Raw genomic sequence first — 72089 nt, 5'->3', positions numbered from 1 at the left:
TGTGTGTGTGTGTGTGTGTGTGTGTGTGTGTGTGTGTGTGTGTGTGTGTGTGTGTGTGTGTGTGTGTGTGTGTGTGTGTGTGTGTGTGTGTGTGTGTGTGTGTGTGTGTTGAGTGGTCCTGTTGGTGATAAAAGTCATATAAGAAAGCGAGGAAAGTCAGTAGTAATGTACGTAGAGGGACGTGACCTATCATTAAATCATCGTTGAGGTCAAATGTAATATTGAACCAAGGAAATTGTATTAAAAAAACAACAACAACAACAATTAACTCCGTATGAACCAAGTTAGAAAACAGACATTCCTGTCTTAATTTGTCAGGTAGTGTTGGGGGATGTCGACCAAACGATGTTCACATATTACATATACTATATTAATAGTGTCAGCCGAAGGCAGTACAATAATTGATTCGACATCTGCTAACTTGAAGCTCATGTTTGAAGATTAAGTCCTCATAGATTTAATAATCCTGCTTTCCCGTGACAGCAAAGAGCAATATGCTACTTGGAGTTCATGTTTAGTCTGTAGGTTTGGGATATTTGCATTTTATAATTATTCTAATTCACTTTTTTGTGACTCATGTCACATTCGGTTGTACATCACTGTTTTCTAGCAGCGGGGAAGTTTTGATTTATAGTTCTTTTAAACGTTAATGCTTGATTTTCACATTGGAATCTCGCAATAATGCATCTCCTGGTATAGGACCCACGCATTTAAGATGCAAATGCTTATATTTAAACCAGAGAGGAACGTTTTAATCGAGATCTTCAGGTATTTAGTTCCAGTTGTAAGCAGAAACTAATTGAAACACATGCTCTATTTTTATTTGTATTTTTCAATTTCATAGGATAAGAGATGCTTTTCAGTTTTATAGCCTATTGTGGCCTTTAGTCTTTTTTTTTTAGAAAGTCTTTGTTCAGTGTGTGTGTGTGTGTACGGTGTAATAAACCAGTGTTGAAAATAGTTCACACACGTTTTTTTGTTCAGTAAAACAAAAAGCATGCGTGGTTTGAAACGGGAAATAAACAGCAGTTAAAGTTTGATGTTTTTGTTGACGGACGGTTCATCATGACCTCCATCATGACCTCCACCATGACCTCCATCACGACCTCCACCACGACCTCCACCACGACCTCCACCACGACCTCCACCACGACCTCCACCACGACCTCCACCATGACCTCCACCATGACCTCCATCACGACCTCCACCACGACCTCCACCACGACCTCCATCACGACCTCCACCACGACCTCCACCACGACCTCCACCATGACCTCCACCACGACCTCCACCACGACCTCCACCACGACCTCCAACACGACCTCCACCATGACCTCCAACACGACCTCCACCATGACCTCCACCACGACCTCCACCACGACCTTTAACACGACCTCCACCACGACCTCCACCACGACCTCCACCACGACCTCCACCATGACCTCCACCACGACCTCCACCACGACCTCCAACACGACCTCCAACACGACCTCCACCACGACCTCCACCACGACCTCCACCACGACCTCCACCACGACCTCCAACATGACCTCCACCATGACCTCCACCATGACCTCCATCACGACCTCCACCACGACCTCCACCACGACCTCCACCACGACCTCCACCATGACCTCCATCACGACCTCCACCACGACCTCCACCACGACCTCCACCACGACCTCCAACACGACCTCCACCACGACCTCCACCACGACCTCCACCATGACCTCCACCATGACCTCCACCACGACCTCCAACACGACCTCCACCACGACCTCCACCACGACCTCCACCATGACCTCCATCATGACCTCCACCATGACCTCCATCACGACCTCCACCACGACCTCCACCACGACCTCCAACACGACCTCCACCACGACCTCCACCACGACCTCCACCATGACCTCCACCATGACCTCCACCCAACGGGGTCTTTGTTGCTCTATGACAACATCACCTGACTTCCTCCTATGCCACTAGCCTCAGCCACTAGCCGACTGAAATGTTTAAGAAACAGAGTGTCCTCAACACATACTGTATGTCATATCCATATATTATAATCTGCTGTTTGAGGTGAAACCTGATGCGATGGAAACTCTCCATCGATGGCTCTGACCGTCACATTGTGCTCTGGCCTCTGGTGCCACTTAGTTTAATCACGGTGCCCGTCTGCGCTGCTTAATTACCAGGACCAGCGTGGCGTCCACGAGGTGCCCGAGGTGAAACCGGCATGGGGCAGCGGTCGAGTGCCAGGCGAAAGAGATTTGGCCGCGACGCTTTCTCCCGTTTCATTCCAAAGTCTTTTGTTTATGTAAAAACAGTAGTGAGCCCTCTACCCCGAGATAACTCCCTACCGGGGGGGGGGATAAAGATACGCACACACAGCCTGGGAACGGGCTCTGGGCCAGGGCCAGCTCAGTCCAGGGATAAAGAGATTGAGGCACAGAGACAAGAGGCTTGACTACAAACCGGCTAACCTTTGCCAGAAGGTCTGCACTTGTTTGCTCTCAATAATTTGAATACCGGGGAATAAAAGTGTGTGTGTGTGTGTGTGTGTGTGTGTGTGTGTGTGTGTGTGTGTGTGTGTGTGTGTGTGTGTGTGTGTGTGTGTGTGTGTGTGTGTGTGTGTGTGTGTGTGTGTGTGTGTGTGTGTGTGTGTGTGTGTGTGTGTGTGTGTGTGTGTGTGTGTGTGCCTCAAATCACACGATATGATTCAGAATGGAAGAAGAGAGAGCTGCAAAAATGAAACTATTCAAAGTTATTAAAAGAGATGAAATGAGAATTGCTAGAACGCTGCTGCACCCCATTGAAGAAGAAGAAAGTAGTAAAATTGAGTCGTGTTTTTCCTCTCAAATGTTTAAATTATAACCGCTCTCTTTTTCTTTAACCCTCGCTTTAATGAAACTATGTGTGTTCAGTTGTGGTGTGAAGGGCAGCTCAGTGTGTGTGTGTGGTGTGGTGTGTATATATACTATATATATATATATATATACATCTATCAGACATACACATTGAAAGCCGTTACTGCTGAAGCAGAGAGGACGCATTCAGCACCTTGGACAGAGCCACAGTGCAGACAGGGTGCACTAGTTACTCGTGGCCCACTTCATCCGAAGAACACATTTAAAACTGAAAGGTAGAAAAATAATTGTTTGACTGATTTCTATACTTGTTGTGCGTGATGCAGGTCGGAATAGTTGGTGTGGAAGCAGGCGTTGCTGCTTACGGCAAGTCTTAAGGGAATTGTGCAATTAGATGGATTATGCATTTTTTTTATTAGCATGAGAATTAAAAAAAATGTCAATAACTTCCTGCCTGGTAAAGTGTCAATACCAGACAAGTGACAAGTTATTACCTTAATGCCACCAAACAACGTGATAGTAGCTGTCGGAGCCATGTGTTTCTGGTGGTGATAGATGGCCATTTCCACTTATCTATTAAAAGTGTATTTTCTAAAACAGTCATATCTGTGTTAGACGCGTCACGGCCCAATAAAACCAATTAAGTTAAATTGTTGTACACTTGGTTTATATATGCAGCAGGTTTTTAAATGAGTCTGTAAAAGCCACATTGAGGTCAGACACTTAACAAAAGTGAGTCTCTGCTCACCAACATCACAGTTTGAACAATGAGTGACGTGACTGCAATGAACCGAACTGATAATTGATTGTGCTGGAAAGAAAATATGCCGAGAGACAAATCATCTTTTTTTTTTAGAAAAGCTGCCCGTGCATTATTTAGTTCTAGGCAGCTTTTAACATCGTGGATCCTGACTTGTACCGATACGTCAACACCAGCCGCCCTTTAGTGAGAGATGCATCTCTTTAACATGCAGCCATGCTTTGGAATTATTCACACTTTCCACAGGCGGTAATAATTCATACGTGTGTGAATGATGATGAGAGACATCCACAGTGAGTGTTCTGCTTACTGGTGTTTTTTTTTTTTGTGGCAGTTGTGAAGGGAAACAAATGATCCGCATTAGCATCTTTAGAGGATGTAACTAATTGATAAACACAACCGAAGCCTTCAGTGTCCAATAAAGAACAACGTACTCCATCTGAATTCTGCTGAGCGTTGACATCGAAGCATACATATATCATTAAAAAAAAAAAAAAAAGAGTGGGAGTCAGCGGAGGGGTGTAATGGAAGCCGTGGCTGTGCCGTAGGACTGCTGCCGTCACCACTAATATATAAAGAGTAGAGACTACTGCATATCAGGAGTCAGCAAATACACATCTGTGTTGATTAATGCATATAATGCTTGTTCTTCTCACCTGTTCCCAGTATATATTTGCACCAGAGTTGTTGTAGTTGGTGTAAGTCATATTTTACATTTACATATATTTGGATCATCTAGGGAGTTATTTGTATAAGAAGAACCTTTTTTTTTTGGCGTGCGCACTTAACTTTAGTTGATCATTTCCCCCCCAAAAGATATTTTCCCTGACGCCATTCGTTGCATTCACATGTGTTGGTAGTTTTGAGTTCCAGGCAAGTTGTATTAAGAGTTTTCCTGTCAAGATAAATAGAGTTCGGGGCCCCCCCTTTTTTTGCAAAAACCCTTGTAACTTAAATGTCTTAATGGGACTTTTGCTTTATTTACCCAGCAGTTTGTTAAAATTATATCAATACAAATAAGAAATGAGGCCAAAAGGGCAAAATATATCAGCTGTGTTTTGGTGTTTTGGGGGCCAGAACCACATGTTCAAACACCTGTTAGGTACATTAGTGAAGTAAATCCACTACTTATAGTACACAGTATGTACTCTGTGTACTATAAGTAGTTGGAAGATCAATATAGTACATTAGGTCATAATATTTATGACCTATGGGTCTTCAAAAACTGTCTTGAGCTTAATTGCAGATATATCGGCATCTCCGTATGATAATAAATAAGAATAATAAACGTAAACAGTGCTTTACATGATCATTATGACATGATTGTTGCAGGTGGTCCAGCTCCTCCACATATTTATTACCAACGTGCTGTGTTACTTCACGCCATCTTTTCTATAGCTCACTTCTATCTGGTTTGGAGCTTCTGGTTAAAAAAGGAGAACACGGGGCTCTCTTTCTCCGCCTCCTCGCCTCCCACCACGTTACGCTACACCCAGCCAATCTGGAGCCGACGCGTCGGCCTCGTTTGATACCTGAGGGACACGCAGCACAACTCGACCTCCCCTTAATTCTCAGACATGACAAAGCTAGTCCATGTGGCCTCCCAGTCTACCCCCCTAATCTACCGATATAATTACAAATACCTCCCCTCCCAGACGCCTAAGCAGTCTTCCAGCATGAGGCTGGAGGTGGTTGGTGGCAGAAACCAGATCGGGAGACCTTTCAGCTCCATCGAGTGTTTCCTTATCGGAGACTGAAGACACTTGAACGGTGCCGGGTCACACATACGTACGCCAAAGTACATTCTTTCTCCCGGATAGATTTAAAATAGACAAACGCAATCCTGACGACCGAAAACAAAAAGGACGAAGAAGAAGAAATAGTTCAAATAAATGAATAACTCTATTCACAACCGACACTTTTGATGATGATTGTCAGCGGTGCTGATTGACCGATAAATTCATGCAAATCAAAACCTTTTTCTGACTGCCATTTAAATTGCTGTTTATCTCTCCCACTGGGATGGAGGGATGGTAGGAGGGTTCCCAATCACCCACCCATCCATGCTTGAAGCCTCTGGAGGGAAGAGAAAAAAAGAGGGGGAGGCTTAAGTAAACAGAAGAGAACAAATGAGCTCTGTGACGGCTCAGCAAGCACTGCCTCCCTCCTTGCCTGTCTGAATGCCCGTCCTTTGTTGATGGCTGAATAGGGGGCTAAATATCCCTTGAAATCAGAGCCAGAGCCTCCTCTCTGGATGCTATATTCTGAGGCTAAAGCCTTTCATATGCAAATAGTAACTGGGTTAGGATTGGTTCTACCCCAATGGTTGGTGTGCTATAATGGACGTCACATTCGGGGTCAGAGGATCAGTAATGGGGGCAATATTTGGGCTTCTCATCTGGCGTTTGGAGTCTTTGGGTTTTTTCAGCGTTGTGTGCTTATTCACGCTGCTTGGACAAAATCTCTCTCTTCTTCTTTTTTTTTTTGAAGCGAGGACACCAGATGGTGTTCCATGAACTGGTGTTTAGCGTGGCACAAAGAAGGGTTTGGGGTGAGAGCAATGTTTAGTTACAATTCATTGAAGGATTAGTGTGTGTGTGTGTGTGTGTGTGTGTGTGTGTGTGTGTGTGTGTGTGTGTGTAGCTGTGGCTTGGCAACCCATTCATTAGGGCCTAAATCACCAACTAATACCCTCTGAATTCCCTAAATGGGTTGGGTCCTCGCAGCACAAGCGCCCGATCTGTGGTGACTTTGGTCTTGACGTTGAAAGCCAGCGGTCCTTTACACTGAACACACACACACGCTTAAATACACACACCCTCTCAATAGCTGGAGTTACACCTACTGTAGCCCCTTCTTTCTGAGGCCAGCATCGTCAGGTTGTTTTCATAAAGCCTTTTGGCTTTGGGGGGGTTGGCGATCAACTAAATCTTCGGTCATTGCTCGTAAATGCCACTTGTTAAACCCGGGTAAACATTCATTTGTGTGTCAATCAATCAATCACTTTGTTTTTATTTGTTTGAAGTCGTCTGGCAACATTGACACGGCTCACAAAATGAGCCTTTAAATCAACATGTCAGAACGTTTGTTTAGTCACATTTCTGCTGCACAAACCAACTGTATCTGTTATAACCTGCATCATCATTTTAGTGAAATATATTCCACACTGCAACCCCAACCAACACTGGCGTTGTACGATTCCTCAGCTCTGGAGAAAATTTCAAGAAAAGCACTATTTTATTTTTTTTAAACAAATAAATAGAAGAGAGCATGTGCTAACCTTCTCAAAGTCTTTAAAAAGTATAGAAAGTAGCAAACGATACCAAACATCCAACCCCTACAGCCACTGATCTACTTAATCGACTTCATCCATCCATTCATGTCTCGCTTTAGTTCGTGGAATACGTTCTGGAAAGATAATTCTCTCCCCAAGCGAAAAGTAATTATCATGCAATAAAAAGTGTCAGCCGTGTGAACGAACATCTCTTGAGCCGCAAGTTGCAAAAGCAACTCATCCGTCACACAAGGAAGAATGAATAAAAGCGAAAGAAATGGAAGAAGAATTATGTCCAACATCCAGCCAACAATCCTCAGAAAGAAGAGAATTAAAATTGCAGCAATCTGTCAAGGCAAGGTTTTTTTTTGTTAATAGGGAGACGTGTAATATCCTCAGATTGATAGTAGTCACGGGGAAAAGAAGACCCCTTAAAATATTCCGCAGCCTTGAAGAATCCTTGACTGACACTCGGCAGTTTGCTTACGAGCAGCCAGAGAACATTATCTTTTGTCTGTGGCAGAAATGAGGGCAATTACTTCGTGCCTCTCATGATGCTCCACCGCCTTCTGTGATCTCGCTGTGGAGGAGCTGAAAGGAAAATATATATAAGGGGGTCACTTGAGGTACATCTGCACTCCGTCGAGATATGAAGCCGAGTTCTTTTTGTTTGGTCCCGGGAGAATAATAGGGGTCAGCCGAGGTCAAGGTGTTCCTCACCTGAGGAGCGTAGACGCTCATCTCTCTGTGATGTACTCTTTCCGAGGCTCTGTATGAAAGCTTTTCCTAACGGCCCGGCCTCGTCTGTAACGGAAAAAGCATGTATTGAAACTGCAACTCGTTTCTCTGCGCGCGTAGAATATCTGTATCCAAACGGTCATTTGAATGAACCCTGCTATTAGTTTAATGTGCACTCGAAGGTGTGCCGTCATATGGTTGTCATGGTGTTAAGAGTGATGTCATGTGGCGTGAAAGAGATTTGAGTGGTCGGGGAGGCTAGAAAAAGTACATTTACCATGTTGATGTATTGGCGAGTGATATTAATGTTCCTGCTCGCTCGGCTGTGGAGGATTTTTTTTTAAAGGGAGCAACCTCAATAGTTTTTAGGAAGTTGTACAACGTTGGTCAGAAGCACAACTCGTGAAGTTAGTTTTTATAATTTGATATTAATCAGGTAGCTAATGTCTAAATATGCATCAATGACTGTAACAACCAAAGAGTTATTTATGATATTGGGCCACAGACTCGTTTCTCATTAATCTGAATATGTAGAATAATTCTCTTAACAGTTGTAATTATTATTATTGTAATACCAGACGCACGTAACATTCATATATAAAACATCTCACGTTGTTGCTGTTTCCGATACTTCTTCTCAATTAGAGCTGAGTGGCAGATTTTAATTTATTTGCATTTTGAGTGGAGGAAAAGAGATAAATACGTGTCGACATGAGACGAAGAGCACAAGCAAACCATCGATGAACCGCTGGTTTACGTTCAGTTATGTTTACTGTGACATCAGTGCATGAAATGTCAATACATTAAAGACCTTACATGTATCCACTATGGTTCATTAGTAGAACTTTTCTTTTCTCTCTGATCCCAGATCAGCAGTCGTCTCTCGTCGTCCTTGCTTACCTCCATGTTATCTATTTTGTTGGTTAGTTTTCTTTGTTTGTGCCCCAGATGAGCGCACAATGCACGCAGTGAGCTGCTCTTCTGCTGTAATGAATCAGCATCTCTCAATGTGTATAGAAGACTTATCAAGTCATTTCTATGAATCCATTTTTATCTGGCACACTGCATGCAGAAAGAGGCCCTTCAGGTCTAATGAAAGAAATATTAATGCTACAGCTTAAAATGTATATTTTAGACAGTCGTGTACTTTCAACTTTAAGGCAACAGTTCACAACTCTACGTTCACATTAACCAGGTTCATTAAGAAACGTCTGCGGTAAATATCGGGAACGCGAGGTCCACTTACTCATGTGACGAATGCGTGGTTTTTTTTGGGCCGCGTAGTGACGCGTGAATTATTATCGTCACGGCTGGACTGGGAAGGGTCCCGATGACAGAAATGTGTCTTATTGTCTCATTAGAAAGACAATTATTTGATTCACGGTTGTGGAATTCATGGAGAAAGGTTGAGAGGTTTGACAAGTGATTTACGTGTGTGTGTGTGTGTGTGTGTGTGTGTTGAGCATTTGAACCCAAACACACACACACGCGATAGATGTCCTTTGACACACACACACAACCTCTTTTTCCCTCTTCCCGAGGACAAAAGCGGTGCAGTGAGGTGAGACTGCGAGAGCAAAAGCATTTATCCTGGCGGAGTAGTGCTGATGACCCTCCCTGCTGGCTCTCCTTCTCCCTCCGGGGTAACGCAGGAAGCTTCTGTGTCAGCTGGACGGACTCGAGGGGCGGACGAGGGGTTTGCCGGGTTAGCGGCGGGCGGACCGCTGTCACACCGCACACAGCTTTTTCAGGACACGGGCTGTACTTTTGACATGTGTCTACTGACATTACCCATGATGCCGCACCGCCTCCCCCTCCCCCCTCCCCCCACGGCTAGGGTTGTCTCCTCGCCTCACAGGGGTAATGGTGTGTGAGACAGGTCGAGAGAGGGAGAGGGAATATGCTGTGCGTGTGAGACAGAGAGAGGAACTCAGGACTGAGAAAAAGGGTAGATAGAGAGAGAGAGAAAGAGAGAAGAAGAAGAAGAGCGTTCTGTCCTGTTATGTTTCTGTTTTTAATAATTACAAAAAGAACTGCGAGAAGAGTGACATCTGTTTTTGTGTGAATCTTTTCAGGCTCACTTCCCCTCACGTCTCTTTGATTTCTTACGATAATTAAAGTGAAATAATGGTCACCGCTAGTCGCATTATCGGACCACTCAAGGCGTCGCTCTTTATTGTGGCGTGGACGTCGTGAGGGGGTTAAACATACTGGCTGAAGACACATCAATATATTTTGCAGACACTTCCATAATACTCCATAAAACAACAGAGCATGTCGGGATTACAACTCTGAAACTGGTAATTGCCGTAACTTTTAATAGGACGTGAAGGCAGCGCGACTCGAGCTCCTCTGCGTGTCACTGACTCTGATGATCACGGGCAGTAACACGAGGCGGCGGCGACTGTAGCGTCCAGTTCGTGTTCAGGGTTTGCTTCGCTTCCTTTTTTTTGACAGCGTATCCGCCGGCCCATCGGTGCTTTTTGGTACTTTACAGCAAATTGGACGGAGGTCAGAAACCCCCAAGGCCCAGAGTTTGTCCTCCTCTTTGTGTCAGAAGCATCCAGCTGTGATCAGGACGTCTCTCGACGGTCTCCCCCGGGGAAGCATTCGGGGCACGTGCAACATGTCTGTGTCTGGGCTTACACGTGTAACACACACACACACACACACACACACACACACACACACACACACACACACACACACACAAGCTCAAGCGGTTTGCTTTTTATCGAAGAATCTCTCCAAGTCGTATCTCCGTGTTCTTTACAGCATTCTGTGTGTCTGAAGATATTCGTATTGACGCGCAACCATCGCGCAGTTGTGGATCGACGTTATCATTACTACGATGACTAATTGAAAAAGATGGCACTCCGTCCAGACTTTTACAAAACATACCAGTATTAATCACCTGATTATTGGTGATTACTACACACAGCGTTCCATCCAGAAGCTTTAAAACTGGCTGGAGTCTCCCTCCTCCACTGAATGGCCAGTTTCCCCTCTCGCTTTGCATAAAGCCCCTAGAAACACCAGGAACAGGCTCACTCTCATTTGCCTGTCACATTAACTTGGCACCTTACTTTCCCCTGGCTCTGTTAACCACCGTGACCCGCTCACACAAGTGACCCGTTCACACAGCACAAAGCCCTGTCAGGCTTCCGGCTTCATTTCACCTCTCCCTCTCCTCGGTGGCCTCTTCTAACCTCCTCCCCCTTCTTCTCTCTCCGTTGTTTTCTTTTTAGAAGTGACTTTACTTCAGCACAACAACTTAAAAATAACATTTGTGTGTTGTCAGTATTGATGAAAAAAGGAACTTGGTACGGTACCGTTGGCAAACACTGAGAAATAAATAAGTCTCACACTTGGCTACAAATGATCCGTGCAATAAATGTTGAGATTGACGACAGCGGTGAGTCTCAAGAATACAGTCGGAGTAGCTGGAAAACTAACTAATCATATTATGTACATCGCATAACGTTCGCGGTACACAGAGTAAATGCAATTAGTGTTAAAACAAAACATATTCTGTCATTGAACTCAGTTGAATGGGGGAAGATGTGGAAACCATCACGTGAAATCGACAGTATTTTTAACTCTTTGCTTCTCTTCTGAACATCTGAGTTTCTCCTTAAGTGGCACTTTTGATCCGCGATCCTAATTATCTCTGAGGACCTCCTCGTTACAGCTGGAGGAAGGGAGTTTATAATTATGTTCAATTAGTGCTCCTTCACATTTTATCCAAGCCTTTTTCCTACTGCGCTAATGACTTATTTGTACCAATTATTTGCTTTGCTGAGCTTGTTAACCCCGTGATCACCTTGGCAGTTAAAGCGATCGCAGTGAGCAGCGTTTCACTGCTTTCCCTTTTTACTGCTCCCATGAAATCAAAGTCTTGTTGTTGTTGTTGTTGTTGTTGTTGTTGATACTTTGAGCCACGTATCTGCTGTCTTGTGCATCACAGATGCATTTTAAACTAGTCCAGCCCTCATTGCTCAGCATCAAGTCTGTTGAGACTCCAGCTGGAGCTCAGATTTGGCCGCTGCAGGTTAATATTCCCAAATCTTCCTAATAACGCATCATGTTTATTTTTCAACGCAAACACAAAAAGAGAGAATAAACCAAGTTCCTCTTTTATGGTTATTCCTCTTTTAAGAGCAACAGAGGAGTCGATTGGTCCCCTGGTCCAAAGTCTGGGTTTGTTTTTGACTTGTTCAACATTTGTGAAAAAGAGACATGTTCAGATTAAACCCCCCAAAAAAGCTTTAAGAGGTGCTTGTTGTTTCCGCCCGTTTCCAGTCTTCAAGCAAAGCTCAGCTAACTGGCTCATTCTATTTAGCTCACAGACATGAGCGCGATATCCATCTTAAAAAACTATAAAGAAAATAGAATCCCACAGTAGATAATGCTCCCATCAACATATGTTTACAGACTCGTTCAGGTTCTTGTATCCATCTAAGCAAATAAGTGTATTTCCCCAAATTCTTGAATTATTCTTTCTGGACTCACGTCAAAGTGCGAACAAAACGTCAATGTGAAAGCAATTAGTTGGACTGGTTCTGTCTTAGAAAGGGGCATAGAAAGGACATTAGGAACAAGGGAAGTTCTGAGGCTGATTCTGCCCAAAGGCTTCATGTTCTATAATTCATCGAGGGACAACCGTCACGGTCCTTCACAGACCTCATGCACTTCAGAGAATATATATGTGAAATGTTACCCGTGTTGTTCATTGTCAGTAAATCAAATGCACATGTAGTGGCCACAATAGCATTAAATGTATTTAAATGCTGCTTTTGTGGAGCTTTGACAATAATGTCATGTCCTCATATATATATATATATATATATATATATATATATATATATATATATATATATATATATATATATATATATACACAAAGTCTATTTATTTTTTTACCTGAATCCTTTCAAATCCCCCTCCAGTCCCTCCAAATAATTTAGAGTTTAGGCATTGTTCTCACCCGTCTGTGTGATCAAAGAACAAGAGGGAGGCTTTTATACCTGTAAAAGCATTGAATTATACATAACTATGAAAACTCAACACACACTCACACACACTCACACACAAAGCCCTTCTCTAATTCGAGTCCCTGATTCTGAGTGGGCTCTCGTGTCCGGCAGAGACTGATGAAAGCGTCTCATCTTAAGGGCAGGTCAGAAGATGGAGTGAGGCCCGAACGCCATCAAAGGGACCGCAATGACCTCTGGGAGCTGAAGCACCGCCGCTCGCTGCCTCCCTTTAATCTCGCGCTGCTCTCCGCGAGCACTTGGTTATCCAAGTGAGTGAGAGAGAAAGGAAAAAGAGCTTCTCATTTTTTATTATTTTTTTTTATCTCTTTAAAAAGAAAGAATATTGCACCCTCGCGCACGGCTCTCCGTTTTTCTTCCGGCTGATGGAGGAGAGGAGTCGGTGGAAGATGGAAACATAAAAGTTCCGTCTGGATGAAAAAAAGGAAAGAGAGAGAGAGAGAGAAGGATCATCATTCTTCCTTCCTTCCTTCCTTTTTCTTCTCGCGGTGCTATGAAAAGAGAGATGAAATCAGACGGCTGTCGGGTGAGAGGAGAGTAAAACATTTGGCTCCCTGCCCGAAAAGGAGAGGAGGAAAGGCGGAGCGCCGCCTCGCATCGCTTCTCCTTCACGGCAAAAGCTCTCGACTGTCAAAAAGAACAAAAAAAAAAAACATTTTGCGTCAGGATTCCTACGGGCCGAGCCGGCGGCTGGAAGCTTTTTTTCTGGCTTTTAGCAGATAAGAGGAGCACTTTTTTTTTTTTTTTTTATGAATTGGGTGTAATGGCTCTTTGATTCACAATGAAACATGTCGCATTTATATATATATATTTTTTTGTAATATCTCAAATGTACTTTTTTCACATCCAGGTTTGAAGTGTTGAAGTGTGTCCTAACATGCCCATATATGTACGCTGGAACTTCCTGTTACACACACACACACACACACATTGCGCTTTGAAACATGTAACCGAAAGTAATTTGAGGCTTCGGCATTTCTAATTACTCTTATTAAGTGAAGACATTGTCTGTGGAAATGACCAAATCCATGTCAGGGGTTTGAGGCATGACCTTTCAATGGTATTAATATGCCATAAATGTCAGTGTAGTATTCCATAAAACAAATGTATAATCATAAATGTCATTATATAGTATGCTATGAAAAAAGCTTGCCATAAAAAAAGTCAACGGCAACATGAGACGAGACTCACTATTTCGAAATATTTAAGCTCAGCGTCCCCGTTTGTTTCCTAAATTGAACCCCATGTGATCCATCGAACATGCGGATTGATTTACCTTGTTTTGACACAGTGAGGGGAAATGCATGGCAAAGAAATCGCCCCACATTGCATCCCTAACTCCACCGTCTCTCTCTCTCTCTTTCCCCACCTCTCTCTCTCTCTCTCTCTCCACAGTCAGACATCACAGCCTGACAGCCAGCACCCCCACACAAGTGAAAGTGAAAGCACTGGCCACCTGTGGTGGGAGCCGAGTGGGAGAGGAAGACGCAGAAGACATGGCGGCCGGTTCGGGCCGGTGAGAGAGGCTTCACGGACACACCGATGGTACACGTCATGAGTAATCTCATGGAACAGGAAAAAGCCCAAAAGTTGACGTTTCAATATCACATGCCGGTCGTTGTTGGCATGCCTTTTTAATTTGTTTCACAATCTGCACCGAAACCATCAAAAAGCCACAAATTCCCAAAGTAGTTTGTCATTTTTTGTGTGTGTGTGTGTGTGTGTGTGTGTGTGTGTGTGTGTGTGTGTGTGTGTGTGTGTGTGTGTGTGTGTGTGTGTGTGTGTGTGTGTGTGTGTGTGTGTGTGTGTGTGTGTGTGTGTGTGTGTGTGTGTGTGTGTGTGTGTGTGTGTGTGTGTGTGTGTGTGTGTGTGTGTGTGTGTGTGTGTGTGTGTGTGTGTGTGTGTGTGTGTGTGTGTGTGTGTGTGTGTGTGTGTGTGTGTGTGTGTGTGTGTGTGTTGGCAAGCCACTCAGATCCTTCCCCGTGTCTCTTGTCAGAGGGCTTGAAACCACAAACCATCCCGTCTGGAGACAAAGTGTTTAACTCGCACCTTTTTTTTACTTCAGCTAAAAGATCTCCTCTTTCATATCGGTGTGTGTGTGGTGATAAATATATGAAGTCTTTGTGTCAGGACCATAACATGTAACAGTAACAGTTCCCATTCCCACAAATTACACCTTCCAAAAACTACTTGATTTCTCTGAGCGGTGGCATTTTTGTTTTCCACAACTTCTCCCATTGGAACGGCTGAACCCCAAAGTAAAGGATAAAAGGAGGACAATAGACTATATTAACCTTAATCACTGATTGCACATCCACATAAAGTAAAGGATCTGAATACTTCTGGTTGGCAATGAAGATGCTAATACTAATACTCCATAAAGAATATTTTCTCAGCTAATGCGTTTATTTTTAGTCTTCATTCATTTTATCTGCATGTAAAAAAAACACAAATATCCGTCACGCCGCTTTCCTCTCTAAACGAAGATCAACACAACTTCTAGTTGCCCCCAAACTGCCGAGGAGGTTACGATCCTCCAGTTCTCTTCACATCTCGTCTTTTCTTTCCGTTTGTGAATAATAAAACAACTACAAAATGTCCTCCGCGTCCCGAGTGGTGTCCGAAACCGACTCGGTGGGTCAAGCTCAAGGAAATGGGGCCAATTCTACAAAAAAAACTGTTTTATTGATTTATTAACAACTGTACATTTCTTTTTCAGTGCCGACAGCATTTGCTACATACTTTGGTGTGATTCAGAGGGCCGGCGCTTATCAGCCCCTTTTAGATTTGTTTCTCCTTCTGTGGGAAATGCTGACGGGATCAGGAGCACAGTGTACAACCAGAATTACGCATTGCTTCATACCGTCTACATTGGAGACACTCGACCTGTTTAATTTGCGTTTACATTTTTTTTAAGTGCCGTGCCCTCCGTCCTCGTGAGCGTTTACAGATCTCCGCCAAAACCCAAACATATTCCAGGAATATTGATAAAGATGCAGACGGACGGAAGGATTCCAGTAGCGCAGATTGAACCGTTTTGAGTTTAGTCTGGAAATCGACAAATCAATTCAATTCAATTCAACATCCATATTGCGTTAAGTTAGCAAAAAAAAAGAGAGCACATTTTCATCCAGTTTGTGGCTGCTCTAGTGCTTCTGCTGCCAACTGAGGTCCAAGAGTCAGGCTAAACAATAAACGTTTCCCCCATAATCCAACAGGGTAAAACAAACAGGGAGAAACGGTAGCACAGACAGAGCAGTACACTTTAAAAAAAAAAAGGAAAAAAAAGTCTTTTGTCATATATGAATTAAATTTACATCCATTTCTTTTTCCTGAATCATGGCGTCCTGCTCCGTCCCACAGTGGTCCAAACCAGCCGAGTCTCTGCCGGAGTCAGAGGACTCCACGTGTCCATAGTCCGGTAAGAGCACTGTGACAAAAAAAGGCCTTTTGGAAAAGAAATCCCCACAAAAAACGTCCTACGTACAAGTTTCATGCTCCTCGGTTCGATTTCGGAATAAAAAGGGTCAGCCCCGGAGAATGTGCTTTAAGAAAATCAAGAGTAAAATTGTTAAAAAGTTCTAAACCTATGTTCCGCTTTTCCCCACTCAAATATTATGGCATAAGACAAGAGTGGGCCCAAAAAACAAAAACAAAAAAAATTGATCACAAGTACACCCAGGACATGAAAATATATATATTTTATAATATATATAAAGTGTCTTTTATTTAATCCGATATGTACACTTTTCACAAGACGTCTGGGGCGAGGAGGGACGGGACGGGACGGGGAGGAGGAGGGGGGGGGGGGGTCTCAGAAAATGAAGCGCCGCTTCATCGGGTTTACGCCCAAATATTCTCACGGGGGGAGGGGGGGAGAAAGAAAGTCACAAAAAGAAGAAAAGAAAAAACGTGTAGCCCAAAAAAAAAAAAAGAAAACAAGAAACCTTCCAAAACAAGTACAGAAAACCTTCTTTCCAGCACAAGCATCCTTCGGGCCGACAGCTCCCTCGATCACCGCCAGTTCCGATTGCCAAATCTGGAGTTGATTGTAGCACGTTGTCGTCCACAGACGGCCGTAAGCGTCGTCTCATCAGTGCTGAAGCGGGAGCCTCCCTCTAGTAGATGACCTCGTACACGGTGGCCTTCTTGTCGCCGGATCCCGTCACGATGTATTTGTCGTCGGCGGAGATGTCGCAGCTCAGGACGGAGGACGACTCCTTCGACTGTGGGAGAAAGGAACAAACTCTAGTTAGAGAAGTTTTCATTTTATATGAGTGGTTTCTTGATCGTGTCGTCAGTTTTTATGTAAGACGCTTTAATTAGCCTCCGATTCCTTTCTGCAACCATTGTGGTGTGTTTATGGTTTTGGTGGACACATTTACTGCACGATAAATAGATTTAAGAACATGAACCCAACAAGCACCGCTACTCATAACCCACAAATGAATGAGATACGTTTTTTAGCTTTATACAAGATTCAACATGTCTAAAATAATGACCGCGTGGAGGTCGTGCTTCTATTTTATACGATTTAAGAACATGAAGGTATCTTCTATAATGTGTGCGGTTGTCGTAGTTACCTGGAATATGCTGGCGCCATAAGGAGTCCTCCATGCATTCAGCAGATTGTCTTTCCCCGTGCTCACAAACCATTTACCTGCAAACATAAAAAAACAGACGCCTTGAGAATATTATCTTGAAAATACGAGTGCTGTTTTCCATATTTATAAGTCCAGCGTGGGCTAAAATGCACAATAAGCCAAATTGGAAGACACATTTGTGACTAATAAATAGCCTTATCAATAAACAAAACACCTTATTGGGAGAAAAATACCTTTTCATTTAGAATCCTAATGAAGACGACTCACCATTTCCACTCTGATAATTATTTAAAATCACTCTCTGATTAATTACCCAACTGACTAGTTGGGTAATTAATTGAATTAGTGTCAGCCAGAGCTCTGAAGCAGTGAGCGTCATCTGAATTAACCAGTTCTGCTGCGGGGGTCTCGTGAGGAGAAATGAACACGGAGCGAGGCGATAGTGAAACCTCATTTGTCTGAGCCTTAAACTTGACACCAGCTGCTCTGCCCAGCAGGCACAACGATCTGAACTGAAAAGGCAATGGCAAAATGTAATGAGCATATTGTTATGTGCAATTCAGGCCGTACGGAATAACGCGTGCGAACGTCCGTCTGCGCTTTGAAAAACACATTCCGACTAATATAAAAACGGCAACTTTGCAAGTGACTAAAATCACAGTTAGACGGGTTTAAATCAACATCTCCAGAAACGACTGTAGTCAGATAATATTCATCTACGCTGCACCAATCACAAGACGAGAGAAATACAGGTTCCCCACATTTACCAGCAGGGCAGTAGCTAGAATTTATTATGGTCTGGAGTCAAATATTATCCCAGCAAAAAATTACAGACTCGTCACCAACTAACAAGTCCACAGATCACAACTCAAGACTACATTTTGAATATATTTAAATACCAGAACGTGTGTTATATGACTGTTACGATGAAATGTAAATTTCTTCTCATGTCTTTTCTTGGAAATATTACATGACTTCAACACTGGTCCAATGACTAAGTTGAACTAAATCAAGTTTAAAACACAAGATCACCAGTTATGTCACCAAAACAATTAAAACAACTATGAATATCAAAACCAGCTGGTTTATATGCCATAAACAAGGCCAAAACGCTCTTTTACATTAAAACTTCAAACCTTTAAATCTCCTTGCATAGGTCAGAGTCAAGGAGCCGGTTACTTACCACAGTAGGCGAACTTGAGTGAGAGGACGCAGCTTTCGTGCAGGTGCAGCTGGTACTTGTCAGGCTTGGTGTGGTGCAGCACCTCCACGTTGCTGCTCTCCATGCCCACAGCCAGCCACTCTCCGGTGGGACAGTAGCCCAACGAGAAGATCTGCAACGTGTCAACAAGGGATTACTCGACTTCACTTCGTCTTCACAAACGCTCGAGGCCTCTGTTTTGTGTTTCACAAGCGCGTCGCTCTACCTGCGAGGTAAAGTCGTGTTGCTGGAGCTGCCGTCCCTCCCTCAGATCCCAGGAGCGGACCGTGTTGTCCAGCCCTCCGGTCCACAGTTTGGTCCCGTCGTGGGAGATGTCGATGCAGCTGGCTCCATCTGTGTGGCCCTGGAACTGCCTGGAGGACCCCGAGACACCAAACATCAAGTCAGAAACAGAGGACAGAGCCTTCCATCTTGTGTCTATGACTTTTAATCTTCAAGCACCATGAGCTGCCAGACGCACACATTTCCCCCCCCCCCCCCCCCCCGGGTCAATTAAGTCTTTCGGTCAGAGCCTGAAACGAACCCGTATTGGTAAAAACACTCAGCACTGACCTGACGAGGGTCTGGTTGTGGAGATCCCACACGGCAATGTTTCCATCCGAGCAGCAGGAGAAGCAGACCTTGGCGTCGGGGCTGATGGCCAGCGCGTAGCAGGCCGGAGCGGAGGAGGTGAGCTCGGCCTTTATGCGCGGCGTCTGCGAGGCCAGGTCCCAGATGGTCAGCGTGCTGGCCTCGCCACCCACTATGAGGGTGCGGCCGTCAGGCAAGAGCTTGCAGGAGCGGATGTAATTGTCCCTGTTCTGGAAAGAGAAATGAGCATCGTCACGATCTTGATGCAATTTAAAAAAATGTGAAACATCTACTAGAGTAGGACAATGAGGTTAAGGACTAACTCAATTACAATTCTGTTGAGGAAAAACTCAGGAGATCAGCAGCATACATCATCGGCGTGTCCACGTCGAGACCGTCGCTACTTAAAGGAGCTTTTTCTTTGACAAGTGGAGTTTTTCAGGCTGCCGCCGTCTGTTTCTTGTGTTACAGTGAAGATGTTGATGTCGGCTTTAACAAGAGATGCAGCGAGCGAGTGGGGCTGCAGCTGTTGGCCAGGCTCCAAGAGAGCAGGAAGACAGATCAATAAGACCGTGGAAGCTCTCGGTCGGATTAAAACGGCACCCGGATGGCTTTATAAGACCCAATTGCACTCTGGACGCACCTTTAAGGGTGTTGGGGGGCCGCATGAGTCGGATGGCATGAAGCCACAGTATCAAAATGAGAAATGGGAGGCAGTTGGGAGGAAGTAATGAGCTGGGTAATGGCAGACAGGGTCGACCAATCAGAACATCATTACTCAGCAGGCTTTTTTTTCTTTTTTTCTCACCGAGGATTATTTCAGCACAGCAGTGAGATACTTTGCTGAATTATTCACATCTCTGTCTGTTGGGATCTGGAGTCAGGCTACATTTGATGCTATAAAAAAAAAAATTCTTAATGAAGGAGGCTGATTGCAGAGACCTCGGGAAATGAGTATACATTATGTTTCCGTTCTGGACGGATGGCTTTGAATCATCCACATTAATAACACAGATCTCAAACATTTCCTTGTAAAAAAAAAAAAAAAAATAAGAAAACGGGACGCTCGTTACCAGGCAGTCGAGTTGGGACACTGGGCTCTTGCTGCCCGGCTGGCTGATGTCCCAGATCTTGACACAACCCTTGCCGCCGGTGTAGACGTGACGCGTGGGGTTGCTGATGGTGACGGCGCACACCACTTCTCCGTGGCTCAGCGTGTTGATCTGGCGAGCGTGGCGCGGGATGCCCGGGCCAATCAGCGCATCTGGAGGGAAGGGCACGGGCTGCATCTGACCATCTGCACTCACGTGAAAAGAATACGCTCTGCGGGGGACAAATGAGGGGAGTTATGTTTCAGTCTGTGGCCTGGATGCATATGCTCTCTGTTCGATGGCTAAATCCAACAACAACAAAAGTCCAGCTACTCACGGTTTTCCTCCAGAAATGGACGTGAGGCTGGCTGGCAGGCCTGGAGCTCTCATGTGAGAATGAGGGTCAAACCCTGCCTGCAAGACCAAGAACAGCCAGGGGTTAACAAACAACCAATAACCTGCAAAGATAAATTAGTCTAAGCTAACATTCATATTAAAATATATGCCTCATTTTAACCGCGGAGGCCCCGAGGAACTCTGTGTTTTCCAGGCAAATCCCTTGAAAAGGCGCAGACTCAGCTTCCTCGCATACAGAGAAGCTTTACACAAGGCTACAACATCACACTTGCTAATGCTAATGAAAGCCTGGGAGATTGTCAAACACGGAGAGGCATTTTATTTTAAAAGCCTTTAGAATGCTAACTAACCAACTAGCTAACATCAAAGTAAAGGAGCGAGGCTGCCTTTGTACTTTCTCATTACACACACACACACAATGAGTTGTGGAAATAATGCTTAAGTTTCTCAAAGTCAAGACTCCACAGCCTCCAGCCGTGGAGGATAATTCATACAGTTGTGCCAAACTGATGGAATATATGAATGAATATATATTAGCGAAGAGGAGCCTCGTCGGATTCATGCATTCTGAATACTGAAATACTTACAATTGGTGAGCGTCCGTAGGCGACGGCGGCAGCCGCAGCACTCATCTGTGGAGAAATGAGACCCGGATAGACGCCCGGGCTGGTCAGGGATCCGTTCATCTCGTGATGACCCATCATCGCAAACGGGGAGGCGTAGGAACCCGCGATGGACAGCGGCGTGCGCAGGGCCGGGGCCGCTAGAGCAGAGAGAAGAGCATTTTAATAGAGATGGACGGGAGAGACCATAATAAAATAATTTAAAGAAGCCATGGTTCATCACAGATCGTAGGATGTGCTCAAAAGCGCCACAACTTCTGCTCTGGTCTATAAAACAGGCATCACAAGTTGCTAAAGCCGATTTCAGGTCATTTAAGTGTTTATTTTGTCCGACCTGCATCCTAAAACCTAAAAAGTATCCCGTTTGTTATCGCATAAGAAGAAGGAAAGCACATGGTATGCATCTTTAGAGAAGAATACTTCCATTTTAACTTATTTTCAACAACTTGAGAAGGTGTCCACATACCCAATGCCTCCAAGCCGGGCGGTTTGCCCATCGTGAGAGGCCGGAGTCCTGGAGTGGTGCTGGTTCCTGCCGTCGGAGCCTCATTCCTCGGAGTAGGCGTGTTGGACTTCAGGCTGGGTGTGGATGACTTGTCATTCTGAAAACAGGAATAGTCTTTTAATCTCCTGGTGAAACCTGACTTTGTATCCGCTTACTGAAAGTTGTGAGTTCAACTTCCTCTCAGCCACACAAAATGAAACATGCCAGAGTCAAAAAAAAAATACCCCCATTTTCAGAGAAATCCAGAGTGACAATCTGAGTGGACGGCTCAAGGTAATCCAATCTAACACTGACACTTCATTACAGCAGTGTGTGTGTGTGTGTGTGTGTGTGTGTGTGTGTGTGAGAGATAGAAGTCAGGCTTGTTAAGAGCGACTAGACCAACACGGTGCCCCAAACACTCATAATGAATCCATCTTCCTTCCTTTGCAGATGGAGTACGAGGAGTGGAGGGTTTAGTTTGGTGACGCACGCTAATGAGGGATGGAGAGAGGCCGGGTGTCATAGATGTGGACTATAAGTCTATCCTAATCCTCAGAGAAATGGTTTATGTAAAACCCGATGATTGAGGATTGTTTTAGCCTGGTTAGCGAGCGCTTCGGTATTAAGAGAAAATGGGGGAGGATGAGGCGAGGCAAGAAAAAGGAGGCAGACAGCAGTTCCCTCGCTGCCGCGTCTCTGGGTTATTTACAGCCTCGGGCCGAGGAAGAAATGACCATTTATTGGGTAAGCCATAAAGGAGATTGAGAGGAGTGAGCCACAGGGTTTGATTTCCTGAGAGTGCATCTCTGCCCCTTCAAGCCCCTCACGGCAGCCAACTGCTAAGCCTCCTGCGTATTAGCCCTGCACACAGACACCCACTTCACTTGACAAAATGCCCTTTAGTCTGTCAGTTCACCCTCCACTGTAATGGCCCCCCCCCCCCTTTTTCTTTTTTTTCATCTTCCGTGTGTCACTCACGTGGGCGTGGTCCTTCGCTTTGGAGGACGGCGTGCTGCCCGAGGAGGCGACGGAGGCGGGGCTGTTGGGGGCGGCGTCCTTCTTCAGGACTCGTGATTTATCCAGGCCGTTTTCTGGAGGCGAGTGAGCGGGGCTGACTCGGGGGGTGGCCGGGTCCTGCAGAGTTAAACGAGACAGACGGAGGGCGAGACTGAGCAAACAGACCGAAAGAGGAAAGCCACTGGCGTGTACATGTAGGTCAAACAAACCGGGGCCTCGTGTGCAAACACAGATTAATATACGTGCTCATACTCTCCCTCACACACACACTCACACTTTTCATTCACCTGTCACTCTCTTTTCTCTTTGTATTACTTTCTGCATGAATGGCAAAAGAAATGCAGGAAGCTCTCACACACACACACACACACACAACCAATATTATGACAGACTTTTTGACAACGCCGTGAAAGGTGTTGAGGCTTTCGAACAGACGAGTGACAAACGAGCGCCGTGTTTAGTCTCTGCGCGGCGTTCCCGCTCAGGAATGCGGCGCAGCAGCTCAGATCAAACAAAGTCTTACTTCATTGGAAACGTCCACCACCAAGTCGTCACTTTTGTCTCCGTCACTGTCCTGGAAAACAAAAGGAGGGAGATCACAAACACTAGATCAACATCAAAGACCAGATTTATGGCATTAGTTTATTATTATTCAAGACACCGTGTACACACATTTAATGAGACTTTACAGCACTTTATTTTACAGTTCAATTATTTACAATGCCGTGAAAGTTTCCTGGTTGTGTAACACGGCTGTAATTAGAGGGAACATTTTTATTTTATGTCCATTTGAACCCAAGTACATTCATATTTATTAACTATAGTAAACATTATTCTTCATGTATGTTGGATTGCATTAGACACGTCTTGAAAATGATCAGCTGACGTGCTGTGCGCTGATTAAAAGACTCAAGGAGGCACTAGCTTAGCATTAAATTGGAATTAATTCATTAGAAATGTACCAATTGAACAATGTCTCGATGTTATCTTCAATTAGAGCCAAATTACAGTAAATTACTTCAAGGACACTTACTATGAAATTAGGAATTTAGAGGCACATTAAATTAAGCACGGCCAAAACTGTGTAAATAAAGTGGTAATACACTGGTTGCGAAAGTTTTCTTGCTATTTTTTGGTTTGCTCACACTTAACTTGTGTCCTGAAGTGTAACTATTATGGCAAACACACAATCCCACCCACAGCTAGAGTGGGAGGGTTCAAACGCATTGGCTGGAACAATTAAAGCAATAAACACTCACATATCGGCTCATGCTGTCTTTGTCGTCCACTTTACGTTTCTTGGAGTCGAGGCTGTAATCTGAAGAGCCGCGGTGCTTCTCACTCGCCGCCCGCAGGCTGTCTGATGGCGACACCGAGTTATTCTGCCAACAACAACAACAACAACATGTAGCCAGACCACGTCAGTTCCCCCCGAGTGAGTTACACCTTCACGTCTTAGCATTCTCAAAATACTGCCAGCATAGTAAACGTCGTCTCGCTCCATTTGAACCCATCTTGACATGATACGGAGTAACAAACAGTGCGACGCTGCTGATATTCAGGGCAAGAGACTAAAATAAAAAGAGTAAACACTCAGAAACCAGTAGAGCCGGACACCAAATGGTGCGTTTAAGTCCAGGCATTGTCTCCGGGGCCTTTTTCTCTTTGTCAGAGCAGTGACAATATTGACTGGAAAGCTAAAAAACACACAATGCTCCTGGACTGAGCTGGACTGATTTGGAACAGGAGGTGCAGAAGAGGATTCTTGGACGGCTTAGTCCCGCCAAGGCAGCGGAGCAAGAAGGAAACAGACGAGGCAGCTGAGCAAACCCACAAAACGCCTCTAAAAAAGGCATGAACTCGCCAGCCAGGTGATACGTAGGACAGATGGAGAGAAAATGTGAGGTGGGAGCAGAGTGCAGCATGGGATGTTTGGTGTGCACACACACACACACACACACACACACACACCTCTTGCCTCACAGTGACCTGGTCAGGGACACGCTTAAAACCAAACACTTACATTCCTGACTTTGTTGGTCTGTGACATGCAAATAAATACAAAAGTGACCAAAAATATCTCACAATGTAACTGTTACGAATGCATGTGACTGTGTGTGTGTGTGTGTGTGTGTGTGTGTGTGTGTGTGTGTGTGTGTGTGTGTGTGTGTGTGTGTGTGTGTGTGTGTGTGTGTGTGTGTGTGTGTGTGTACTGTGGCAGATCGGTGACTAAATGGCAGAAAATGACAGCAAAGTTCATGAAAATCAACCAGAATTTTAAAAAAAAGAGGAAGGGAAAGAAAGGAGGCCATTGAGGGAACCTTGACAAGAGTGCAATGTGAAGACACAGAGAGGGTGTTTCCAGCAGAGAAAAGATCCATGAAAGAGGCAAAGTGAGAAAATAAGGAGAAAAAAAAAAGAGGAAGAGAGACAAGAGACAAGAGAGAAAAACAGGAAAGGAACTTGGCAAGCAATGAGAGCGTCGCAGTGTGGCAATGAGTTCTCCCCACTAGTAGGAATGCCTGGACAGGCTGGCACTCTCTCTCAGAAGCTGCAAACGGGGGTTTTGTAGTCTGGGCACTGGCACTGGGGGGGGGGGGGGGGGGGGGGAAGCAATCCCTGAGGCTAGCCGACGCTGGCAGGCGGCTCAACAAATCCCTGCCTTCATCAGAAACAGACAGAAGGGAGAAGGGAAGATGTCCGACTTCTTGACTGCAAATGACGGGAAGAGAAAAGGTCGCCGCTTGAGTGGTACAAAAAAAAAAAAAAAAGAGCTCCGAGCCGAGTAGAGTGCCGATAAATAAAAAATAAAAAAAACACACACACACACACTGAGGTTGGGCAGTTAATGGCACCCTTTCTGCCAATTTCACGTCCCTTCTTGTCAGGTCAGAGTATGGAAATTTGGTCGGCTACTGCCGGGGAAAAAGAAAGCCACACACCGAGTTCGAGTCTTGGCTCGGCGTGAAGATGTCGTCTGACTGTCTCCTCCAGCGTTACAGCCCGTCTGTGCATCTGAGCCCATGACCTTTAAAGGATTGTTAAGACTCAATAACCCTGCAGTTGCCTCCAACTCTGGTATCAGATGACCTGAGACAACATTACAGGAAGACGCCGTGTGTGTGTGTGTGTGTGTGTGTGTGTGTGTGTGTGTGTGTGTGTGGTGTACTGGAAAGAAGAGATGGGGGAGGGTGGTGAGGAGATCAGGTGAGGCCGTATTGGCAGCCGCTCGTCACCATCATACGAGATGGGGGACGAGTTTGGGTTCCCTTCAGACATGAGTGGTCTCATTCAGGGTGGCCAGTCAATGGGAACTCAATCTGGCCGAGCAGATCCAGCAGAGCGTTACGCTCCAGCTAACTGAGAGCTTTAAGCCAGTCCAATAAACAAGGACTTTAACATGAGAAGGGGGAGATAGAGAGATAGAGAGATAGCAAGAGACAGACAGGGAGAGGGGAAGTAAATATGAGAGATAAGAAAAAAGGTATATGTGGGAAAAGGAAGAGAGGAAGGTAGAGCACAGGACACATGCAACAGTGAATCCTCTAAAGTGGCGAGCGAAGAATAGGAGGGAGAGTCAAAGTCGCTTTTAATTGTGCAGAAATTTAAGGAGCTAGCCCTCTACTAATCCTCGCCCAGTGATTGGAGTCATTTTCCACCTGGATTAGATGGCACTGGCTTATTTGGCCAGACTTCATTATAACCCCCCACCCTTTCTCTACACCCGCCCGCCCACACAGAGGACAACAAATGTGTGTCTTCCTGCACAGAGAGCACGGATTTCTATTGAACAGCGGGCTTAAGTCTACGTAAAGCACACCTCATCGCCACACACAGGGAGCCGGAGAGCGGCAGACACAAAGGAGAAGGAGAGTCAACGTACCGTGCTCGACTCGCGCTCTTTCAGGGAGTTGGCCAGAGGCAAGTGAAAAGATGAGGGGCCAGGAGGGAGACAAGCAAGAACACAAATTAGTATGGGTGTCACCGCGACTCGGCGCTCTGTATCAGATAACAGTTATTCAATTATTATACGGCGAAAAGATTACTCTCATGTCTGTAACACTTTCTAATGAGCTGCTTTCAATAAAAAGGGTTCAGAAATTGTAACTAATAGCTTTTTTTAAATTATTTATTAATACTTTAGGAATTAATTATAAGTTGTTGAGCATCTTAGGGGGTTTTTCTGCGCAAACTAAAACCTTTAGTTTGTCAAGTAGACAGAATGTTTGACCTCTGACCTTCTGGAAAAGTGCTTTGGGATATGAAAACATGTTTCTGTGATGGATATACCCAGCTGGTAAAAGCAGTTGTTGGCCAAAACAATCAGCCGTCAGTGCTAAAATGCTGCAGGCTGTGTGTGTGTGTGTGTGTGTGTGTGTGTGTGTGTGTGTGTGTGTGTCAGGCAGTGATCCTCACCTCGGTGCTCCAGGTCGTGGTGGTTCTTCTCATCCTTCACAGGCAGGTGGGCCTGGCTGCCGAGAGCACCCAGAGCCAGCAGGCCGGCGCCGGCGCCCGTCACGGGGGGCATGCCGGGCGGCTGCAGGCCTGAGGGGTGAGGGGGCAGCTGGACCTGGGGGCCGTGGGCGGCGTGAGAGAGGTGCTGAGCCTGGAGCTGCTGCTGCTGTTAACAAACGCAGAGAGACAAGACAGAGGACAAGTGGGTCGGCTGGGCAGTGCAACCGTGAATGACCGCACTCTACTCATGCATTAGAGCTGGCTTTGACAACATTTAGTTCAAGGCCAAACCATTTATGCATAATAGCAGACCGACGGTGACTGCCAACATGCTGATCCAGCTCATTCGCTGTCTGAGGGGGAAACGGACTGTGTTCGTAGCTGTAGACGTACAGTACGCTTACGTCTGGCTGAAAGTGTGGGCTAACTGGGATAACACCAGTAATGGATTCTGTTTCAAAGTAGACCACCGCTTAGAAAATACAATCTAGCCGGTTTATCACATGACATCTCAAAGCAGTGCAAAGTAGGGCCGCAACTAACGGTGACTTTCATGTATCTTTTCTGTGCATCATTTAATTTGTTAGTCCAGAACCAAAAGTGACGCGTTAACATCATTTGGTTTTGTTTGACCCAACAGTCTAAATGTACAAATGTATTCTATTCACCAAAAAAAAGATATAAAAACAAAAGAAAAAGCTGAAACCGGAGAATATCCGATATTGACAAATCAAATCAGAATGGCTGTGAGCCGAGAGTGCCTCCAGGTGCATCTTACAGACCGGGGACTCTTTTCACACCATGAACTTCCCTTATTAAAACACTGCTGCAGTGTTTTTAAAAAAAAAAAAAGAAAAGGGTGTAGAATTTCTTATTTACGGTACGAGACCTTTATGTGACTCAACAACATGCCACCAGCGTTGATACGGAGCAGCTTTTTTTTATTTAATTTTTTTATTGTTGCCCTTTCCCAAACCAGCGCGTTTCAAATCATAGTTAGGTTGCTTAAAAAAAAAAAAAAAAATCAATAGGTCTACACTTGAAAACCTCAAAAACCTTTCAACGCTCTGGAAAAAAAAACGGCGCAAACACGCCTGCTCCTCCAGCAAAAAGCTGTTAAACACAGACACCGTGGAGAACACACACACTTCCCAAGAGGCCGCGGATGTCTGTGTGAGAGCGGCAGCCGGAGAGGAGCGAGTAGATAGACAGGAGTTAAAGAGCCACTCAAGCAAGAGGGAAGCAAGTGCTTTAAAACAAGGTTAAATAACACTTAGCACATCCATCAACTGACTCTCCAAAGAAGAAGAAGAAAGAAAAAGGAAAAAAAAACACATGATTGCTATTCTGCTCGCCGGGTAGAACTTCAATAGCCTCATCCATACATTCATTACATAAAATGGAGAAACTAGACGAGGGTATATCTAGTGGCTCCCCACATTTAAAGCTTTATTTAGCAGCTGGCCATTATTCAGTCGGCTCGTTGTGTCGCGCTGGACCTGGAATCGCACGATGGATAGAAGCAACTGAAGGGCGGCATTGTTAATCGATATTGTATTGGTGTGCCGAGCGGCCTATTTGTTGAGGGGAAAGAAAGAGGGTAAAAAAAAAAAAAACGGAGAGAGAAGGGGGAGGGGGAAGGGGGGGGCAGCCTGAACAAGAAAAAGGAGGGAGAGGCAGAATCAGAAAATAACAAGAGAATGAAAGAGAGCGAGAGCGAGGGATTGAGTCAGGGACGTCCCTATTGAGTGTGCCTAATGAGGAAAAGCGTGCAGGGATCATTATCAAGAAGCCTCATTAACGAGCTATGGCTGAGGAGAGGAGGGAGGGGGGGGGGGGGGGGGGGGGGGGGGGGGGTGGGGGGGGGAAGGGTGGGGGGGGGGGTCGTGGTGAGAGAACGAGAGAGCGAGAAAAGAAATTCAGAAAATAAATTGCTTCCAATTCAATATTCATGGATAAAAAAGGAGCTGGCTTCCTTTCACACTTATCTTTTTTCATTATGTGTAAATGCCGCCACAGCTCAGGCAACTTCCACAGGAAACAGGCAATTAAAGTTAACTAGGCGAAGCCGGCTCCCTGCAGAACGGCACTGTCAGGTGGAACCAGCGTCAACAGCACCAGCACATACCAGCTGGCAGACCGGCTTAATAAGTCTGGCAATGAGCGCCGCGTTGCCTCCTTATCCCGAGCTTTACGACAGCGCCTCGTATTCTCTTCCTGAGATCGGACTGCGTTCCTTCGCTAAAAAAGGATTGAGATTCTGGAAAATGGCTAATTTGGAGGCTAGAAATAACGTCAAATCTGAGACACCTTGAGAGAGGCGGACAAAAAAAAAAAGAAAAAGAGGACAGGATGCCAAAAAATATCCAAAACACACCCCAAGAAAAAGAAGAAAAACACACCGGCCCCCCCTTCACAAAGACACATGTTAGACTGCCAGCAAGCAATTGAAAACACTTGGTAAAAACAGAGTGTGTCTCTATGTTTGGTGACCTGAACACTGACCATGAAGGCTGGGTAGACACTATGAGGCGGCTGCTGCTGCTGAGTCAAAGGAGAGAGGAAGAGGAGAGATTCAGCCAGAAATGATACAAGCAACAAAACTGAAGAGGACAATAAAAAATGTTGTAAAAAAAAATTGTTCCACAGTGAAAAGGTGACGTCTTCAAGTTGCTTGTTTTGTGCAATCAACAGTCCAAAAATGCCCAAATAGTAACGAAAACCATCAAATATTCACATTCATGACACTGAATCATTCACTTATCAGAAATATTAAATACATCTCATGTTGATTGAAGATGCATGGGAAGATATAAAGCTTGCAATGTGTCACAACTGCAGGTTGTAACTAACTTATTTTTACACTTATTCATGTAGCTCAGCTAACTTTTGACTGACACTCTGGTGCGTTTATATTCATATATATAATTAAAACATGTTTTATACAAATAACCACTGTAGATTATAAAAACTAAAGTAAAAGAACAACATTTAGAATTGTGGACGGCTCAGTTGAAGATGGTTTTTGGGATGGTGGTGAATAAAGTTAGTCTGGAGCTTTGTTATATAGTTATTATAGTTCTTTGAAAGATCTGAGTAGGTGGGTTTTTAAAAAAAAAAAAAAGCGGATATTGGAATCAACTCTGTTTATCAACTAAAACTAATCTTTTCCTCCAATTTAACACAATACTTTAATAACGCAATAAGCTTAATTCATCATCAATTCCCTCTTAAAATAAAGCTGGTGATTCCTGACTATTGTCTTATTGTTAAATATCAAATTAAATTAAATAAGGGCCTGCTAATAAAAAACACCCAATATGATGGCTCCATGGAACAGACCGTAATGTGTAGATGCTGAAAAGTCACACCATGTGTACGTGTGCACACTCTTACTTTACAAAAAGCCTACACACTCAAACTGGATGAAAATATGACCGTTTTTAATAAAGTAAATATACACATGCAAATAAAACATGCAAACTTGTGACAGAGATCACTGTTAGCAAAAAAAAAAAGAAAGAAAAGAAACCAGGCAGAGTAACTTTACATTGGGTGCTCCACATCATTTGAATAAGGGTTGGCGGTGAGCAGCACGCCACCTAGAACCGACTCGTTAAACAGTATCAAAGTACAATCTTGTCTCGGTTAACATCCCGGAGGAGGCGGGCGGCGGCGGCGGTTTCGACATGAGGAAGCGCCGCCGTCAAATCACACGTCGCCTCGGGCCAAACTTATGCAAAACATGTTGCAGGATGGGGCGAGACTAGTTTGCATCTTTGTCTTCACACGGTTCTGCCCACTCAAGTCGAAAAAGGTGACGTGCGTTTGTGTAGTTTAAAATGATGGAAGCAATAAACATTTACAAAAAGCATCAGATTACACTTTAACTACTAGTTTACTAGTCACAGGGTTGTTGTTGTTGATGTGGTTGTTTTGGGTTTTTTTTTACACGCCAGCAGTCAGACAGCCATCACATGATCGGGGGACTTTCACTTTGGTTTCGAAATCCAGGAGGATTTTTTTTTTTTTTTAAATAGGCTACATTTTAAACTAATAAAGCATATATTATTTTTTTTTAAATTCAACCTTCAAGTGTATTAAAAATCTGAAAATGGTGAAGAATGTCCATGTTGGTGTCCTTGAAGTCCCCATGTGGCCACCTATTGGCTCCATCGGTCGACTCCAGCTGGGTTAGCAGACCGTTGGGTGTTTGGGGGACTTTAACACAACGTGCACATTTACTGCGTCACAACGCGTGTTAGTGTTTGAGAGTCTGGACTCAAAACCTATTTTCTGACGGAGCTGCAGCAGGAAGCTGCTCTCTGAATATCACTTTAATGACAAGAACACGACAGCAGCACCGCCCCTCTGACACTGAGGGGACATGGAGATTGATCACCTGCCATGTGTCTTTGCCCCTATAATTAAAGTGTGTTTTCCTGTGTGTGTGTGTGTGTGTGTGTGTGTGTGGCCCTGCCCACCCTTAATGATGGCAGGGTCACTCCTGTTGTTTCACTGAGCTGGTTGAAAAAAAAAAAAAAGAAAAAGGAAACAGGAAGTAATTACCTTGAAAACTGGAGGTTGTGCTCCTGGCTCATTTACCTTAATCGAATTTCGATATCTGCCTCTCATTAGACTTGACCCCCGACCAGTGGGACTAGCCAACCGCTGACTAACCTCTAACTACAGAGGGCTAATCAAAAGGGTCAGCTATCCATCTGCGTCCAAGCTGGCCATCATAAAGCAGCTAGGCTGATAGTTTTTTAAATTAAAGCAGATGGAAGACCGAATCACTTAAAAGTACATTTGGCCGGAGCAGTTTTAGTGTGCGTTTAGGGTTGTGGCGACAAATAAAAGATCAATTCAATTTTTTTTTCAAGTGCTTTACTTTCCTCTATTAAAGTTTAGAGCACTGCAGATGCTCTCAATTGAATCAAACATAAGAAAATGTAATTTAAATAAAGTTTGGGGGGGGGGGGGGGAACCAACCGAGTGAAAAAGCCAAAAGTACCCAAAATATACTGAGAAACACATTAATACTGGACATAATGTTGTGTACACGTCATGCTGTTCAGACCATAATTACAAGCAGCCGAGTGGGAAAATAACGTTAAAAGTCCTGGATATCTCCGAGGGAGTTTAACAGCTACGACGTCTCCCACTCGGCTACAAAACCAACATCACTGGAAGTTACACAGAAATAAAAAAGACAATATCATCATCACACCCACAGAATCTACTTGGCTGAATGCATTCGTCTCATGTGATGATAAACTTAACCATTTGGACTGTTGGTCGGACAAAATAACCAATTTAAAGACGGCACCCGCGGGGTCTTCACAAACTGTGGCATTTTGGGTTATTTTCTGACATTTTATAGACTAAATTATTCATTTATTAAATCAAGAAAATAATTGGCAGATCAATCAAAAGCAAAAAAAATAATGGTTGGTTACAGCCCTAGCAACAACAAAAGCAGCTCATTTTAGGCTGTTATTTATAGTGTGACTACAATGCTAGCAGTGCGGGAACGCTCCGAAGTCAGAATGACGGGAGTTCTTCCTTCCCTGCCGACATTGTGTGGCTGCAGCCTAAATCCATCGCCCTCTACACCTTTACAAAATGTTCGGTACCGGCTACGTGCACACTGCTGTAATCTGTTACAATCACAAAGCGTGTCCCAACCTGACCACTCTAATTCCTCCTGCTGCTGGGTCAGAGGTAAAGGTAAGCCCGTTAGCTGAAACCTTTTAAGTGCAGCCAAAGTGAAATCAGAGAAACACCATAATCTGATCCCAGCCTGGACCGTGTTACTGTATATCAGATGTTCTTTGACTCTGCCTGAGGAGAAGGAAATCAGAGCACAGCTGCTGTTATGAACTGCACGCAGCGTGCTGACAGGTCATGGTTAACCAACAATCAAGAGACATTACAACCGGTGAAGACCATATTGACAGCATCATTGCAAACTTAAATAAAAAAACACAATAAACCACTAGAGACGGGGGGGCAAGTCTGCACAAGTGAGGAGGACGCGGTGTGCTGGTTGGTATTCAGGCCCAAAAAAAAGCCAGAGACGGGAGGAAGAAAGCGGCCACAGATTAATACACTAAGCTACTCCTTTTCACCCCCATTTCTCTACTGAATCCATTACCCTTTCCCAAGTTATCCTTGACATGCGACACTTCAGCTGAGGCGCATAAACCCGTAAGCTTAATGTAGCACACTTAAATAGCAGATTTGTCCATGGTGGAGCGCCCGGCCCTCCTATGCGTGCAGTTTTGCCCCCGGACTCGGGTCAAATGAAGTAAGAAAAGGGGGTATACACACAGTGAGAGGCAGATTGGGAAGTCCACGTACCCCGATGATCGCATTCAGCTCAGTCATCGTGACCTGCTTGGCCCGTTCAACAGCCTGAGCCACCTGCTGTTGATGCTGCAGGACACAGAAACACAGATTAGATTCCTAATGAAGAATTCATTAGCACATATGCAGGCCTGGACTGACGGTTCACCTAGCTCTTTTAGCTGAAGGGGAGGAGGAGAGGGAGGGGGGGGGGAATGTGCTCGATAATGCACAAAAGTAATTTAATCCTACTCAAAGTCAAAGCAGACCTGTAAAGACTCGTCGTATTGTTCAATGGGATTTAAGAGGGGTGTTAAAGATGAACCAAGGCTCCATCAATCACTGTGAAGAATTTAATCAAGGATATATCAACCAATAAAGCGCAAACTTGCTGCAACAGTGTTGTGTAACAGTGTTTGTGTATCCCTGAGGCGGGATTTACATCCATGTGGGTGTTTTCAGCAGCTGGACTCATTTCTTACCGTAAGAAATTAATTAAAAAAAACTGACATCTCGAGTCAGATCGGGACATTTTAGTTTCCTACTTGATAAAGTTCCTTGCATGTTTATAAAGCCTTACATTGCAGAGCAGCACAAATACTCGTCTTTATTTCATTTATGATTGCGCTGCATTATTTTGAAGGGGTTGTGCTGCCACAATTTAAAATTCAAAGAATTGCTTAAAAAAAGGGGGTCTCTGCCCAATCGTCGGCCTCACAGTTTCCCGTGCAGTTAATCAATAAAAAAAATTATTCTCGCTCTTAAAATGCAGCGAGCTGGAGTGACACTCACCTCTTGTGATAAGAACGGCATGATCTGAGCCAGAATTGCATTGAGACGTTTGGCGATCTCAGTCTGTTGGGGAAGAGAGAGAGAAAATGATACAGTGATAGTTTCTGTACAGGCAACACTACAAGCTTTAACTACCTTTAAAACAAAACGCTGTGCATTTGTGGACACACACACACACACACTTGCAGCATCCATCTGGACAGACCCTTTCTTAACTAAATTGGGACCGCCTTAGAACAAATGTACTTCCCCCTCTCTCCGGCCTCCATTAGACTCGGGCCTTATTTCATTATGAGGCTGAAATATGCTAATAACATCTGGCTGGAGAGACCGTAATGAGGTCCATACTTCATAATTATGGCCCATGGAGAAGGGCGGGGCAGACTGGTTAACTCTCCGGTTCTATCTATCAGAGGCATCTTTGGTATCGACCACAGAATATTATCTGGGAGAGTAAGACGATACTGCAGGACTCGACGCACAAAGAGCACTTTACAGCGCTACATTTGGACAAATGGACGCGCTGCCCGCCTACCGCACTCGAATGTCCCAAGACATTTTGCCCAAAACCCATTTCCTTTTTTTTTTTAATCTGTACTTTCCCCAGAAAGAGGAGGGGAAGGAGAGGAACACAAAAGGAGAAAGCATAATAAAAGGCGAAAGGGAGGGCGAGGGGGAGATGAACACTGAAGAGAGAGTCTGATTTGACGCTAAGGTAATATAGTTTGACTGAACCGGGGGAGGGGAACTAATTGATTCTGAGAGATTATGGGTGGAGGCCCAGCAGGTGTGTGTGGGGTGGTATGGTGGGGGGGGGGGTCCTGAAGAGGTCCTTCCCGCCGTTTTATACGCTGCTGCATTCCACTCATTTTCTCCCTTAACCTTGTTTGACTGTGAAAGGGTGAGGGGAGGAGAAAGTGGAAAAAGGGGACAGGAGGTGCCGGTGGCCTTTTGCACAGCTCTCTGTGTGTTACCCTTTTCATTTTGGAGGCGGGTAGACGGGGAAAAAAGAAGGAGAGAGAAGAGGAGGGGACGGGCCTTTGCTGGCCTGTCAGGAATTATCTCACAACCTCCTGCGTGACCTTAGACGCACTGTTCTCTCTCTCTCTCTCTCTCTCTCTCTCTCTCTCTCTCTCTCTCTCTCTCTCTCTCTCTCTCTCTCTCTCTCTCTCTCTCTCTCTCCTCTCTCTCTCTCTCTCTCTCTCTCTCTCTCTCTCTCTCTCTCTCTCTCTCTCTCTCTCTCTCTCTCTCTCTCTCTCTCTCTCTCTCTCTCTCTCTCTCTCTCTCTCTCTCTCTCTCTCTCTCTCTCTCTCTCTCTCTCTCTCTCTCTCTCTCTCTCTCTCTCTCTCTCTCTCTCTCTCTCTCTCTCTCTCTCTCTCTCTCTCTCTCTCTCTCTCTCTCTCTCTCTCTCTCTCTCTCTCTCTCTCTCTCTCTCTCTCTCTCTCTCTCTCTCTCTCTCTCTCTCTCTCTCTCTCTCTCTCTCTCTCTCTCTCTCTCTCTCTCTCTCTCTCTCTCTCTCTCTCTCTCTCTCTCTCTCTCTCTCTCTCTCTCTCTCTCTCTCTCTCTCTCTCTCTCTCTCTCTCTCTCTCTCTCTCTCTCTCTCTCTCTCTCTCTCTCTCTCTCTCTCTCTCGGCACGGGAAATTAATGAGGGATAACTGGGAGTGGGGGGGGAGGGGCGGTGGGGGTGGCTGACAGAGAAAGAGGAAGCTCTATGGAGACTCATAAACCATCATCATTAGCGGGGGCTGGATACAATGACACACAGTAGGATTAGAGTGTTTCAGTATCACACCACTTCTCTGGAAATGGCTGCAAGGGGAGCAGCATGGGGCTTGTAGGAAACAGCGGTATGCTGATACACTCGGCTATTAGAGCAGCAACATTTACAAACCCTCACCGCAAACGGATTCCCAAAGAAAGGCATCCATTTGATCATAGAAAAATCACCACTCCAGGGCCTCCATTGGAAGCTTAAAACATTCATGGGATTCAGGTGCACTCTGCTTTTGTTTTTTGCTGCATTGTTTAGTGGGATGTGCTAAAAACACAAACACAGGTTTCTGTAGTAGAGGTTCAATATAAAATGCCAGCTGGCGCACCAGATACTTTGAGAGCGGAGAGCGTTCCCGTTGTTATTTTTTTTTTTTTTAAAGGTTAAATGTTCCAGAACCCTCGACTTCCTCTGAAATTTGTCAAAATATGACTTTGGAGCCAGGAAATAAAAAAACAATGGAACAGACTTCCTAAGCATCAATTTTTTTCTTTTTGTGGCCTCATTATTGACGGCGTGCATTTTACAGCTACACTTTGAGGAGGGCATGACTCGCGCATCAACTGGAGACGCAGTGAAACGAATCGCCGCCTCTATCAGCTTCATCTCGCCGCCCCGCTCTGTTCAGACAAGAGTTCACACATGTTAGCGAGGGCAAATGGGCGCATGGCTTATTTACACGACTTTTTCACAGACATTTGGCAGAGAGGGAGAGAAAAAGAAATACTCATAACACATCAAATCCATTGACACGCAGCACTCTTGCATTACTCCCGCTTCACTTCGGAGGCACTATTTTTCCACAGTGCTTTTAGTGGTGGAGAAGGGCACTGGAAAGAGTTTATCATCACTTAAAGCCACTGAAAACCGAAGCCTTTGAGCCTGCAGAAGCTTTTCACTGCAGCTCCACAATTACAGGTACTCAGGGTTGTCTAGTAGCACCAGAGCCTGGAGAGGCTCCCTCTCCGCTGCAGCCCCTCCGTCAATGGAGCATTGAAAGCCATTTGGGTGTTTGTCGCTTCAGGCATTAGCTCCCAAGTGGAGAGCAGAGTCTCTGACGAGGATTCAATTGGCGAAGTAACCAAGTGGCATATGATGGTAGTGGTGGTAGTGGGTTTTTTGGGGGGGGGGGGGGGGGGGAGCGACAGGAAGAAAGAGGCACTTAGAGGTATCTTGTTCATTACAAATGCATGAAGAATATTTTGCATGTGCATGTCATTCTATTTTTAGCTCATACACAATAAACTGATGTCCTTTTCTGCAGTGACGCATGTGGAAATAAGTAGTTTTCCCAACAGGTTACACCGGATTTCAAAAATCGCCATGTGAACAATATTTTTCATAGATTTTATTCTGAATTATGCACTTCACGTGTACAGACGTCTTTCCTTCCATTTAACTACATCAAGACTAACAACTGGTTGAGTACACACACACACTAATTGTGTTACACTGTTGTACCAGCCTTCTAGCCTGGCTATCAAAATAAAGCATGTCTCACAGCCTCCAATAACCTCGTCAAGCTCCCGAGAGCGAGAGTGTGTGTGTGTGTTCTCGTAGTCAGTTTGTTTTGGCTTAGAGACAGGTCGGCCATCATCACCTTGGCAAACAATTCCAGGAATCCTCTATAAATTATTCATTTGCACAAGATCCTTTTCTCCCTCCCTCTGCTCCTCTTTTCATGCTCTTCCTCCATCCAGGAAACTGACATGACACTCCTTGATAAAGCACTTTCCCCGCTTCCCTCAGTCACTCAACAAGTGAGGAAAAAGGATACATGCATACTACACAAAATGGCTCCCTGAGGTGCAACTAAAGTCGGCAGCCGAATACAATGGCGCGGCGTAGAAACCGTCGATTCCTTTTGCTTTCAATTTACCAAAAAGAGAGAACTGAAAATCAAAATGTACAAGAGATAAACACGGACCGAAACAGAACGGCGGTAGTGAAAAAAAACAAACGAAACGCACGCCACAGAGTCAGCAGGGCATGTTGCTGAGGCAGCCTAATGAGCTGCGCTAATTAAAATCACTTATTGACAGCAAGCGAGGGTGATTACCTCCACCCTGCACTCTTTGCCATCATAAGAGACACTGTCAAAACAAATTACCCCCCAGCAACCGCACAGATCCCTTCGCTAGCAACCATCCAGCTCGGCATCGGGAAAGCTGCGTGTCTGTTGGAACTTCAATTACAGTGTGTTGGGTGTGTGTGTGTGTGTGTGTGTGTTTGTATGTAAAGACACAACGACCGTTACCATGTAAGGGATACAAGTATTTATTTCTACGTGTGTGGCTTGTGCCCATTCCCCTGCTCTTTTTTCTTCTTCAATCCAGCTTTGCAGCGATAACACAAAGTGAGTTTATCATGTCTTTTTTTCACACTGCACTAAATCTTCTACACAAGCGGAGTAATGAGCCTGCCTGCATCCAATAATCCAGCCTCACTCCCTCCCTCCCTACCAATAACAGGGACAGCTAAGAGCTGCCTGTTTAGCTCTCGCTGATGTCATCACAAACACTCACTCACTCACTCACCGGGGAGGGGAGAAGGGAGAGATGGGGCGGGAGGTGGCAGGAATCATGCATTATTCAGAGTGCTCCATCGACTCCACCGGGCTTATTGATAAACAAAGGAGATGCACAGGAGAGGACCAGTCGATTAACCCATTTATCCTGAAGCCTCTCACTCCTTTCCTGTCTCCATCCCCCCCCCTTTGTTTTGTCCACTGCCACCAGCATCCACCCACAACAACCAGCTCCACCCCCAGCCTGCAACCTCCTTGTTGGTGATAAGTGGCTGACAGACAACGCACAAGAACAGGGAGGGGGGCGGGGCTCCAACAGCTAGTTAGTGCGCACACACACACACACGTCTACACCTGATGAATTGTGCAGAGTGCTGCTGCTCCGACTGGGCTACCCTCTCACTGATGCCATTAACCTTCAGGATCTGAGGGCCCATGAAGCCTCCTCCCCCTCCCCCAACCCACCCCCTCTGACAGACTCCAACTCTCATACATCATATCACACAGCTAATGACACAGGGGCCATCCTTCACATCACATCGTTGGGGCAGGGGTACAGAGAGGAGCAAGGAAAAGACATGAGGGCACGAGGAGGGGGTTGAAAAGGAGAATGGAGGAGGCGAAAGGTGACCGAGGGAAACAGAAGGCGACACAGAAATCAAGAGAAAATGGAAATGTAAGTGTAAAAAGATTTCAAAAAGAGGGGCATCTCAAGATAACTGTAATCTGTACTCCTCTTTTCAAGTGAACTGAATAAAAGATTATGCTAATGTCTGTTAATAGAAAAGAAAATGTGGGTTCAACACGGCTGACTAAAAGGCCTTGGGTCAGATCTTTAGCTAAACACTGTTGTTTACAGGTGTAATCTGACTTGTATAGAGGATCCAGGACTGTGGTGTCTGCGGTAGCAGCTGTCTTATCCAAACAGCACCCAGAGTTAAGCAGCCAGACGGCACACTCCTTATCAAGTGGACACATCGACTCGCTTCACACGGAACGCTAGAATTCACACCTCCAGACTCTAGGAGAGAAACTATACCCGCTTTCTGATTCAAAGCAAACCGCAACTAACAACCATTGTCGTCATCATCAGTCATTTATTGATTTCTGATTGATTGTTTAGTCCATAAAACGCCCCCAGAGGTCCCAGAGAGATATCCAATTTACAATAAAAACACAGAATTGCAGCAAATCTCTGAGTGAATAATTGTCTATTTGTTCCTCCATTAATTGTTTTAGCGCTACAAAAAATGTGCACTCAGTGAGAACACTTATCTCGTACAGTGCTGGAAGACATTAAGACGCTAGGCACCCAAGATCAACTGGAAACCAACCAACAAAGAAGCCTGCTGTGAAGCGGTCACCATTTCCAATGCTGAGAGGATTTAAACATATCTCCCCCCCCCCCCCCATTCCCTTCATGCCTCCAGAATACTGAAACAGCTCCTTGGGTGGTGTCAAGGAAACTGCAGATATCTTTGCCCTATTCATCTGTAACAGTCTTTCCACTGCAGCATGATGCCCAGTGCCGTGTGGCAGCTGAACTAATGAGCTTTTAGCCCAGCTGGCACTGGGGAGGCAGACACAGAATAATGCAGGCATATGTGCGCGCGCGCACACACACACACACACACACACACACACACACACACACACACACACACACAACACAAAAAAACACCCTCTCAGACAGTCTGCCAAATACTTCACTTTAATCTTATCAAACCATCCCCATCAGGCAGCGTGCCCTTCGTGTTGTTTAGCCTGTCAGCATTTTCACTACAGGAAGCCAGCATGTGTATGCCTCTTAAAGTCATTTAAGGATGAGGGTAGAGCGTATGGTCAGGTATGCGTGTGTGTTTGTATTCCATAATCACTAGGGGGAAACCACAGCAATGTTTTGGCTGCATACAGATTATCCCTGATATGGCTACATACCTGTTTGTGCATCTCAATGTTGAGCCCATAGGACATCTCGTAGTACTGTGAAACAGAGGAGAGAAAACATGAATACACAGTAACGCTGGCCAACAAAAACATTGTTTAAAATATTTTTCAATGACGCATTCCCTTTTGTACAATGGAGGCCAGGCATGCTTCTCATTGTGAACAAAATAGGAAACCCAAGTTACTTGTGACTTTTCTCTAATGAGGAACAGACAATGCGTTAGTGCAACAGAGCTGTAAAAGAAAATGGTGTTTGACTGGTATGACACTTTTATCCTTCCTCTTAAAAAAAAAGTACCCAAACAATAAAATAGACAGGCTGAAGACTCGTTGTCCGAGGGGCGAGTTATTAAAAACACACCGACATTTAACAAAAGAAGTTGACAGCTTCCACAGCCGACAGATGAGTGGCCGCTGTTCTCACTGCCCGTCTGTGGCTTCAGAAACACAGCAGAACGCCAACAACATCATCGAAAACAACATTATCTGCCGACGATTGCCACAAGATTGTTAGCCCACCAACAGATACAATTTGAGAGACGTTTTAAATGTCACCTCTTCACAGCTCAATAGAAAGCAAGCAACCATATTAGCTTTAAAAATGACCTTAAAACAATGGTCGATTCACTTGTGATTATTCCCAAAAAACTAGACTAAGACGTCACAACGCCATCTTACCCGTTTTGAGTTCCACAAGTACAGCACGAGATGCAAAACAGTGGAACACGTGTAGTTCATTGAACCGAACTATTTGATTATCCTCTGAGATTTTGCATACATTTCCCATATTGTGATACCAAGTAGTGGGGAAAAAACCCACTTTATTTTGGGATGTTGGTTCTAATGAAAATCCCCCCCCCCCACACACACACACACACACAAAGTCTTTTATCTTTACAGTTGTTCTCCCCAAAGGCGAGAAACCCGTGGGTGTGTCACAAGTGTCTGAATGACCCCACGGTTTAACTTGGGTGAGTTAAGAAGTAAAATAAAAATACAGGAAAACCCTCTGATTTACACACAACGCCAGCAGACCAGTCATTAACCCCCAGTGGGTCAGGTTGGGTGTGTTAGGGAGGGGTAGTGGAGGGTCATAAAGAGGACCCCAGAGCCAAAAGAGGAGGGTCGTCACACCTCACAATCAATAGTTGGACATTTAACCCCTGCTAGAGCGTCCACAACCCCCCTCCACACATCCCACCTGCGCCGTCTTATCCAATGAAAACAGAAGTGAGTCAACAATACTGAGCTTGAGCAAATGCTAACGTGGCCTCCGCAAAGCAGCCGGGCTGCAGCACCTGTGACCGTTCACCTGAGGCTTAAGGGAGGATACGGCCGTAAATCAGATTCATGGCTTCACGGCGACTGCTCTTACCATGACATAGTGACGCTGCATCTCCGTCTTTTCATTGGCCAGTTTATCGTACTCCACTTTCAGACTTTAGGAAGAGAAGAGAGCAATAAAAGTTGTCTTTGTAGGTTTGACATTCATTAAAGCACATTCTTGATTTGGGGTATTTAAGCAAAGCAAATGTAGACAGGCAGGAAGCAAAACAAATTGGAACAGGACAGAAGACTCCTCTTCCGTCCATTTCCAGGAAGCCAACCCCGTTTGCAGTAGGCTAGTCATTACCTGTGGTACTGAGCCTGCAGGAACTGAAATTCGTCTTTGATCCTATCACAGGACTCCGCCACAGTGAACTTGAAGCCAGGCTGCCCTGGCTGGTGAGGTGCCTGAAAAATGCAAAGGGAGAAGATACCACAGGTGTAAATAACGCCATCACAGTCGAGACAATAGCCTCATTTTTTTTTTTCTTGGTGAACTGTGGCTTTGTTTTGTCTTCCTCTTTTGATGGTTTGTTATCACATTCCCCAAGAACCGCTTTCACACAACAACATGTTCAGAGACAGGAGGGTCGCTTCATTTGTCCTCAAAGTGACGGTACATGGTGGGCAGAGGATGAAGAGAGAGGGGGTGGTGTGGGGGAGAAAAAAAACACAATAAAAGATGTGGGATTTTAAGCTAAATGTAACTAACAAACATGTAGTGAGACATGAAGTCAGATTACAGCGGGGAGGTGGTGATCTACGTCCCCCCCCGGGTTCAACCAAAACCTCTCATCTGCTCGCCAACACACACGAGCTCCTCTGCTGCCAGAGTGAAGCAGCTCAGCGGCACCGATGCAGACCATAAATAGTAAGGTGTGGATCAGCAGCTCCACTCTGACGAGCTAATTAGGCTACTTTGAAGGGCGGCGAATGTGCATCAATTTACTAAATAGTGACAAAAGGCGGCTACTTACCGGATGCCGGCCTTGTGGATACATGTCGCGTCCTTGTGCACGAGTGAATTCGGCTCTTTTTTTCTTCTTCTTCCTCCTCTCCTTTGCTTCCTTAATCCCGGTGAAGGTGCGGTAAATCACCGCCACCCCCTCCCCTCTGTACGCAGGATGGCGGCGGACAAAGCCCTGTTCCTCGGCTGCGAGTCGCACTCTCGGAGCCCGACCGCTGGATGTATCCCCCCCCCCCTCGTCGGCCTCTTCTTTGTACCTACAAAACACAAAACGAGGTACAGCTGAGGAGCTGAATCACTTTCGCAGCGAGCGACCGCAGCCCAGTTCGGTAGTAAATCGACGAGAGAGTTTAAAGCTTCATTGTGAACTTAATGGACTGGTTTGTAATCTACTCCTTGAGAAAATGACAATGCTTCTTTTTTTTTTTTTAATACTCTTTTATAAAAAAAATTTTTTTAAAAGGCATTTCATATACATTTCATATTTTGTGTCAAAAAATACATACATGTGTCGCCCACGGTTTGCATTAAAAACATGGAAACCTGTCAAATAAATCCCAAAGTTCATACTTTTTGATCACGACCTCGACATCACGAGGCTTTTGTAATTCTCGTGAATGTAACGAGTTGACTTCCACAAAGGGAACAAGAACACACACACACCACACACACGCGCACGCACGCACACACGCACACACACACACCGGGGTTGTTCCGACGGTCCGGGCGAGAAAAACGTAATAATCAGAAAACACACGGCGCTGCTGCCATGAAGCCACAACCCGTCTTGTTAGCGGCTCTCCTCATGTCGCCCTTTTTTTTTTTTACCTTTGTCTGGGTTGATTCCTCCCCTCTCTCTCTCTTCTTCACAGGTAAAAAAAAAAAAATAGTATCCAGAAAACAAAAAGCTTAATATCCTTCACGTGTAACCGTCACCACAGAACGATAACGGCAGGAAATGTCCGTCGCCGTTTTGTATTTTTCTAACACTTCTTCGCCCCTGGAGAGTGCTTTAAAACCCCGGTGAACCCGAGGCGGAGAGCGTCTCTCCGTCCGGTCGGACGTCGGAAACCCCTCGATCGGGACTAGTTGTCGCCCGCATACGACCTCAAAGAGTATTAGATCCAGAAGTAGGACGCGAGTCTTCCTGTAAATCCAAAGATTTGTTCTATTCTTCTTCTTTTTTTGTTGGTGTGGCGAATAAACGGGTTACTTCTTCTGAAAATGTCGGCCGTTGTGAAATCTACCACTAGCTTACTGGTGGGTATACCCAGTTCCTCCGCCGCGCGCTGTACCACACACAGACTGTGCACTGACACGAGGAACCGACTGCCGAGAGAGGGCCGTGCTCTGACCAATGGGGTTCTCCGAAGGAGTTTAGCGTCGGTGGCCAATCAGAGAGCGGTGTACCCCACGTGGGGGTTGTTCAGCGCGCGGGCGTTCTGATAGGGCCCCTCGATATGTGACCTCACCGTCGTCGCCATTTTGAATTTGTAGTGACATTCGGCGCTTTCAACAACTTGTTCAAAACAAAAGGCAATGATTTATATATTAGTGCGCTTCACATTGTGCGGGTTTTACCTTCGAGTTTTATCGCGGAGAAACCGATGCCGATTGGGAGACTTTGTGTTGGTGGAAACAGGAAATAACCCTGCTAATCAAATACAGAATGTTATCCCTCTTTAAAAAATAAAATAATAAAAAACAGCAATGGGCCGTAAATGTAGTATGTGCGATGTGAACAATTGCAAGTCAGACCCTGAACAACAGTCTTAAGTCTGGAAGCAGAAGGCAGAGAAGCCATGAAAAATAGAAATAAGTCTTTTTTTTTTACTATTCCAAGAAAGGTAGAAGCTCATAGAATTTCATTCAAGACCCGAAGTGTGTAGAGGACGTGAACGCCGCTTAATCTACAGCAGTGTCCTTTGAGTGACTTCAATTGATCGACCTATTTCTAACGAGACCTCAAGCATCTACAAGCTTCTCTATCAGCAGCACTAGGTAGGCTACAACACGTCTGCGCGTGAGGATATCAGCCTATCGAGCGTTGCTCACAGAGCCCGGCCCCCACGTGGGTCCGCTTCCTACCTCTTCGCCGCTCTGCAGCCAATGAAGTCGCGGCTGTCTTCCTGCGCGGCATACGATTGGCCAAGGGGTGGAAAAGCTGTCAGTCAAGAGGCAGGGTTGTCAATTAAACCCACGTTGGGTACGGCGCTGACAAATGCCTGTGCTACTCTCCCTCCTGCCTGCGAATAGTGCCTGGAATGGCTGCTTAATTAGCTTCGAATGGCTTTTCCTTTCAGCTCAAACAATCTGTCACTACCATGTGGTAAAAAGAGCCTTGCATAAAACAAAAGCATAAAAAAAAGCCAGTAGGGGCTAAATATCAGTTTGATTCCCCCCCCCACTCCTCTCCTCTCCTCCTCTTCAACCCCTCCTCCATGAAAACATTTGCTGCAAAACAAAGCTATTTACCTCGCTCAAACACAGGCTCGTTTTTCTTGTCTGTTTCTGCGCTTATTATCTTCTAAAATTATTATTAAAAAAAGTGTAATCTTTTGATACGCGTGTATCGACGTCAACAGGGAAACTTCAACTAAACTCTGTGAGGAATATGTCACAGAATGTTGAATTCGTATTTTGCCAGTGGCGCGATAGAAGAAATAAATCGAAAATGTGAATCGTTTGTGAATTTCAGTGCATAACGTGCGCAATGATGAAAATGAAAAATGTATCTCGGTCTGACTTCCTTCTTTAATGCAGGGTGTTTCTAAACTGCAGATATAATAGAACTACTCGGGCACTCGCCGTACACCATGAGACCTCGACTACATTTTATACTATATGTCAAACTAAAAAGTGCCCAAAGCTTAAAGTCCACCAATTTTTTTCAACATAACTGCAGCGAGCATACTGCCAGCTTTAGCTGTTGCTTAGCAACAAATGCATCTCTCCTGCAGATGCTCTGACATGAGTTGGGATAATAACTCGTCGACGGACGGCATGTCCATAAGCTATACATATACTGGGAGACTTTAAAGAAGATGTTCCACACAAAGCTTCCCTCGTGATAATTTATCTGCAGTCCCGGTTCTAATCATCGTTCCTTTCGCAGGAACAGACCGTGAACTGTTTGAGCGACAAATACTTTTTACACTTCTCAAAATCCAAGCTTCCTGGGGGAACTTTATTAGTTCTCCTAGCTACTCGTGACAAGCGCTTATTAGCAATCACCAACAACACCACGCTGTTGATTCCAACGAAGTGATTCTCAAAACCATATTCAATCGGTCGCTTCATTTCTCATTAAATATTTGTATTTTATTTAAAAAGGGACCATGTATATAGTTTATAGCATAAATGTCACCATGTGATGCCCTGTACCAGATAATAGCTTGAAGATACTTTGTATCTGATGCGTCTGTGTAGTCCCTTGAAAGGATGGCTTAATTCTTAAGTGAAATAGTAAGATGCACGACTTTGTAAAGTGACAACAAACAGACATTTTTGGGAGAATTGTCGTTCCTCGAGAGCGAGGACGGTGCTTGGTTTTGGCTCGACTGTTTTCAACATGGTGTCCGGGTCACAAACATCCTCGTTCCACAGATGAACAGCACACTTAAATATGTTTCTGATAACATTTGATTGGAGAAATAGGGTATATATGGTAACAGAATCTAGATGCATATTTAATCATCGCTACCTAGTTTGACAATTGTCAACGCCTTAGACTCCTCTGCTCTGATTGGCTGTTTTTCTTAGTGGATTCCTGCAAATGCTTTAGGCATTAAGAGGAGGCAGAGGAGACAGATTTTATCAGAGAATATATGTACTACTCTCAGGATATATATTTGTTTATTTGATAAGGGACAGTGCACATTAATATAAACATTTCTGTAAATGTGCCAGAGTTAGCCAAGAGGCTATTTTTCATCTGTAGTCCCACGAGGCAGATGTTATATAGTGACAGTTTTAGCAACTTTAGCGTTAACATATGCAGAGATGCTTTACAAATGAGGCTTTTAGTATGTCGTGGCCTCCACAATGTGGAATTAAACAAGAAAGGTTACACAAAAGTTCAAAATGTAATCCAAGCTATAATATGGTGATATATTCTAATCTTTAATATGCTTGATGTATTTTAATTTTTAAAAAAGTATAAAACGTTCATTATCGAGTTATGGAAGACATTTTATCAACTCGTCTTTCTGTAAAAGAAAAAAAAAATATCGCCTGGAAATAATTTCCTCTCTGTCTCTCCGTCGTCTGACCTTTTGACCTTGAACACGTACACACACTTGCAGACTGCATTAGTCCCAGACCGCATGTGTAAGTAAAATGGACCGAGATGAGAACAGATACAAATTCAGGCTCCGTGAGCAATTTCTCTTCTAAACTCTGCGGAGCCTCCGATGTGAAGACCATGGGCCTCGTTGCCCAGAAGCTTTGGAGCTGAAGAGGCTCTTAGAAACGGTCGTAGATCAACGAGTGCCTCCACTCGAAGGAGGTGAAAGGCAACTTGTAGAACAGCCAACTTGTAGAGGGAACCACAAACGACACGTTCCATTTAAATGTTTATAATGTTCCTTTTTTTTTATAGGTCAAGAACAGCCAATGTCCAATTCATTTGCACGACTGATCCGCCAGTTTATGTTTTCTTCCTCTTCTAACCTGGTATGAAATGTCACTTTCCTTCTTCTGAGTTCTGTATATTCTCCATTGACACGCGCACACGGCGAGTCGAATGCAGAAACGATGACGACGGATGACGCGCTCGCTCGTGGAAAGCAGAGGAACCGCCGGCCGTCTCGTTCCGGGTTCAACGGGAGTCGAAAGCGTGACACCGTCCTCGAGCTGCGGGGGGGGGGGGGGGGGGGGGGGGAGGAGTTTAAAGTTTGTTTACTTTCTTGGACCGACGTCCATCATAAACGTGAATCATAAAAGCGCGGCGAGGCGACACCTGTCGACCGCTCGCGCGCCCAAGCTTTGTTTTCATTCAGAAACCATTGCAGCTGAAAGACGTTTCGTTTTTTGTGATGGATGTGTTTTTAATAAATAAACATGCCCGGCAGACAAGTTAAATGTGTAAAGTTACGGTAAAGTGTATTCAGTACTTCAGAACCATGGGAGAGGCGACGTTTAGAGGTTTTTAAGAGCGCACGAGTGGACTTACGCCCTCAAAATGTAAAGAGTGCTAGAAAACATTCATGGCTACCGAGCTCGATCTTTATTGCAAATCGTTGGGTTTTTTTTTTCGTTTCCAGGCGGCGGAACCACAGTCGGTCACACTTCACCTTGTTTGTGTTTATTTCCACCGCCTGCTCCAGTTTCCTCCACAACATGACAGCCAGGTGTTATTAGAGATCAAATTACCCCAAAAAGGTCTGAATGTTTTACGGTGTCTCTATTGGAATCTGGCGACCTGCTCTCGACTATGTGTACCTTCTTGTGTCATGAACAGTTTTAGGGTTTAAAAAAACAAAAACAGAATAAATCATACGGCTTCTTTTTTTTTTGCCACGCTGAAAGGGCCCAAGAAGAGTGGCGATGCCGATAAAACCTCTTCCTCCACCTCAAATATGGGATGTCGCCACGTTTAAAGAGGGAGTAAATTACTAAGTATTTTACGATCACTTGTAAGTCACTTGCCAAGGCGCTATTTCAACCCACTAATTATCGCGTCACTGTACACAAAGATGGCGTTGAGATGGTTTTGGGAAGTTTGTGTCGGGTTTAGAAACGATGAACGACTTCTCACAGCAGCTCTCGCTGCTCTTTACTTTCTACAGGTTTCAGACTCGCACCCATGGCCTTCCGACTTTTTGCTTAGTGCTAAAAACATGCGTGTCATTTTAACATGAATTAAGTATAGTAGAATATCATCTAATGCCCTCAAATGAGCCACCAATCTTTAATTCAGTCAAGTAAAATCCAGAAAAGGTCCAAAGTCCAAAATGAACTCGTGGAAAGCTACCTGAACCTAAAAATCCTAAAAATAAAAAATAAGAGACCAGATCTGAAAGGGACCCAAGAACAGACTGACCCAGCCCAAAGAGATTTGGGATGATACTGATACCAGAACGACACAAAATGACCCTCAAAAAGAACAACACCAGTTAACGAGCTGGTGCCGGCCGAAAAACAGAAGCAATACGTGTCATTTTCCTCTAAATGTCCCCTTTCCCACGCTCCAGCTCGCCATCAAACGCCACATTTTTCCTCCAGTGATGTTATTGACACCTGATCACACGATGGTTCGCTCACTTTGATACACTTTGGTTTTCCGAGATATCGACACACACAAACCTGAGACCTGCGGCGACCTAATGGAGATACTATACCCAGTTCAGGTCCCGGGTCAGATCTCTGTGGGTAAGACCCGTGATGAATACTCTTGTCATGTATTTTTGAACATTAGTATGCCAATTTTTAACGCTGTCCAAAAATCAACTGCGGGCATTTCAACATCATCTTTTATGCCGCATTGCTGGTCAATTGTGCTGCTATTTGACCGTTTGCCGTGCGCTGAGGATCCTGGGATTGGTATGTGTAGGTGCAGTGTAAGGATGTGGGCTATCTGGGAACAGGCAAACACAGCGGCGGTCTCCACGGACCCCGAGACTCTGATTCAAGAACCACATACAAACACACATTATCATACAGCTTCATCTCACACATTGAGGATCGTGATTATGTTTCACACACACACACACACACACACACACACAAAACACACACACACACACACACAGATCCACTTTTCATCCCACTCAATAGAGAGTGGCCCAGATTAGGCAGCAACAAAGAAGGGGGCTTCACCTCTGGGATAAGGGGGGCCAGTCCACCCTTGTAGACCTCTGCACTGTTTATTTGCACTGGAAACCCAGACGCTGTGAATCTCCCACTCTGAGGCACTACACAAATATTGGAGCTATTTGCAGAGGTGGTTTTAATTCTTTACCGAGCAATGATTGGCTCTTTTCACTCCCATCTCGACGAGGGCTCGGCCAATGGATTCTTTCAATCTCTTTCAGCCCCACACACCAGCTCACACCCGCCCCAAAATAAATATACCTGATGAATATTTTCAATGACTTTTAGTGGCCACTGAAGACTCAAATCCCATTTATTCTGCCTGTGGTATCGCATTCTCAGCTCCTCAGCACCGAAACCACAGCACAGCGAACCGATTCTTCTTCCTGCTTCTGCTGTATACAAGGCTCGTGATACTTCTTGAGTGGAGGAACCATGTCCACTCGCCTCCTGGAGGCCTGCAGTGTGAAAACAAGGAGGGGCTGTGCAGAGCAATAAAGCTGTTCTCAACATATTTGGTGTGTGTGTGTGTGTGTGGGAGAGGGCTGTAAATGAAGAGGGATTGCATACTGCTTCAAAGGCTTAGCGTTGATTAGCGCTTTTTCTTCTTGCGTAAGTAGTCTCACCTTTTGTGAAGTTGTTTGATTATCAGCATCCATCAGATTAATTACTTCATCCATTCAACTGTCCGCTCTTTCAGCCATCCCCAGTCATTTATTTTTTTGTGCAAAATGGGGGTCTGTTTCCACCGCGGTCCGGTCGGTGGGATGGTCGCGGCGGCATTGTGAAGCACCCACTGCCTGGGGATTATTGACATGCTTTCACAGGCGGGTTCAGGCCATGAAAGGAGACATTCCTCGCCACAATGGACCCAGTGTGTGTCGCGGGGGCTGCAGACATGAATAGGGCCCCGAAGTGTATCACTGTGACTCGTCAGCCTGTAATCAATGCAAACAAGATGAAAGGGCTTTATCAAAAGAGACAAACCGACATGAGCGGTGTTGGAACAAAAAAAGGTGAAGGCCTTTTGCTTGGCTAAAGTCCATGCATTTGTTTGTCCTGCCGGCGGGTGTATATACAGTGTGTGTGTGTGTGTGTGTGTGCATAGGCCTACACACATGCATGTTTGGAGAAGAAATAGAGGAGCCGAGCAGTTTCCTCCCGCCTACGTAGCATTGTCAAGGTCGAACAGGTGATCCAGCAGAAAACAGGAGTACAAAATATTCTCCAAGTTGCATTTTCATTAATTAACGGAGTGAACCGAGTTACGCGTGAACTGGATTTTGGAAATACAAGAGAGGATGTTGAGGAATTTCCTGTTTTCAATTCCCACCTGGTGATTTTCTGTAATCCCTCCTTGAAAGAGGGCTCGATCCTCCGCAAAGAAAACCTGTGACAGGTAAGCTGTTTAAACACACGGCTGTCTATCAGGGCAAGTCGTTCAGGTACGAAAGGTAAACAAGAGTGAAAAAGACAGGAGGCTCCTCGAAGTGCCGTGACAAATCTTTCCTTTTTTCCCGTCTTTTGCGAAGCTTGGAGACGTTAACACTCGGAGCAGAACCGTTGCCACCTTGTACATTAAAAAGGTAAAAATATGTTCTGATTTATTATAACACCAGCTGTGTCAGTAACCACCTACAACTGGCGTGAACACAAAGAGAATAGTTCAATTATTTAAAGGTTTAAAAGCTCAAATAGTGAAAATAATCATACTTGAATCGTTTGATTTGTGGTCGTACAAGTGTGTTGTTGTATTCTGTGAATCTACCGCATAATATTAAGGACATTTTGAGTATTTGTTGTACACAAAGCGTTCATTTGGAGTTCACAGTGGTTGAAAACCAAAAGCATGATTGTTTTTCAGACTGCTCTGCCGAGCATTAATGAATTAAGAATAGCTCCGCCTCCGGTGCCGCCTGTGATTAATGAGCTCATTTAGTCGGCACTCATCGTGACCCGGTCCACAGGCCGGCCCGGCGTAACGCTCTTTAGCGCGTTGGTGTTATTTTTTGTGATTACCGTCCAAGTGGCTGCTGTAAGAAGCAGGTCAACGAAGTGACCTTCTCCTGTCCTTCAGCTGGAGAGCGAAAGGGAACCTGGCGATGACGGCGACGCCCACTTTGCCTTTACCAAAGTGAATGATGACACGTCTGCTATTATTGTCGCTGCCACCGGTGACCCTGTCTCCTAGAAATATATATATATATATATGTCAGTGGTTAGCAGGTCCGTATTTCAATCAGGGGGTTGGTGGTTCAATCCCCGCCCTAGTCGATGTGTCCTTGAGCAAGACACTTTGTGTTGTTCCCTGTAGCTGTGTCTACAGTGTATGAATGTAACATGATTGTAAGTCGCTTTGGATAAAAGCGTCAGCTAAATGACATGTAATATGATAATATGTAATACATGTAATAATTATATATATATATTTATATATATATATAACTATATATAATATATATAGTTATATATATGACCATAGATTTGATCACTATGAATAATGATTGGATATATTTTCAAAAGTACCTTTAATATAACTGCCGGATGTTAATTAACAACATTTCCTCATTACGTTGACAGAAAACGTAATACGTCCGGCTTTACATCCAGTTGTTAATTAGTCATATTATATAAATCGGTATGGAGACGCTGTTGGGTATAGATATTGTGCTTCAGAGTAAATTTGACCACGATCTTTTACAGTTTGATAATCGATTTTCCTTGGAACTTTGTTCATTATTGGCAGGTTTGCGCTCAACTGCGTGCACTTCTTCTCCCAACGTAAAATCTCTATTAGAAACAAGGGGGGGGGGGGGGGGGGGGGGGGGGGGGAGAGAGAGAGGGGGTGTGTCTACACGTATGTGAGAGAAGCCTGACATCTTAGTGACATTTCAAATGTCTTCTCTATGTAATGATCTTTTTTTCTTTTTCATCAGTCACTCGGCGGGCAACCAGAATCCATTATGGACCAGAGCAAAATATGGTTTCCAAGGGAACAAGCCCCTTCACGCAGTGCCTCAGGACTGTGGGCAAGAAGAGATTTTTGCACTCATAAATACTTCAAAAAGGGAATTGTGTAGCATTTACGTATGCTTATTGAGAGTATGCAATGGTCTGCGTGGCCTTGTGGACCCACTCAGCCTTGCGAGATTAATGGAATGAGGTCAATCACCTGGGAGATTGCAGCCAGGCCATCGATTTCGTGGGTCATCAGATAACACCGGGGCTTGCTGAGCACATGCCCTTCAGCGCGATGCGAAGGCAATCATTTATCCAGATCAATAGCTCTAATTACCGGCTCCGCCCACAGCGATACGATCGTATTGTCTTCGAGGAACTGGAAAGGGGAAGTGCAGTATCACGCCAAAGTGTTGTTCACTGAATTCTAATCAAAGATATTTTTTTTTGCTAATTTCATGTTCACGTGCTTTCATGTTCTAAAAACTATATTCTTCTCGTACCGTCTGACTGGATAAACCTGTATTCACACTCATTTGAGCATTTTCTGAACGGAATTGCGTTGCGAGGCAACAGTTCTGGTCCGCGTTTACTTCCCGTCAGCTGAGGTCTTCTCATCCACTGCAACTGGAAGTAAAGTCGGGCAGTGGTGGATAGAGTAGCTGAAAAAAATATTAAAGCATTGTTACTTAGAGTAGTAGTATTTAAATAAAAATTAAAGTTGATACTGAAAATACACATCGCTTATTACACCAGAGACACCTTACAAAAGGGTCTGAATAAAGGAAAGTAAAAGATTAGGATGACGAGACGATGACGACAAAGCTGAATAGGAGTCCACGCCGACTTGAATCCCGCTCTGTTGCTGCTCCGAACATTATTTGGTGAATACCAGGCCTTTGAGTCACCGTGGTCCAAATATGAAATGTCCGGGATGATTCAGGGGTTCTGGAATCTGAGGATCTGTCACATGTGTGTGTTTGCTAACGTGAGGATGTGAGCTCACGGTCAAACAAACGCACCTATGAAGGAAGCACCCTCACGGGGGGGGGGGGGGGGGGGGGGGCGTCCCAACTCTGGTTCACCGAAACCTGAACCGTGGTTTAAAAAAAGAAGCTGCTGCGCGGGTTACGAGAGAAGTAACCGAGAGATGCTGACAGTCGGTTGCAAAAAACCTGGTATGTGAAAACAAATATCGTTTCACAAGGAACAAAAAAAAAAAAAGAAAAAAGGAAAACGTGTGACAGAGTTACACCTCCGCTCGCTGGTCTGGTTAGAGCTCCTCTCGGTACCACTTGTGCTCGACGTGTCATTAACTCACACTCACACATCCGAGCGGCATCTCGTGTTAATATCTTCAAGCTGTCCACTTAAAAGCAATGCTGTTGTCAGCGTTACGCCCTCCCTCCGTCTGTGCCTCACCTCCGACGTGCTGAGTGCTGCCATCCTGATATCAGGTTTCTCCACACTCGTAGCTCTGCAGTGGTCCACTTATCGCCGAGGCCGGCCCGCTGCCCACTACCCCTCACTTTCTGTCTTTCACTCTCTGGTCAGTCAGTATATATATATATATATATATATATATATATATATATATATATATATATATATATATATATATATATATATATGTCTATAAACACAGGATACTTGTTCCTGGGGGCGGGTCTAATTGCTGGTGTTTGAGACATGCTGTTATTAGATGCTGATGCTTCACGCCATAAACTTTTTGTTTATCTCAGTTCAGTTAACAGTTAATTGGTCCAGCGCCAGACGACCCTAACCCTAACTCACTAACCCTAACTCACTAACCCTAACTCACTAACTCTAACTCACTAACCCTAACTCACTAACCCTAACTCACTAACCCTAACTCACTAACCCTAACTCACTAACTCTAACTCACTAACCCTAACTCACTAACCCTAACTCACTAACCCTAACTCACTAACCCTAACTCACTAACTCTAACTCACTAACCCTAACTCACTAACCCTAACTCACTAACTCTAACTCCCTAACCCTAACTCACTAACCCTAACTCACTAACTCTAACTCACTAACCCTAACTCACTAACCCTAACTCACTAACCCTAACTCACTAACTCTAACTCACTAACCCTAACTCACTAACTCTAACTCACTAACCCTAACTCACTAACCCTAACTCACTAACTCTAACTCCCTAACCCTAACTCACTAACCCTAACTCCCTAACCCTAACTCCATCCATCCATCCATCCATTATCACCCGCTTATCCGGGGTCGGGTCGCGGTGGCAGCAGGTTCAACCCTAACTCACTAACCCTAACTCACTAACCCTAACTCCCTAACCCTAACTCTAACTCACTAACCCTAACTCACTAACCCTAACTTACTAACTCTAACTCACTAACCCTAACTCACTAACCCTAACTTACTAACTCTAACTCACTAACCCTAACTCACTAACCCTAACTCACTAACCCTAACTCCCTAACCGGTTGCTCCACTATCAACGTACAGTTCAATCTTTTTGGTGACTGCTGAGCTTTGTGTGTGGACACACAAACGTTTATTTAGAGTGAGCGCTCAGGCAACCCTCGCTGTGACTAATTTGGGAAGGGGGCTGTCTCGATGGGTCAGAAATAACTTCCTCCTCGCGATGTGATTGGTTGTTACTACGGCTGTCAAGCAAAGTAACTCGCAACTGTGACTAAAGATTGTGGATTTGCAGGAAACCTTGCGTGCAATGTTTGTGTGGATTTGACACTCAAAAGGTGTCGTCGTTGTCTTGAACGCCAATAATATGAATCGGGGATGTCGACGTGGCGGTCTACGGGTTAATTTAACGTGGCCGCCTCCTTTTTTCGTGAATCCATCGTAACCAATGTGAGCTGGACTCGCACCAAGTCCAGCTGTGTCGTTCTCAAGAGTGTTGGGTTAAAGAGTATTATTATATAAATCCATGCGTCATCCGACCGGCTCTTCTGATCTGCGCTTTAAAGAGTTTTGCTAACGACACGTGGCTGATCGACCGGGGCGCCCGTGACCGTGACCAAAAATGCGTCAACGCACTTCAGCAGAAGCCGACAGAGAGAGCAATTTTAAAAAGGCACGACATTAACGACGCGTGACATTTTAAAATGGGAGGAAGCACTTACGTGCCTGTGTGCGTGTGCGTGTGTGCGAATATGTGTGTGTGTTTGTTCGTCACAGGTCTATCAAATTGTGCTGCCCCCGTGCTGGCAGGCCATCGCATCGCAGGCAGATATCCAAACGCATCCCAGCATGCCCGGCAGCTGGCCTCAGGGCCAGTGTAGCCGTTTAGCTGTAATAGTGACTGATTAAAATACCAGTGGCGAGAACCCAAAGCAGTTGTTGACAAGGGATATTAGGCGAAGTGGGGAGTCTAGCCGAGGGGATTTGATGATGCCACCAGGGAAACATGTGCTGGCCCACACAGGAGCGCTCTTTAACACCATAGCATCCAAACAGCTGATAACTTTATGCGAGACACCGGAGCAGGGATACGCCGATCCGCCCCAGCGCCCTTGCAAGAGGAGACTGAATGATGAAGCTCCATGACGACACTGACAACAAACACTCTTACATGATGTGTGTTTTCTTTTTTTTTCTTTTTTATATCGTTTTCTTGGCTGTTTTATCCACCACAGCGAGGTGCTCTGGATTTAAGCGCATCCCGAGTGCCAAACCCAAACTAATCAAGTTCCTCAAAGTTCAAGAGAAGAAACAGTTAAAAGCCACATTAATTAATTAGTTTGCGTCTTATCTGTCACTGTGTCTAATCGCTCAGTTAATTGACTTCCACTGAGCTTTTAGACCCTCCGTACTTCTCATTTGACTCTCGCCGAGGAAGAAAGTAAGAGCAATTGCTACTTAAATCCCTTTTATGTTCCGACAATTTGCAACTGTGTGTTTTTTGAAAGAAACATAACATTGAACATAAGTGACGTTTTCATTTCTATTTTCCCTACAATATTCACAAAAACACAACGAAAGGTAAAGAGTATTTATGGTTATGTTTAGGCAACTAAATGGACTTGGTTGAATATTGAAAAAAGTCAATGGTAACGTAACACTTTACGACTACTTAACCAGTGAACATAGCAATTAAATCATAATTTAGAAGTGTGTGTATTTATATATTCGTGTATTCGGATACAAGCGGCCGAAATGAGCTTCCTCCATAGGGTGGCCGGGCTCAGCCTTAGAGATAGGGTAAGGAGCTCGGACATCAGGGCGGAGCTTGGAGTCGAGTCGCTGCTCCTTCGTGTCGAAAGGAGTCAGCTGAGGTGGTTCGGGCATCTAGTCAGGATGCCTCCTGGACGCCTCCCATTAGAGGTTTTCAGGGCACGTCCAACTGGTAGGAGGCCCCGGGGAAGACCGAGGACACGCTGGAGGGATTATATCTCCCGGCTGGCCTTGGAACGCCTCGGGATCCCCCAGAATGAGCTGGAAAGTGTTGCGGGTGAGAGGGAAGCCTGGGTCGGCCTGCTGAACCTGCTGCCACCGCGACCCGACCCCGGATAAGCGGGTGATAATGGATGGATGGATGTATTTATATATTTTAGGAGACACGGTTAGTTAAAAAAGAAAAGAAAAGCTGTTCTAAAGTTTGGAAGTACTGTATCTAACAGAGTAGAAATGCCATACAAAATGATCTTAAACATGAAAAGCACTAAAGTATAAATGAGTATTTGGTCTTCGGAGGAAATTGAATGCGATGCACTGTGTGACTGTCAGGGAGCTATTAGCACCTTCCAGCATTCCGCCAGAGATCCATTCTCGACGTTTGATTATGTTCGCTGCTCTACAAAGTGCCACCTCGGTGTAATGAGTTGTTCATAATTTGTCACCACTCTGCCTCTTTCAACAAAATAACCTTTTGTTCTGCTTTGCCGTCCACCTCGCTGCACTCTCCCAGGAAAGGCTTTTAGGGACCTCTATTTCAGAGGAGGAACGGCGCACGCTGCGTGGAATAGAAGAAAAAAAAGAAACGCGGAAGACGACGCGTCTCTTCCTTGTATTATTCATGCAGACAAATGCATTTAGCTACAGTCTTTTCAAAGCTAATATTATGTTAATAAGGAGAGGGGGGAAATCATGCGAGATATAGTGCACATCATAAAAGGAACGACTGCGTGCCTACAAACATCAAAAGGACGTCTGTTAATGCACCTTGCTGCCTTTTTTGCTCCCGCGTGCATCATTTGACGGTAATGGTCCATCTCGGCTGATCTGAAGTCAGGGATGCTGCACCAATACGCTCTTCTGAGTACAAATACGCTCTTCTGAGTAGCAGCAGCAGCAGCAGCAGCCGCTAATGCAGGAACAGCCTTTCCGTGCATAATGACGGAGTTGATGCAACAAGACTGGAGCAACACTTTAACGTCGTTTTGCATTCGAAGAGGAGATGCACGCGATGAAGGTGAATGGAGAGACGACACGCACCAGAGGAAATTATGGCAAATTAGTTGTCAGTGTTTTCTGATTGTTTCGGTTCGGTAAAAAAGAAAAACAATGCACTGGAGGTAGTCCAACAAAGGATTTCAGACAACGTCATGACTGCAAGCCAATAATTAAATATGTTTGTGTGACTAAGTTGTCGTCCTGTGGATAAATACTGTTTATCACACAATGTGAAAGCCAGTCTGCCGCTATGTAGGACAAGCTGCTCCTGCTCATGCCACATATCCGTACATATCTATTCGTGCTCTTTCTATAGCGTATATCACAAATCATATATCATCGTTTTATATTGAGGCTCCGTGAAAGTCGGCGTGTACCTGAGAGGAATTTCAATGAAAGTGAACTTGACAATTTGACAGCTTTATTCATAAAATATGAGCAAGATAAGGTTGCTAGTTATATATAGTATGGCATTAATTTATGCATTAGACTGAAGACTTGAACTGCATCTGTTTAGTTGGCAAGCATGGTCGTTATAATTGGGCCATAGGTGAGAGCTGAGCACAACTATATATATAATATATCTGATCATTTAATGGCCACCATGGCAGAAAATATCTGTGTGCATGCGATTAATTACTGATATCTGCCGTTTTAATCGTCTATCGGCTTTTTCCTGCTCCAAACTATTAGTTAAAATATCGGCCTTAAGCCACTATCTGTCAACCATTACCCAGCAGCACTGTTGTATATATTGTATATGCACCTGGATATAAATCCATTCACTATAGTATGAACTGATTTTGAAGTCGCTCTCACGAAGCATGGCATGCCCTTTCCACAATCCCCGGTTTACGCACACCAAATAAACTTTAAACCCTCTTCACACAGGAAGTATCGCTCCTCATTCACTTTCCCATGTTCAGCAGCAACCGGCTCGGGGGAAGGGCGACATATACACAGAGGAACGGCTGATAAGGCATTTACAGTTAACACATTAGTTCAACTCATTTAGTCACAATGTGTTCATGTTCATTAAGATAGAATAAGAAGTAGAGACCCAAAAGTAAGTACCATCACATGACTGAACCACGTTATCACAGTAGTTGTTATTGTTTTTAAAAGATTGTGTGCTTCCACTATCAGGGACATCTATTCACCGCAGCAAACCCTGTCCTCTTATTACTTTACACCAAAAGGATTTCAATGAGTTCTACGCAGTATATAGTTTTTTTTTTAATTTGGGGAACGGTCGCTCCGTATCGTGGTAAACTCTAACCCCCCCCCCCCCCCCCCCCCCCTCCCCCCTCCACTTTTTTAGTGATCCAATCAAATGCCAAGAATTTTATTTGTAAAACCCTCTTGTAACTGTAAAACTCAACTATTCTGTTTTCAATGTGAAATACGTCGCAGCCCAGAAGCTAAAGACGCTCATTGTCGTTTCACCGTGACTTTAACACGACGGACCCTTATTCTTCTAAAGCGATTATGTCTCGGTGTGCTTTTTTATTAACGCGTTATCTGACAAACATAAGACGCGTTCAATCGAGCATTGTTGTATTCCGGTGGACTAATCACATTGGACTAAAACACAGCATCACATTCATGTCACCGTCATCTGTCACGAACACATTGATGTTGATTATTCACCGTGGATGCATGTTGATTAGACGCATAATGGTTCCTTTGCCGTAAAATACACAATTGCGTGCGGTTAGATGTTCCACCGCTGCACCGCGTTGTAACGACATGAATATGCAAAAGAGGAGCTTTCGGTTCAATCAGCAGCAAAGAGCTGTCAAGTAGAGGACATTGTTGCCAGAGGGGCCTCACCAAAATTACAATTAAGCTGTCACAGCCCGAGTCAAGAACACCCTCTTTAAGCCTTTCTCTCATTAATTGGGATTTGGGGAGTACCTGGGTCTCCTTGGTAGCGCGGTTCAAGTGGTTGTTAGTGAGCGGCAGAGCAACTCCTCGAGTTCCATCCTCCGGGCCCCGAGAAGATGAGATTGTTACGAAACGTGATCAACAGCCTCTCAGGGGTCACGATGTGGAGCTTTAGCACCTACAGGAGTATGTACTTTAGTTCATGCTCTTTGTAACATCACTCACAAATGTGTTTTAGAAACCGACTGAAGTGCCTCTTAAACAACAGACGTCTCTCACTCAGAGAGCCTCGCACACCTCATCCAGGGTCAGGCTGTTTCTAAGTGGCTTTGGCAGCTGATGTCTTTATAATATGCAGAAGATAAGTAGCGGAGAAGTGTCTTTATAAATACTGAATAACAAGTCGGAGAGCCGGGCTCTGTGAGGCTGCGTTTTGGGCAGAAGGCTGAATGCGAACGGCTGCACGGCAACATGCTCACAAAGAGTGTTTCAGCGGGTTATAATGTTTATCGTGTTCGCCATATCGGTTTAGTGTGTGTGTGTGTGTGTGTGTGTGTGTAACGTAACATGCTCACATTTCCACTTCACACACAGTACTGCTGGGGCTGATGGGAATGTTAATCTTCTTGGATGTGTACGCTCATAAACGAGCACCGAGCCAATTAACTGGATGAAGAGGGATGGAGATGAATCTCGGTACCAAAACTTCATGGCAACACATCCAATAGCTGTCAGGACATTTGACGAAAAAAGCAAAAAAAAAGCATTCATACTCTGGGCAACATGAACGTCTGCACAAGATTTCACGGGGATTCATGTAACAGTTGTTGAGATATTTCAATCTGGACCAATGCGGAGCATCGAACGACCGACCGACAGACAGACAGACGACGCAGCTGCTGTGGCTAGAAATGGCTCATAAAGACCCTCATAAAACACATATATATATTTATACAGTGGCACATACCAAAGGTCATAGTTTAAGTCTGAATAAAGAGGTGGCGGTTGGAGCAGGAGGAGATTTGGCCGCGCTGCCAAGCGGGTTTTAAACAGCAGTTACAATAGGTCAACAATTAAACCTGCACTAAACCACAGCATCTGCCTCAAAGTCATTAGGATGTGCTCCCACAGATAGCAGTTAATGAGATTAGAGAAGTGCGATCGAGCTTTAAGTAGCTAGCCGAAGTAGCGGGCAGAGGTGAAGACGAGCAAGAGAGTGAGCAGAGTGAGGAAGACGCTTCTCCTGAAACGGTCCTCCAGAGATAACCCCCCCCCCCGACTTTTCACTAAATGCCCCCGAAAAACAAACAACATCTGTTTACATTCAAAGTAAAGCGAGGCAATTATTTCCGTACGGAGCACAAATCAGACACAATTCAAAGTGCTTTACAGAGGCATCAACATATACTTATATACTTAACATGAGACGTTAAGAAAACATGAAGTCCCTTTAAAAAACAAGAAGGCAAGAACCAAGTTATGTATGCAATTTATTAGGAAGCTGCATTAAACAAGAGTGTTTTAAGCCCTGATTTAAAGTCAGATGAAAGAGATATTCAGGAAGCCTGTTCAACAGGTGGGGAGCTGCTGCATTTGGGTTCACCATGGAAACAGTAACCCGGTCCCACATGACCCGAGGTGTCTGGATGCTTCGTGGCATATTTAGGCCCGAGACCATTTCGAGCTTTATAGATGAGTAATAGGGTTTTAAAATCTGTCCTTTGACACTCAGAAAGAAAGCCACCTTACTAACCTTTTTATCGAAAGATAACCAAAACGTATTCATAGTGCGTCCGATCAGTTAACGCGTATGTGTGTCGTTTGGAAGGTCAGGCATTTACTTTAGATTACAGTTGAATAAGATCGTCAGAGATATTATTTGCAACAATTATCTGTAGTTTCAGACTCTAAAATGTGAATTTCTTCGGGCTTTTGAAGGTTATTAAAAGAAAGCAATTCATTTGAATGCCTTCACTTTGGCTCTGGGAAATTGTGACAGGCTTTTTCCCCACTCGTTTCAGACGTTAATTAATCAATAAATTGATTTTAGACTTGACTAGATAACTTTTTATAGATGTCATTTGCTTTATTGGCTCATTTGAATCCCGGCACGCTGCCGGCCAGATGAAACCGTAAAAAGTCGAAGGGAACCCGGAGCTGGAACATACCAGGAACCACTATTTATTATGTCAGATATGTTGTCAAGGGGGCCCGGATAAACCTCCTGGTGGCACCCCCGTGAGTGAAGGTACCGTATTCCTGCGCCTATTCATTCCACATCTGCCTATAGTGCCGAAAACAAAAGGCTATCCGTCTCTGGAGGCTCTCCTGTGAAACATTTCTAAAGTGTCAGTTCCACAACCTCGCTGGAAAAAAAAATAAATAAAAACTCATCCCCCTTTGGCTCCTCCACTGTTCCTCCTCTTGTTATTGCCACACAGAGATATACAACCAAAAGCCCCTCCAGGCACAGGGCTTCACACGAGCCCTTCAATGCTCGGCAACTGACACGGGGGGCCTTGTTAAAAATACCCTCTCGCTTCTTGTAAGAACGCCGCCTCCTTTTCAGCGTTCTACCGTCGACGGGTTACGAGTGGAAAAGCGCAAACAGACGGAAGTAATTACAATAAGGCGAAATGCATGCAATCGATAGCAAAAGGAGATTCTGTGTCTCGACCTGGAGAGCGAGAGGAAGAGGAGGGACGTGACGTTCCTCGAGTCTTCACACTCGCATAATCTGCCAGTCAAAAGATAATGGCGGTATGTCACGCATTAGGATCAATGCAAGATGCCTTCTCTACCAAATCCTGAGTGATAAAATATTGATTGGAGTCTCTGCTTCCAATTTAACCCCATTACACATCCAGCACTCCAGTTTAATTATCTGGCGTCAGTGTTATAACACCTCTCTTTGCTGAGTGCCGGGGCTGTAAACATCTTGATGTGATCTGAGCCTGACACTCAGAGAGCGATTAAGCAAATCAACATAAATTAATGAAACTAATAAATCACTGCGTGTGATGGCAATTTTCTCGCTTGTCTATGCTGATGAAGATCTCCAAATGTGCTTTTTTTTCTTCTCCCCCCACAATGCTTTAATTATGTGCTCGTGCCGTGAGATTTCTGTAAAACAGCCCCGCTGCGACGCCGCCACGCACCAAACAAACAAGAAAAGCCGTTACGGGGAGAAGAAAAAAAGAAAAAGAGCGCTTGAAACACAACTTTGATTTATTCCTCTCGGCTAATGACATTCATTTACCGTATATATGAGGATTCAGTCGGCAGACGTCGAGCTGCGTTCCCACACGTTTCGCTTTTATTCCTCCAACTTGTTGCATTTCAATTAAATGTCTGGACCAATAAAAACTACCAAGAACCTTTTTTTAAAAACCCGGTCCCAACGATGACCATCTGCGCGCCACATTTGTTTTCGAGCAGAGGTTGAAAAAAAAAAAAAAAAAAGCCGCGAATATCAAGGAGATTTTCCCAAGTGCGCCTCCAGCAGCCAGCGCATGAAAGGATTGGATGAAGGAACGCATATTATTCAGAAGATCGTTTGATTAGAAGCAGCAGAGCTGACGAGGCGAACAAGCCGAGAGTCTTCACAGTCTCGGTTAACCGCTTTTCGAGGCCGGGCTCGAACGACGTAATTGGACAAATTCGACTGATTACACTTACAGCCGAGAGACAACGCAACCGGGAGAGGAAATGAAGCCGCGAAAGTTTTACCCCGTGCAATTTTTGTAAAGCATTACTCACGTAGATCATGTTTGCTGGCACGGCGCCAGGTTGGACCCGGTCCCAAACATCGCATTTGGGAAATATAAACTCGAATCTACAATACGAGGGAGTGGATATTAGCGTGTGCGGCTGGATTTCGTCAAAATCTTTTGGGCAGTTTATGGACAATCAACGATGAGAAGCAATCTCGGCGTGTTAGAAACGCCGAGGCCTTCGGGCTCCCGAGAGCTAAAGCAGCGCAGGTTGCTAACTTCCCCTCAGATGTACTCTCAGAGACTGTAATTTGGTTTCCTTCGAGAGCCGCAGTACTTAGCCCTGTTGCCAAGGCTGAGCGAGCAGCTTCCCCCGCTGGACATCTTAATGAGATCTGCACAGGTGTCACCATAGTTTCACAGCTGTCTGGGGGCTCCTACATAAAGCAATGCACAGAAGTGGAAACTAATATCAGCACAATATTCCACCAAACTATAGACTAGGGAGGCCAGTTTGGAGCCCTGATTGTACCCCGGGTACCTCGGGTACTGCAGAGAAACAATTCATATTTTTGGCATCGATCGGTTCTCCTGACATCCCGAGTTTTTAAGTGTAGTTAGTTAGTTTTAACTCTCACTCGTAGTAATGTTAACGTTTGATAATTAGCAGTAAACACAAACGACAGCTGGACGGATGGGGATGTCATTATTTTTGCAGGTATTTTGTCATGAAATAGAAATAATAATGGCGCAAGATGAAACGCCTGCACTATATTTCATTCATGGCAATCCATCCAACAGTTGTCAAAGCATTTTCACCAACAAAAAAAAAGAAAGATGTCGACCTGATGGTGTTCAGTCGGCCTCATCCTTTGGGGACCACCAACGTCCGTGCAGAATGTCATAGCAATCCATCTCATAATTGTGGTTTTGACCAGCCAACCAACACACATTTCCGTCCCTAGAGCCCAGCTGCTAGGTGGCTAAAAGGCATTACAATATAAATCACAATATTCTTCATCTTTCCTCCTTAAAACACATCCATTAATTAGAAATACCACGAGAAAAAAAGCTATCACGACGAGATACATGGAGATGTGTATTTATTTATCTCCCTTTCAGAGGAAAGTATCTATTACTCCTGAATAGTCTTCAAGGATGATTCTCTGAGACCAATTTCATGCCGTTTCAAAAGGATGAGCTATTCACTCCTTGTAAATAGCTGAAGCCTATCTATAACAAATGAAATGCAGCAGGAGAGCAAAAGGCATCAATTTGAGAACCATAAGCTTCATCGCTGCCACAGATTGAGTGTTCAGCTCGATGCCGATCTGCGCTCTTTGTGCGTTTCACGTGATTGAATCCCTCACGAGCCGACTGCATTTAAATTCCTCCGGCGTGCCGATGAATCTCAAGGTCAGTTGTTGATATTTACTCTCATAAATTCTCTCACGGTCTGTCATTTTACCGTCTCCAGCTTTCACCTTTCACTGAAAATTATGACATTAATTAATTTGGACACATGAAAAGTGTTAATATATTACACACAATATATATAGCGTATATAGAGTTATATATATTATTATTATTAAGGTATATATATTATGGTATATATATACGCACAATAAAACCAAAAATTTAAAAAAACACTAGGGATGTGACAATCTAATTTACTTCAACATACACTCCCTTTGTTACCGTTTGGATACATATTTTTGCAAATGTATTAATAATCTATCTTTTATGGCCTCAGATTACATTTTAACACATGGTGATAACGTTATAATTTATCTATGCCCAATACTAGTGGTGGGCATTTCAAACAAAAATACAATCCAATAATCAGTGGAAACTATTCTGAATCATATCTATTGTGACCGGGATACTGTAGAAAAACAAGTACCATAAATTGTGGACCTAGTACCCAAGTATCGGTTCTCGTGACATCACTAGTAAATAGGTTTATATACCAAATCATATGGAAAACTTAATGATGTCTAAATTCTTGAACTAGGATTGTTAGAACATATTTGATTATTGACAATACATCTATAGCACGCTAACAACATGTATCAGGATATGACTATTCGCAAACAAGCCAAATAACTCAATTAAGAACTTGGTAATCTTACTTCTCTAATTATCCTGGCTCTGGATGTTCTACATATCACAAAATAACAGTTTTAAACTGACTTTCAATATGGGATCTATTCAAGTTGTTTGTTTATTAAAAGAAGAAGATGAATACCGAATGACATGTAACATTAAGGAGCGATAACATTTGAGATATATATATATATATAGTTTCCTTGGAGGCCATGAAGACGGTGGTCTCTAATACTTGTTTTGTGTCTGCAGAAAGAAAAGGGGTTGGCTCTCATCACGTCCATAAACAAGTTAATCTCGTGGCAGCGTTTGAAAAGCGTGGAATTTGAAGCCGCAATCTGTTTGTTTACCTCCGAGGAAATCAAACGAGTGGAGACCTCCAATTAAGCCAATATCCACGGATCAGGGGGAAGTGGACTCGGGTTTGTTTTGTTCACTCTCTGTCTGTGTCTGTGTCTCTCTCTCTTTCTCTCTCTCTCTCTCCAGAAGAGTGTGGGTCACAGCACTCTTTCCTGATGAGTCCGATGTGATCTGTCGTTCTATCTGTCACTCACTCTCTCTCACTGTCTCTCTCTCTCCCTTCTTCTCTCCCTCTGGACTCCTTCCATCACTCGTCCGACAGGGAGAGTGACGTGACAGTGATGTTTTGGGGCTACACAGACTGTCAAGATGGATTGTTACCCTGGGAGATTTGCAAACACACACACACACACACACACACACACACACACACACGCACAGGATGTGTGACACATAAACGAACAGACACATTCACACATCCGTGCATTCGCCCATATTCATGCACACAATCGCACAAATGCATTTAACCATACAATCACAGACTGTGCGGCATGCTCACCCACGCACGGTTCAGTGAACTCCTCGGCCTGTCAGCCGAAGGTCGCTCAATCTGACAAAGTGTTCCAGTTGGAAACAGGCCCAGGGAGGAATCATGGCTTCACTGCCTCCACTACGACATGAAACACACACACACCCACACACACCTGAAATCTATTTTCCAGCTACACAAATTCAGACGCGCCATTTCTTCGACATAGCGGACCCCTTTCTGTGATGCTCGTTTGAAGCTCACTTGGTGTGCTCCAATTTTCGCAAGCAAACACGAGTCCAGGCACACGTGAAATTCTTCACACACTTCGCTTGTGTAACCGCTAACGTTCCTACGATATGAACAATCGCACATCACCTCCAAACAGACGACACACGTATACGCTCGCGCGCGGCCCTGCAGATCTCGTATCTCCGATTTGTAGAAGGCCTGTGCAAAACTGTCTCACATCAGATCGCCTTAGTTAGACACGCCTCCGTGCCCTTTAAAACAAACACACACACACACACGCGCGCGCACACACACACACACACACACACGCACCAGTCAAGGCTGATCAGTGTGAATTTCTGCTTCCTCTCCTCCCTGACAGACGCACACGCACATCCGAACGCACACGCAGAGGCCGAACCCCACAGGACGTCATGTCAGGCAAAGATCTGAGAACACATTTTCGACTTGGCTGAGCAATGGAGCAGCCCGGGGGTCCACTCGGGTGCTGGTCTCTGCCCACCCTCCCGTCTGCTCCCCCCCCCCCCCCCCCCCCCCCCCCCCCCGCGCCCCCTCGTTCTGCATCGCTGGTCAACAGCGATGCAGAACGATGAGGTCAGCCAGACAGAGATGAATCCATACTCTGCTGGCACGGACGCCAATTCCTGTTTCTCAGTCTTCAGACGCGGGAAAAACAATGTTGCTCTGTGCGACGGTCGGACATCCAGAAGGTTTGGGATACTCGATGGATACTTGAGAGATGACGCGGTGCTTTTTGACGACACGATCGCGTGCCACAGCGCCGTGAATGAAAAGAGTTATACAAAGAAGACATGAATGTGACGCACTTAAAAGGCACAAAAAAAACCCTCCATCCACAGATACTATGTATCATTGAATGAGGGGAGAGATTTTCAGTACTAGGACTGAAGCTGAACGCAAAGAGAGGAGTATACGCACATCTCCTTTGAAGAGAAGTTGTAGCTGCTCGGGTTGTTTGTCTTTTGTGTTTTTTCTAAACCCAAATCTAGCAAAGACGTCATCGTCATCATCATCGCAGGGACTGAAAATGCACAGCGGTAAAGAAATCTCTAAACTTTTGCCGTATGTATCTACAACTTGTTTAATGTTCCTGATGCTAGTAAAGATTTATTTACATGAGTAAAGCTTTCCGAATGCAGCGGGGCTCATATCCATTTCCCCTCTACAATGCTTCTATTGTGGACACGAATTTGACTGAATAAAAATCTTTTTTTATTTCATGGACGGAAATATTACTGATTGGGCCATATTACCGATAGCGGTCTGAAAAGGTAATGACAGAGGAGGCTGAAATGAATTGTCCTTTTGAAGTAAAGTGCCAAAGATGATTTCACAGAAAACAATCAAGATGAGTAAAAAAACAAACACCAATCATCTTGTGAAATGGAGTCGGTAAGCTTCAAAAGGGTTCGATATCGTGCTGTAGCTTTGGAGTACATCAAGATGACAAACAAGCTTTGTTATTAGCACGATATTATATCCTAGTCAACACCGCATTAATAAAGCATTAAACAGCGCACAGGCTAAATTAAGACACACAGATGTCCACTCCATCCTCTAGCCTGCACGCCGGATCAAAAACAACACGGGTCGGACAAATGAGAACAGGCTCAATTACCGAAAAAAACATAAACACACATATTCCACCCCCCTCAGCATTTATGAATGATTAGCACACGCATTAGTTGAAGGGCTAATTAGGCCTCGAGAGTGTGCGGACGCTGTTATTAGCGCACACTTGTCACTGTAGCGCCGAGTGCAGCACATTTCCGTCCTGCTGCTCGGAGCCAGGTGGCCTTTGTTTGTGAGCTGCAGACGCTTCTCTCGACAGCGATCTTTCCTCTGAAGACCTGTCTGCTCCTCCGTGATCCACTTAGACCTCGAGTCTGAAAGCCACAGGGGAGATGAAACACACGCAGACAACAGAGGAAGCGGTAGGGGAGGTCACTCTAGTGCAGAGACGGTTATGGTACAGCACAGGCTGCGTCGCAGACGAGGCCGTGTCAAAACACACTCGGAATGCCTCAGCCACCGCCCGGGCGCTGTTTGTGACAGTGTGTGTGTGTGTGTGTGTGTGTGTGCATGCAGATGTGTGCATTAGTGCTGCGAGAGAAGGAGTCTGGAGCTCACAGTTCCTTGTCGTTATTTTTAACCAGAACTGTGGCGGTTGAATGGGGAAGTGAGTCCGTCTGGTTTTTGCGTCTTGCTTTTAAGCGCACCAATCATCATTTTTTTTCTTCTTCTCCAGCTATCTCGGAGAGAGAGAGAGAGAGAGAGAGAGAAAATAAACTATATCTTAGAATACAATTGCATACGCAAAGCTAAGCTGCTGCTGCTACCCGTTTTGATGTTCATCTGAACGCCACGCCGCGGTTAACGGGGGCTTTCTGTGAAGCCGAGTGTGTTCCTGTGCGAACACGTCGAGCAGCGAGCTAAAAGAGGAGAGGAAGAGAGAAAGTCTGCTAATGAGCAGTGTGTGTGAGCTCCTTGCTGACAGTAGCTAACCCCCACCACTCCCAGACACAGACACACACACACACACACACACACACTCTAACATGCACACATGTCCTGGGAGACACGTGTGGAAAAAGTAGTCCCAGTGTGACAGTAGTAATTAGACTCCCATCCATTAACATAAGGGGGCCGCGGAGGAGGAAGAGCAGCAGGTGTGTGGGCGCACGGGTGTGTTTCCGCCAGTGTGTATTTGTGTACGTCTGTGTTTTTCCTTTTGTGTACATGTACATAATGATCATGTGCGAATGCATTGTCTAACTGCGAGCGCGCTTGTGTCCCACGTGCTCGCGCCGCCGTGCACGGTGACCCTAAAGTATGGACGCATCTGTTCCAGGGAACTCGGCAGCAGGTGTGAACGCGGTACAAAGAACGAGGAAAAAATGTGTTCAAAGACCGGTTTGTTTACACGTTCAAAGTCAATGAGGCGCAGAGGAGGAAAAGCTCAGGCTGCAGCGTTTCCTCAGCACATCCTGGCTCGGCTGCTTTCACCACTGTCACACAAATAAACAGGCGTTCCATGTAAATGGTGTGTGTGTGTGTGTGTAGTGTGTGTGTGTGTAACCCTTGCGTCGCTGCCCTACAATGTCATATTATAAATGGAGTGAAATCAAATCTGTTTGGATGCATGCAGGATATGAAGCATACGTGGCGTACAGGTTTAGCCCTCATCAACTGACCCCCTATGACATCAAGAGCAGGATCAGTAGGCTAAGCACGCCTGTCATTTTGATACGTTTTCAGCTGTAGTCAATCAATGTTATTGTTGTGAGTTAACGCCAAAATTCAAAATTAATCTTTTGGCAGTAACTGTAAAAAAAAACACACACACACATGAATCACCCTGTGATGTCTGTACAATGGCAATAAATGGTCTTTTAGTTTTGATACTTAGGACTCCATCTTGTTTTGCCGAAGTGGGTCTTGTCAGGTTATGAGCTAGATGACGAGGACATTTATGACATTTTTTAGGACGTGTATGCGGCCAGCCAGATACGGCAGCTTGTCAGAATATCATACTCACGTCATAGTCAACATTTTGAATCAAATTCAACCACATTTCGGGGGCCTTCAGAGCTCAGCAGTAGCTTGTCCTGTCAGACTGTGAAACTATAGCGTGAGATAGCGCCGGCTAACGTAACAGCGACACAGAGCCGACACGAGAGTATTATTACACTTAACTAGTTCTAAGTATCTGAATAATGGAGCTATTGTCAAATAAATGTGAACTACATTCCATATTATTCATTCAATTATTGTATTTATTTTATATTTTCAGCTTCATAGCATGAATAAAAGGTACATCGACTTTCTAGTCTTTCGACCACTCAACATTCACACTTCCACATGCGGACTAGGGGGGAGCCGAGGATCGAACCGCCGATCTCAGGATTAGTGGACGACCCTCGAACCCTGGCTGATGCTTTTCAGTTTTATAGCCTATTGTAACCCGCAGCCTTCTAGGACTAGGAAAGGGTTTGTTATTGCCAGTTGTTTGCATGCATGTAAGGAGTCTAGTGGGATACAGTTTATATATATATATATATATGTATGTATATAAATTGTATTTAATCTGCCTGTAAGATACTGCCACAAATCTAATCTAATTATGTTGGAAACACTGCTCAGTAGACATCTATCAGTTAAACCCTTGTGAAACAAAGGGTTATACTATTTTTTAGATTTTCCTTTTATTTGGTGTAAATAAAAAGCTAAATGAGATGTGTAATAAATGTGTAATAATTTAAATATTGTTTAGCAGCGTCATGTTTACAGTAATGTTCATATCCCATTTGGATGGAGTGCTGATCAACGAGAAAACTACTAATGGGCACATTTGACCCCCCTCGACCCCTCAGCCCTGGCTTGAACGCTATAATGAGGGAACATTCAGCAGAGAGAAATGAATCACATCATTACTAAAACACACAGCAGCAGATATGAAGTGATGATCTCGTGCCAATGTAGGTTATTACAATTATCGTTAGCGTAACGCGCACATTATCCACACACACAAGGTGCAGCCGGGCGCATCCGTCATTTACTCACAACATGTGATCAGGCCGAGCGCGCGCCCGTTAGAACTGCCTTCGCCCTGCAATCATCACGGTTTATCTCATTGTTCCAAACAGGGGTGTGAGTCTGAGAGGAAATCTGTCCGAACTGATCTCTGATTAGCCCCTCGGGCCCGACCGGATGGGAATACAGAATGATGCAACGCGTAAATGTCACCTGATTCTTTTCTTCACGCTCCGTATAATGAGATCCCATTAGCGTGGGATTGTCCCACGGGACACGGAACCGTACGTTAAAAGAGGACACTGGTCTCTTGATGAGGTCAGCAGATTTTGTAGGTTTTGGAAAGTCTTGCCGGGGGGGGCGACGAGGATCGCCCTGGAGACACCTGTGGGGAAAGGGGGCCCACCCAAGTGACCGCACGTGTGTGTGTGTGTGTGTGTGTTTTAATGCGACTGACCTGAACAGCTTTGTCAAATCCCCAGAAAAGTAGCCCGAGCGTGTGTGTGTGTGTGTGAGAGAGAGAGAGAAAGAGTGAAAGGAAAAGTGAGTGAGTGTGTGATTATGCTGTGTACAAACCGCAGCTTTGCTCCACGCTATAATTTACCCTGCCGCCAAAACCACCGTCGCTTCTGCTGTCGCTTGCCGAGCGTTGCGGCGGAGCTCAGCCTCTCTGGCTGTCTCGCTGGCTGGGGGCTGGCTCGCGCTCGTAGACGGGGGGGGTTATGCTAACCCTATGACTGTTTGTTTATCTTGCAGCCAGAACCGAC

At 44.8% G+C, this 72089-nt stretch overlaps 1 protein-coding gene across 15 annotated transcripts; it reads right to left on the bottom strand.

Moving 5' to 3' along the window:
• Nucleotides 1-15356: 15356 nt before the first annotated feature.
• Nucleotides 15357-44119, bottom strand: LOC117728629 (transducin-like enhancer protein 3-B). Of its 15 annotated transcripts, none has more exons than XM_034529368.1 (22): nt 43627-44119; nt 42809-43055; nt 42139-42239; nt 41881-41944; nt 40497-40541; nt 34260-34322; nt 33453-33557; nt 29625-29663; nt 27081-27285; nt 26548-26606; nt 23924-24046; nt 23188-23238; nt 22626-22781; nt 21627-21762; nt 21125-21300; nt 20518-20594; nt 20163-20412; nt 19072-19319; nt 18725-18872; nt 18481-18631; nt 17277-17353; nt 15357-16919 (listed from the first exon to the last, which is right to left on the bottom strand). In XM_034529368.1, exons 2-22 carry the CDS (start codon nt 42830-42832, stop codon nt 16812-16814), a joined length of 2406 nt encoding a protein of 801 aa, XP_034385259.1. In that variant the 5' UTR covers nt 42833-43055; nt 43627-44119; the 3' UTR covers nt 15357-16811. The 15 variants fall into 15 exon arrangements, with proteins under 15 accessions (XP_034385259.1, XP_034385267.1, XP_034385261.1 ...); XM_034529376.1 differs by having other exon boundaries at nt 26548-26564; XM_034529370.1 differs by having other exon boundaries at nt 27081-27282.
• Nucleotides 44120-72089: the final 27970 nt, after the last annotated feature.

Source organism: Cyclopterus lumpus, chromosome 3 (assembly GCF_009769545.1).
Source record: "Cyclopterus lumpus isolate fCycLum1 chromosome 3, fCycLum1.pri, whole genome shotgun sequence".
Taxonomy (NCBI): Eukaryota; Metazoa; Chordata; class Actinopteri; order Perciformes; family Cyclopteridae; genus Cyclopterus; species Cyclopterus lumpus.
This window is presented reverse-complemented; position numbering and strand designations above follow the sequence as displayed.

Bases quoted from the DNA above. Each gene is read 5' to 3' on its own strand.
- LOC117728629 (XM_034529368.1), bottom strand. From the start codon at position 42,832: ATGTATCCACAAGGCCGGCATCCG. The intron at 27,286-29,624 runs GTCAGTGTTCAG...GTTTGTTAACAG, and splicing joins GTGTCTACCCAGCCTTCATG to CAGCAGCAGCTCCAGGCTCA. The intron at 26,607-27,080 runs GTGAGGATCACT...GTCTCCCTCCTG, and splicing joins CCACGACCTGGAGCACCGAG to GCCCCTCATCTTTTCACTTG.